Source organism: Gymnoscopelus microlampas, assembly GCF_963454915.1.
Source record: "Gymnoscopelus microlampas genome assembly, chromosome: 11".
Classification (NCBI taxonomy): domain Eukaryota; kingdom Metazoa; phylum Chordata; class Actinopteri; order Myctophiformes; family Myctophidae; genus Gymnoscopelus; species Gymnoscopelus microlampas.
In genome coordinates, this window is record NC_139948.1 from 44,427,236 (window position 1) to 44,499,324 (window position 72,089).

Sequence of the window (72,089 nt, forward strand, 5' to 3'; positions counted from 1 at the left end):
GCAACCCAACTCTGTTTCAATTGATCCAGGGCTTAGACTACACTCAGTCCTGAGAAGTGACTCTGTGTACAGTAGCAGTTAATAGCCAGGCCCATCTCTACTCCTCAGTGTAAACCCGTGGACTGCATTCAAACAGTAATTTGAAGATCTTTGTGGCTTTGTGCAATGCTGTACGAACTGAAAATCATATTCAGTGTAGTTTTGCTCTGTTTTAAATCAACAGTCACTATATGTGGACTGTTTGAATGCAGCTCATGAGATGTACGCTGAGAAAACTGGGCCCCAAATGCACCACCAAGTATATATACAACCCCCGACACAGGCCTTTAGTAACAATGTTTGCAATACAGAGAAAAACAAGGGCTTTCTATGACCACGCAAAATGCACAGGGACCTCTGGGGGCCTCCAGGGGCTCCCAGGGGCCAGCACACACACACACACACACACACACACACACACACACACACACACACACACACACACACACACACACACACACACACACACACACACACACACACACACACACACACACACACAGGCAACGGACCCCCATAACTCTGAGAGTGTACAAGTGGTTCCATTTGCGCACTCTCAGAGTTAGACTTGTAAGGGTTCATTTGGTTCCTAACTATCAGTCATTTTCTTCCTGGGGACCTCTTGGAACCCGCTTAGAGAACCAATTGGTGTGTACTGGAATGTGAAGCCTTCACAACGTTAGACGAGGTCCTTCCCCACAATCGGAAAATGTGTTAAATAGCAGATCTGCAAGTTTAGAGCTTGCAGATCGTCTGTCTTTGAAAATGTTTTAATACATACATAGGGTGGTAAGGCTCTATGACAGATGAGAGACAGGTAGGTTGGGCTCAAAACAAAGCCAATCTCCCGCCTCCAGACCCCAGCCCCTCCACCAGCCCCCAACACGTGTCCCAAACAAACACAAACGCAAACTTGAAAAGAGGACAGGCCTCGATCGCTCTCGATTGATTCGCAACTTTGACCGGAAATGCAACTTGTGTCCCGTTTTTTTTGTGTGTGTATGTGTGCGTAGCGTAATGTAAAAGCGATCTGTCCCCCCCCCCTTCCTGCCCCGCCCTGCCCCACCCCCCACCTCTCTCTCGTAACGCTGTTGGCTGTTATGTTTAGTTCGTGTGACGTGCCAGTATTCCCCCCGCCCGCCCCCCCCCTCACCCTTAACTCCTCCCCTATACCCTCTGTCCCTCCCTCTACCCCTACCCCTAACCCCGCCCCCTCTCCCTCTTTCTCTCTCTCTCTCTCTCTCTCTCTCTCTCTTTCTCTCTCTCTCTCTCCCTCCTCCTCTCTCTTCTCTTCATGGATCTTTAAGATGACAACTCTATGCAGATGCTGTCTTTTATAAGTGTGTCAAAAATTTTAATTTAAAATAAAAACTTTAAAAAGGAAAAAAAAAAACAACCCTGACAGACATATTGAAATGAAAACAAAAAATGAATAAAGAAAAGGATTGTTCAGTGTAAAGATGTCGCTTGGTCTGACCGTTATTGCCTGAGTGTCTGTGTGTGCTCTCTCTCTCTCTCTCTCTCTCTCTCTCTCTCTCTCTCTCTCTCTGTCTCTCTCTCTGACTTACCACTCTTCATAATATGTCCCATCAAATAATGTTACATTTTTGCTATTATTAATAGTAGTAATATTAATATTAAGTTGTTTTTATTATTATTATTACTATCATTATTATTATCTATGATTACTTTTTATTATTATTTATATATTATATTTGTTATCATTATTATTATTATTATTATTACCTATCTTATACTTTAATTTTCTCAGCCAATGACACATATCTCTTACATCACAATCTGTATTCAGTAATCATCATTACTCGATTATTCAACACTAGAAAAGGGCGCTCCTTAGAATGAAGGTCTTCGCCAGGGTGGGTGGCCTACCCAGGGCTGTGTCAATTATGGGTTGCTGCTGGCAGAACACAAGGAAGCTATGGGGGGGGGGGGGGTATTTGTGGCACTCCCTATGGACATAAGAGAAAGCGTTTATTGAGGAGCACTCTATAAAGGCCCCTCAACATGTGATTCCAATTTGGGGTTAATTGGATGTTACGTTCATGATATATGGTGTTTTTTCATAAGAAATAGATCCACACCAATTGCGGGGGGTGCGCAGGTTCGCCTGTGGGATCCTTTAGGATTTTAACAATTCCGGTTCCTTAACAATTCCCTCTTAACCGTCCGATTCCTTAACGGTTCCTATGGGGGGGTTCCAAATGGACCCTAACAGGTCTGTATGTGTGGCGGGGCCAGGGTGCACCTCGGGCGGGTAGAAGGAGGGTATTTGTGGGTGGTGGGGTTGGAGGTCAGTGGGGCCCTAGGGGGAGGGAACTATAGATTTTTCAGATTTTTGCGTTTTCTTCAAAACACACTCTTTGTTGCTACTACTTAGAGATTTTGTCCAAAACCCACACAAATCGAAATCGGTACACATTATCTCTGGTGTTATGTGATCAAAATGTATGTAAGTCATATTTTTTATATTCCAATCCAATTGGATTGGCTTCCAGAATTTGTAGGAGGGGCCCGTTTTTACAAAGAATGTCAAAAACAAACACAGTGTCCCGTCTACCCCAAATTATCTCACATTCAGAGGCCTCTAAACAATGCAGAGCCATTAACCCTTCCACCTATACGGTGTGCCACAAATATGTCACTGTTTGTTGCACAAATGTGATTTCTGTCACCAAATTAGGTACAAGTATGGTCTTGTGAGTCATGTGACAATGACCGTAAAACAGGGTTTTGATATACCTTTCATATACCTTACTGCCTTCAAATATTGTGTGGGCAGGGCCTATATTTCTTACACAAAACACAATATAAGATGAACCCCACATCTAACACAGCCCTGCCTGGGTAGACAACCCAGCCTGGCGGAGGAGACCTGCACTCTGATGAGCACACTTTTCTTATATAAATGTGTCATCTCCACACAGAGAAACTGTGAATTTTCCATAAAGGTAAAAAAGACATGATTTACTATTTGATATTTAATTCTGTGACTATAATCTGTATAATGGATGATTTTATGGTTACGGAGAAATTTATATTGCTAAATAATTGAAAGTCCAGATTAAAGGTCCTTACACACCGGGGCGATCTTTTCGTGCGAATAATGCGTTTTTTTTAAAAACCTTATAAAGTCAATGGCTCCGTACATGGAGCGAAAAAGCGAAAAAGCGAAGCGAAAAAGCGTCTTTTAATTATTCGGAACGAGTCCGAATTTTGCGTATATTCGCTATATTCGCCGGTGTGTAACAACCTTTACTGAGTGTGAAGGTTAATCAACTTAATATTCCACAAATATGGATTATTCTCATGGACCTAAATTGAAATGTGATTCTTTTATATTGTATATTTGTATTACAATTCATGTCCATGGTGAAATATGTAATCTATTTAATATATCTATACATTTCAGGAAAGGGTATGTCTGCTGTCGCTTGGGAGTTGGGATGTCCAAGTATGGAGATGACTGGCGTCTTAGCATCGATGTCATAGAAGACTGAACGTCATAGACCAGCCTCCACATACTCTGATAATGGGTACATGTACTATATCAACACAGGAGGCCAAATCGTTATTACGGCTCCTAAGGTACCACAAATGTTGGTGTCCGTCCATCAAGGCACACAGTATGCCTTGTTTTGTGAGGAGAGAAGTGTGCAACCGTCATTATCTTTCATTTAATCTGCCTGGTGGACCTTTAATGGTTCATACATTTTTATGGGTGTGCAGATTTTGTTTTAGTAGTGTAGGCCTAATATGACAGTTTCACCGTGGTACCTAGGAGCTGTCTAGGAGTGCATTCACCCATATTGTAGGCCTATATACTGTATGTCCCCCAAATGTTGGTGTCCGTCCATTATCAATTATCATCAATATGATGTCAGAGATTCGTACGGAAGGTCGCAGGGAGGGTCAGTCTGTGCGTGCGTGTGTGTGTGTGTGCGTGCGTATGTGTGGAGATAATATTGTAAACCACTGCAGCAATCAGCACCATGAAGCCAATAGGCCACTAAGTAGGTCTCCACTATTTTGTTTTTGTTTTAACTGAAGTATTAACACACTTATGCCAGTGTGCCAGTGATCACCCTGCCCTGTGCCAATGTTGGCACCCGTTGCCTACTCCTGCTATAGCTGGTGCACTCATTCAATGCCATTTTGATTATGTTTGCACCTCCTGGTCACTAAAAGCTAAGCTTCAGACCTCCCAAAACAAACTGATGTAATTCCAACACACTTTGCGAGTTTGTTTGGGTACGGCTCATGGTAGAAGTCATGGGATTGGTATTTTAGATACTCAAAGGGACAGTGTCAGCGTCCTCATACCTGTCAAACTACTTCTCCAAAGTAAGTAACACCCACAGCCACAACGCCAGAGGGAGCAACCACAATGGTACCCCCCATATTTAGGTAGTAGTAGAAAAATCTCATTCTACTACTCTGCCACCAAAATGTGGAATGCCCTGACATCCTCTACTAAAGGATGGGAAACACTGTTTTTCTTCTCCACACTGGCCTGAATGAACATATCAGGAAACCACAGGACCACCGATAGGAGGTGTCATTCACTGCCGCGGTTTTTCCTTTGTACATACAGTAGTTGTTGTTGATGACATGTATTAATGTGTTAATATTCTATGCTATGTTGATACATAGGACCACAATGGAAACAAGTCCCCAGGAGCCAGGACTCTTTTGTGTTATCCTTTTACCCTAAATGTCTTACTGCACCACCGTGCTGTTTACATTTCTGTGATTCTGTCTAATAAAGTATTCAATCAATTATAAAAATTAATAACATGTGGATCCCATGAGCCACAATTTGATTATTTCTGGTAACATTTTAGTTTTGTCAGCCTACTGAATTAGCTATACCTCACCTGAAAGGATTGATATCTGTTACCTTAGGTCAGGCATAGCCTATACATAATCTCTCAAGACAAATGTTCCAATAGAAGTTAAAAAATTAAATAAATATGCGGTCAGGAACGAGGCGGGCCGAGTTCAGCAAGCATCACTGAAGTGCCAATAATCACGATAAAGCCACCCTCGAGTGTAATATTGCGATTAAACAACAGTTACCACCAAAATAAAACAAAAATGTATTCATATTGTGGGCCATTTATTTGCTCTCAAAAAAACAACAACCTTTCTGCGAGTGTTAGGCTATCCTGTAAATACTACATGGGGTGTTTTTCAGCCTGTCCAGACTTGTAGGGTAAGTAGGCAGACTAATGTGACTCTTTTTGATTTATGTCAGCTCAGCTGAGCTTGTGTTCCCACATTTTCTTTTTTTTAAATGGAGGAGTGAAGTGGAAGTGAGTGATGCCCATAATTGACACTTTTCCCCAGTAAGCTCCCTAGGAAACTTGTGGATCATTTTCCTTATTTTGTTTTTGGTCACAATTTGCAACTCAAAGGGGAAAAACTACACCTGGGAGGAATTTGCCTGTTGAGAGATAAATGTATGGTAAATGGTAAAGATGCAAGAAAGGGGTGGTGGCTATTTATAATATATCACAGAAACATGATAGAATATAAATACTTTAAGTAATTAACTGAATAAAGAGGTTTAAGCCTAGAAATATCTAATAAATATCAAACTCAAATGTGTTGGTTGTAATGGCCAATTAGGCTGTTACATGTGTGTGCATGTGTGTTCAAAAACAGCAACATGTCATTTGTGACATGGTGGTGCTTAAATCACAGTATTTTTTGTCTTCTTGCCAACTGCAAAAGTAGGACCACTTTTCTCACTGTCAAGGTAGCTTAAATCTCGATTGTCAGACTCATCATATCATATCCCAGACAGACTCAGATCACTGCTTACTTCGCTTCAACTAAATAACACACACCAGTGTTACTGTAGATCACGCACATAGCCGACCTCACTAAAAAGTATATATTATTGATTGAAACCCTTGCTAAACCCTTATGCTATGTCTCATGTTCGCACACATATCATATGATCTTCATCATGATGATCAATATTCCCATTGAGCATTGACCCATCAGTGATGTTGCTGGATACCAACATGAGTTGGTATCTATGGACCTCAGAATGTTATGTATTTGCCTCATGCTTAACCAAGCTCCAATCCGTGTATGGAGGTATGTAGTGTACAAACGGTACCAAATGGACCCATAAGGTGTGTATGTGTACACTCTCAGAGTAACAGACCTGTAATGGTCATTTAGGGCTTGCTCTTTGTGTGTTTGTCTAGACTCATTTTGTATTTCCATGGCAAAAATTGCATTTTGACAAATGTCCACGGGTCACCAGACCTGTCGACCCAAGACAGCTCGACCCGGACCGGTCGACCCGCTGTCGACCCGCTTGGACCCGACAACTCGACCCAAATTCGACCCGGACCGCGAGAGAGAGAGAGAGAGAGAGAGAGAGGGGGAGAGGGAGAGAGAGAGGGAGAGAGAGAGAGACAGACATAATAATAATAATATGTACATTGATTTACCAAAGAATTATTATTTGTCTGTCAGGGTGAAACAAGCCCAAAGGCTTTCAAGCAAGCACAGCCATTGAGATAGACACCTCCTTACCTCAAGCCCTATTGTCTTCTTGATGTGATAAGGCTTTCAAGCACAGCCATTAGACACCTCCTTACCTCAGCTCTAAATCCTTACAGTGTGTCTATTATCAATTGGTTCAGCCTGGCGATCCTCAATCTGTGTTGTCTGACAATTATTCTTGCACTCACTTTATTCTCCCCTTTTCAGGTAAAGTGCAAAGTTGCCATGTTATAATAAGTTTCTATGAATGCTTTAGCTTCAAAACTGTATTGGTGTGGGACTGTGTTGGTGTTTTTGTTGCACTCGTTACAAAGCTAATGGAGGCTAATGGAAGCTAAAGGGAGCCACCCAGAGGCCGTTTACAGAACATCATAAAGTGACGTTCAGTCTACACATTAGCAGCAGCTCAGTCAGTGTTGTCGTATATGAGATGCAAATATTATAATTGGGATTTCATTTATATTGCATATTTCATCTTACTTACATTTTGTTTACAAGGTGAATATGTATGCTACACAGCATATGACCGTGTCCTTGTTTAAGGAAGGATAGGCTATCATAAATGTTTAGCTTCAGCCTATTTCCTTTTGATCACCTCAAACACTGATGGATGTAAGACTTGTATACATGTATGCTTGTACTGTGAGTTGATCATAGCATAGCAGAGTATGACCTCTCCTAGGGGTTTTGTGAATAATCACATGAAGTATAAAAGTCAGATATATAAGAAGTTATAGTTATAATGGTAATGCCTTTATTGATTGTATGCTGTGCTTTGAATACACTATATTATTTGTATGTGTTATGGAAATGATTATTTTGTCATTCAGTCATAAAGTGACGTTCAGTCTACACATTAGCAGCAGCTCTGTGTTGTCTGACAATTATTCTTGCACTCTATTTCCTTTTCATCACCTCAAACACTGATGGAAAGTAACTAGTAACTACAGTTACTATAGGCTTTTTTTGTTGGTTATATCATTTTAGTTGACCTTGTAACAGTAAACTCATGTACTGTACTGGTACCTTTTCCTGTGCAAACTTCAATCAATCTAAAGGATCTGGTATTTCTATTATTGGCATATCTTTTTAATGTTAATAATGAGAGCTATACATTTAAGGAAGGATAGGCTATCATAAATGTTTAGCTTCAGCCTATTTCCTTTTCATCACCTCAAACACTGATGGATGTAAGACTTGTATACATGCTTAATGTCCCTTTAAAGTTAAAACTGTATATAGAATGCAGATATATGCAGAGAAACACAGAGACACTGGCCATCAACAACATCAATCACATTCCTAAGGCTAGCACCCATCATCAGCACCATCATTCATCCCCATAGCTTGATGGATGTAAGACTTGTATACATGCTTAATGTCCCTTTAAAGTTAAAACTGTATATAGAATGCAGCTATATGCAGAGAAACACAGAGACACAGGCCATCAACAACATCAATCACATTCCTAAGGCTATCAGCCATCATCATCAGCACCATCATCCATCCATCCCCATAGCAGAGTAAGACCTCTCCTAGGGGTTTTGTGAATAATCACATGAAGTATAAAAGTCAGATATATAAGAAGTTATAGTCATAATGGTAATGCCTTTATTGATTGTATGCTGTGCTTTGAATACACTATATTATTTGTACACAGCAAAAAGTGGGGTGTTGTTAAATGTTTTACTCTTTATACCAGAGTTAAACACTAAAGGGATTAGACAAATAACACTTTAAAACAGTTTAAAACATTTATTTTGGCAATAATATCCCAGTCCAGTCAGTTTTTCTGTCATTCATTCCAACATTATGAATGAAGGTATAACATACAAACTTTCATCTGAAACACTGTATGAGCTCTGAACATCAAATGGTGTATACATTTTAAGTTCAGACAGTTTAATTATACACCTTGCCTCACTTTTTGATACTCTGAATGCATGATGATGCTCATCAAACTTCTCTGTAAATAGCTTGCTTGAAAAAAACAAAATGTGGTCCTCTACTAAAAGTATGTCACTTATTTGACAAAAGACTGGCATGTCTTCTTCTATTGCACTGCAAACAACAAGTCCAGCTTTATACTCAACACCATCTACTTTAACCCAAGTGGTTGAGAAAACCTCTTTTGACAAGATCATTTCAAGATTAGAATTGTTAACCACATTTTCACAACTGAGGGAAAAAGGTTTGATTGGCCCATACTCATTGTGCTTGAGAATGGAGGTTTCCCAGTGATGAGCAATGGTCATCTGATGCTTTTTAGCCAGTGATTTTGTTATGTTTTTGAATATACATTTTATGTCACATTTTTTTGTATATACTACTATTTTTGACCTTTTTTTCAATCATTGAAATTGTTTCACACTGCCCTGTTTTGTCAAATAAAATAACAGTTACTTTAATTCATTTCACCTCTTGTGTTGTGTTTAATGATGGCAACTAGTGTAGATCTGCTACTTTCAAATGATTTTAGAGGAGAGGAGGACAAAACAGGCTTACAATATTTACTCTTAAATATACTATAACACTTCTTAAAAAAAAGTATGCAACTGGGGGAGCATGCTTACAATATTTACTCTTAAATATACTATAAATATACTCAGGACCTCCCTCACCGTCACCTTGTACCTTGTACTCTACTACCCTCTAGGGGTTACACAGAGCTACTACTTCAGACAACCAGACCCGGTCGATCTGGGTCGAGCTGTCTCAAAATCGCGGCTGGTCGAGCTGTCTTGGGTCGACAAGTCTGGTGACCAAGCCAGTATGGCGATGATCCCTGACTGCCCACTGCATCAGATGTATGAATTTTCTTTTGCTCTTTTTATAGTGGCCTATAAGATTCACGGTTACGGAAGTGAAATGGGCAAAATGGGGGGGAATAGGCCTAAACTAAAGGGGAAAAGCGTATCGGCTGAATAAGGAACGGTCTAAAAAAAATCTCAGGGAAAAAAAAGAACAAGATGTTTTGTGTGCCTGTCTGAGAACATCCAGCCACTAGATGTCACTCGACGGCTATAGATTTGCCTAGAAAAGAACAGATCTACAAGCATAACAACGCATGCGATGCAATGCGTTTGATAGCTATTAGATCTGTGCTTTTTCTGGCAGAGCGACACCGTCGCACGGACGCAGTATAATCCTCTTGCGCATGATGACGCGCAGAGTTTGCGTCTGGAGGCAGGCAGGAAAAGTGTTGCCATGTCCGCTTATTATAAGCGACTTTGGGCTTGTTTTTCTGTGACATTGCTTGTAAATATTGGTTAGTTGCGGTTTTCGTTTTTTTGGGCTTGTTTCTAAAGTGAAGTTGCTTATTTGGGCTTGTTTCCTATTGTTGTTTAAGTGTTTCTCAAACATTTTCATCCAAATTAATATGTATTTGTCTGCGGACCCCCATCTGAAAATATTTTCTGCCAGGGAAAAAATAGTTTAAAAAAGAAAAAAATAGCAGATCCATAAGCTCACAAGTTCACAACAACGCTGTGAGCTTGTAGGTCGGCTATTTTCAAATAGCCAATGTGTATGGCGAAGGGCTCGCTTCATTTGGGCTTGTTTTCATAGACCTGGTTGCCCTCAACCATAGAGAAAACCTACAGGGATGCCCCCTTAGTCAAGCTGGTCCAGGGACTCTGTGCACAGGGGCGTAGCACCAAATTATGGGCCCTGGGGACAAAGATTCACTGTGGGCCCCCCTATGATTGTTTTTCTTTAAAAAATACTTTTTTTTAGGCCCCCTTTACCTGGGGCCCTAGTAACTGTGTCCCCACTCACTTAAAGAACGCTACCTGACATACTGGAAAGAGACAACCCAAAACCAAAGCAAAATGGAATGCTATCTAGCACTATAAAGAGAATATACATTGGCAGAGTACCTGCAGCACGGTGAACGACCCAAAACTAAGGAAAGCCTTCACTAGGTAGGCTACAGACTCAATGAACACAGCCTTGCAACAGAGAAAGGCCGCCACAGACAGACCCAGCTCCTAAGGGAAGACAGACTATGCACCCACTGCACACAAAATGTGGTGGAAACAGAGCTATACTTTCTAATTCTAACCACCTGCTCACTATACCAAGACACACATACTTCCCACAGATTACATACACCCAAAGTAAGTTTGAAAACATGACCAACGACAAAACACTCCCATACTGGGAGAAATACAACAATGTGCAAACACTGTACACAGCAGCAAGATTTGTGAACTGTAAAAGAAGAAGTTAGCCAATGGAACCACGACCACCCTAAGGACTACTAACCGATGTCCAGCACTATCTGTACCGAGTGGACCTTTAGAGTAGACCTACTGCACATATAAACACTGTATGTACAAAGTAGACCTCTAGACCTACTGCACATATAAACACTGTATGTACAAAGTAGACCTCTAGACCTACTGCACATATAAACACTGTATGTACAAAGTGGACCTCTAGAGTAGACCTACTGCACATATAAACACTGTATGTACAAAGTAGACCTCTAGACCTACTGCACATATAAACACTGTATGTACAAAGTAGACCTCTAGACCTACTGCACATATAAACACTATATGTACAGATAGACCTCTAGACATATTGTAGGCCTACATATAAACATCATCTGTACAGAGTAGACCTAGACCTACTGCACATATAAACACTATCTAAACAGACTAGACCTCTAGACCTACTCTACATATAAACCGAGCCGCTACCTTTAAACACATTTTAAATCTGAGGCTTTTTTTGTATACTATTTAAATAGTTTTGAGAAAAAATGCTGCTAATTGTCCCAAAGTGACTGCAAAAGATTGCTGCTATTTGTCTCAAAAAGCTTCATACCCTGTATATAACGACGCAATGTGACATAGCTCCGTTAACACAATGCTGTACCCCCTCCAACTCGTTCTACTTTCCCAATTTTCTTAAAGTGTTTTTATTATATTTTGACACTTGCTTTGGCAATGTAAACGTATGTTTTCTCATGCCAATAAAGCTCCTTTGAATTGAAGTGAATTGAAATAGTTGCTTGTTTCTCGCCAAACCTGGCAACGCTGGAGGCAGGAAGTGTGTTTGTTGAATCGGGAGGTTGGAGAGAGAGAGAGAGAGAAAAAAAAGCGGAGGACCATCATCATAAAGTCGGAGGTTGTTGATTTCGGAGGGGAGGAAAAAAAATAAATAAAAAAATAAAGCATGATGTCTAATACGTGAAGTTGCAAGATCGAGGGTTGCATTACATCCACTTCTTCGTGCATCATCGTTCATCCTGCGGGGCGCAGAGGCCAAATGAGGAGGTGAGTTGGAATTCGTGAAGGAAAAAAAAAATCGACTTTTTACAGAAAGCAGCCGAGGAGGGTTTTCCATCAATGGGGGCCGTCCAGCGTTATTTGTCCAGATCTTTGTGTGGGTCCGGGCTAGGCTAGGCTAGGCTAGCCTTGCTAATGAAGCTAACCCGTGCTGTGGTTATTATTTTTGATTACTTTAAAAAAAAAATGCATATATGTTTTTTTCATGAATCTAAAAGGTTTGACGTTCTGATATTCCGTGCTCATATGTAGTTTAGTATTCCCTATGTTGTCCTTAATATGATTCTAAATGTTGCTTATGGGACTTCCGTTTTCGCCTCCTTTTTTTTAGCATCGTGGGGGGTAGCTAGCTAGTTAGCTGCTAATGCTAGGTAGGCCGTGGAGCCTGCGAGCTCCCGTTCTCTCTTTTTTTTTTGTTGTCCGCGTTTATTGCATTGACGCGATGCGGGTGCGGCTGAAATATCTGCCTTTTTAGCAACGGCTGGTATGGAATAATATAACCTAGTCTTTGTGTTAAACATTTCTCCATGGGTAAGTTCAGTTGGTTGGGTCTGCTCTGCCTCTGCTGCGGGGCTCAAGATAACGAGCCGGGGAGGCTAACAATGCTAGTTATCCCAGTTAGCATGGTGGTGGTGGGGGAAAATGGCTCGCGCGAGCCGGTTCCAACGGAAAATGGCTCTGGCTCTCGAGCTGCGCGGCGGCACAGCTCGAGAGCCATTTTCCGTTGGAACCGAGGAGGAGACGGTTAGGTGGGCTTCAGTAGAAGTGGGCAGAGAGGCCGAACACCTCGTTTTATGGCACGAATATTTAATGGTTGTGCACACAAACAATCTGTATTTGCAAAATGCAAGCTCGCAGTTTTTTCCTTCTTGCAAAAGAAAATCCTAAAAATGTTACCCTTTATCGGGTCCGCTCGATTTGTTATGTCAAGTCTCTTTCTCCCACCGGCTTTAAAAATGCTTTTAATTATGCCTTTTCGACGAAAATACGTGTTTTCAAGTCACGTTGCCGCGTTGTGCCGTTGAAAATCGTGTCTTTTTACTGCTGTTTAGAACGTTTTTAGATGTTTTTGTCTTGCGACGAGTGACTGACGACGTCGCACGGGGGAGTCAGTCGGCTGAAGGAAATGTCGGCGGCGGCGGTAAAAGGAGCCCCGCTTTTGTCCTGGTGAATCCATGCTGGGATGAAGCAGCCCGGGCCAAGGTCACCGCTTTTTGCACCATATCTACGTTTAAAACTGGCCAAAGCAAACACGGCATCGTGGACATATGCGTGCTAATCTTCCCATTTCCCACACTGCAAATTATGAACGGTTGTCGAAACGTTGAAGCCGGTGTATATCTTCAAAACAATGCATGTGTAAACAGAGAGGGGGTCGGGGGTGTTTTCCGTGTTGCATGATGGCCATGCAGGGGAATTTTATGGGCAAACCAGGTTATTCCTACAGATTTGATCACCATAGACACAGTTTTGCATGCTGAGACGTCTTAGAAAAAAATCCATAGATTGTAGTGAATGCCTTTCTGCTGTTTTTGTTTGAGCGAAATGGTTTGTTTACATTACTCTTGGCCCTGAGCTCTGCAGAAGGAAAAGAAAGTTGCAAGGAAAAAAGTGAAAGGATTGTGATTGGTCGTTTGCTAGGGTCCTGGTTCAAATCTGCTTCTGAATGAACAGCTTGATGTGAAAAGTGCTTTGTATTTGATCTGTTGGCATTTTGTTTTTACAGAATATTTACTTGGTTGCTCTTTGCACAACTCTTTCCTCTCTAGTCTTTACACAATTTAGTGGAGGTGGAAAGAAAGCAGTAATAACACCACGTTTCTATAAATATGTCTACTACTCTACAGCTTTTGTAAATTATACAGCCAATTACACAATTTCTGTATGGGACTTTCTTTTCACTCAAATATCTATGTTTAACAGGGTAATCCAAACAAGTATATGGATGCATTGTGGTCATCTTTAGTGTCATGGTGCCTTTGCTTCTCATAGTCATTCATTTAGAAGACTTCCTTTACTGTTCAGAAAGGAAACGTGTGCTCACTCAACAAGGACTGACTTTTGTTTTTGTAATGTGCTTCTGAATAAACCACAGAGGACAGTTCAGTCATTGTTGAAAACCCATGTCTTTGTGCTGTTACTGACATGGTCAGGTTGTAATGTAGTCCCTTTTTTATGTATTTTGCATGCACTGCTTCCGTTATTGTACCTCTTATTTCAGAGCAGTGCTGATGAAAGGATTTGCTGACATCTGAGGGAAAAAATGATTGACTGTTGCTGATTACCAAATCAAGTGCACATTTCACCCCTCAAGGCCCATGAAATCAGCAAAATATCAGTTCAGCTCATATTTTGTTCCTTGTTGAATTCTGCTCCTGTAAACTTCAGCTAGTGGAACGTGACACTCATACTGCCTGGCCAGGGTTATGGGACACACATACTCGACTATATCCATGCTAAACACGGCATGTTGAATACATACATCCTTCCAGTGTCCCCCAGTTCAGTTGGAAAGTCCATTCAGGTAGAGGCGTAATGTTAGGTGTAGTAAATGTATAACTGTCATGGGAGAGGGGCTGAATTACAAGCAGTAGTGACCTATGAAGGACACTATGTAGGCCAGGGCATTGTAGGGAGGATTCTCACCAAGCCACTGCTGTGTTTAGCAAGCCAGAAGTGTGCTAATGTTACTAGTAGGAATAATCATGTTAATATATTTTCCTGTTACAGCTCTGCAGATATGTCTTAAGATGACGCTACTAAGTTCTCTGTAGTCAGCAGTGTTGTCTAGACTTTCAGTGGTCACTATAGGCCTAATTCAAAATGCTTGCCAGCTGCCAGGGTCTAAAACCTGCCTTCTGGGCAGTTTTTCCTCAGAAGTACCCCTCACAGGTTGCAGGGCAGTGGGGTGATCCCTGTAGATTGTGGAGTTTAGCCCTAATGACTCGCATTGGGTCAGCCTGAGAGATTGCCTGAGATCTGGCTCATATTTGTTGTTCTCTGCTGAAGCCAGACTGTGTGGTGTAAGGCAGTGTTTTGTTTGTGCTCCGATCAACCATAGCATTCGGACTCTGTTTTAGCCAGGGAGCCTGATAGTGTTTGCTGTGCTCCACTAGCTTAGACTCTTTAGTGAGGGAGGCCATGTCTTCAAGTGCTGGACCCCACTGACAAGTCTGCACACTCTGTTTCAGCCTGTGTGTGAGGGATTGAGGTGGGTACTAGGAGTATGAATAATCCACTATGAGTGAACCAAAAAATTAAAAACAAATATTATATAAATCCTTTAAATATTATATTTAATTGTTCCTCATACAATACTGTACTCTTCTACATGCTTGTTTTGTTTTTACAGCGACCATCAACACCTCTCAGACTGGATGTACAGTAATTAGTTATTAATTAAGTGCTTGGTTCTAATAAGGAATGCACACTGCTTTTTCTATAAAAGCAATGTAATGCAGACATGTGCCATTAGCAATGGATTCTTAAGTGAAGTTGATGTGCCAGGCTTTTGGTCTCTGATGGAGTATGAACCATCCTACTCGGTCAAGAGCTGCAGTTTTGCTGGAGAGAAATCTGCGACCAAATGTGTATATTGGAGTATAACTCCAAAGGCAGAGGATGGGTGGCTTTGTAGTGTATATAAATCCCAGTTAAGTTTCGCTTTTTTTGTTTGGAAGGCCTTGGCTTTTAAAATAAACAAAAAGCTTAGCTGTGAAACCATAGCTGATAAAGAGACAACTAGGAAACCATTTCTAGAAAGACAAATGACTAATTTCATTTTCAGAACACTATTTGCCATTTATGCTATTGTCTGCTCGTGGCATTGAAGTGCACTAGTTGTGCAACATACAAGTTGATGACTTTTGTGCGTCCAAGGCAAGTGATGTGCGTTGCAGTGTTCTATAAATATAACGTCATGCTATGGTTAACCATGGATAACCAACAACATTCCCAAGTGCTGTTTTGCAAAACAATGACCAAATGCACTGCAGATCATTTGTTCAACTTGCAATCTATCGCATGATTGGAATCATCGGTATTACTAATAAAAATGTAAAGCAATTAAAAGCATGTATTTTACATCGGAAAAATATTGGATATCTAAAGTCACACATCTGAGTGTGAATGGACATTACGCTCGTGTATTTTACTATTAAAGGAATATCTCATCCAAGAATGAGAATCATTTCACCCAGTTGAAAGACAGTAGACACAGATAGAATGTCTTTGTCCACAAAACACACAGCAGCTTTCTGCAAAACGACTGAAGACAATAGTGACCGGTCCTTTGAGTCTTCAGTTCTTTTGACTCTTAAAGGAAAATAATGACAACGTTACTTCATGCAGCATAACCCAAGATTTCTGGAGCCAAAACGATTGCACTGTGATTGGAAAAGACCTAGATTTCACCATTATGTATGTGGAGAATGTCATTTTGTTACCCAAGTTGAGTTTTAAACCCATTAAGACCTGGAACGCATCTGTGTCACTTTACATTTCTTTGGCTATTCAAAAATAGCAGATATACAAGCTCATAGCGCGGCACAGAGTGCCGCGCTATGAGCTTGTAGATCTGCTATTTTTGAAAAATCTTGAAACTTTTTTTTAATAGATTTTTTTCAAAGAACTGTTAGGATTTAGAAAACATTTTTAAGAATCGCCTCAGGTCTTAATGGTTAAGGCAGCATTTACTGCCGGGCCGCATGCCACCCCCCAACAGCTCCAGCTGCAAGGAGCTGTGTTTGCAAACCCCATGAGTTGTTTTGTGGACAAAGGAACTATCTTGTTGTGTTTCTACTGGCATGATGGTGAGCAAAATGGCACGAGTTGCATCTTTTTAGGCGAACTATTCCTTTAAAACCCTTTAAACCGGGAAAGCATCTGTGTCATTTTAGAATTTTGCGTTGGCTATTCAAAAATAGCAGATGTACAAGCTCACAGCATGTATATCTGCTATTTGTGAACATTTTTGAAAAATCTTGAAAGTGTGCGAACGATTGATTTTATAAGGCATTTGTAAAATCGGTCTTAACTCTTAATGGGTTAATGTTACTTACTGGTCCAATGAGATGGCTGAGAATACACAGTTTAAGCTACTAGTTGTCCTGTAGATATCCTCATCAGCTCACCTATGAACTACAGCCGGGACTCCAGCAATTTCTATCCACTGGCCTCTTTAGGAAATAGCCTCTGGGCCTGATGTTGGTGTGTTGAGGATTTTTACCTTTACCTTTTTACCCTAATTTGTCAAGGTGTAGATCTGATGTATAACAGCACCACATTGTTTGATGTATGTATCCTGATCAAGTATCCCTTTATGCTGATGTTAATTATGATACTGTATGATCAGTGTGTATGTATGTGGCCCCATTAACCACGAGGACATGAATCTAAATGGCAGTAGTTTGGTCCAGATAGTGTCTAGGTAGGTAGGGTAGGGCCCCAAGGCACATTAAACACAGCTGTACACACACACCCCCCAAAAAGGACTGGAATCTGATTTTTCCCCCCTCTTTTCCTCCCCCTCCTCTCCCTCTGTCTTTCAGTTTGTTTAGGAAGATGGTTTTCCAAGCGGTCTTACGTGTATTTACACTAATGTTGAAATGTCTCTCATAACGTTCTCAAAGACAGCATCTTCCATGTGTGTATGTTGAGGGCTGTAGGAACAAACCTAGTCCTTTTTGGAAGTCAGTCAAAAAAACCAATGTCGGGGGAAACTCGGTCGCTATTCATTCCTGTGTTACCATGCAAAGGAAAGCGTGTTCCAATATTGCTGCTCAATTGTTAAAGCATGGATGGATGGCAGTGTTGCAGGTTCCATTCCCGATCCAGCTCATTGTGCTCCACGATGGAGCACGGCACCAGTTAGTCTCCGTTCCCACTGGGCCACCAATATATAAATGTATACACTCTTCTGATACGAGTCTTATATGAGCATCCACCAAAATGATGGAATACGTAGTGATAGTAGTTAATCCTCATTTGTGTGTGCCCAAATGGTTTATCTCACAAAATTCAGGACAGACAGTGTGATGTGTCTTTAATATTGTATTGCGTTACTTGGACTTGGTTGTGTGTGCCGGTGTGGCGCACCGGAAATGGCAGATCTACAAGCTCGTTGTGAGTATGAATCAGGCAGATTTATACTTAAAATAGTACGGTTTGTTTTCACTTTACTGTGAATATTAGTTGACTTGGCTGTTTGTTTAGGGTAGACAAATTGTGTGATGTCTTATATGACTAAAGACCTTCCTGTAAGAACATCTTATGCACAAAAACAAAAGAAATCTAAAGTCAGTGTGCAGATTCATGGAATAATGATATAGAAACAGTAACTTGTTGCAGCGTACTAGAAAGAACCCCAGACATAGTTGTGCTATGAAGTCAAAATGTGTAATGTATATTATTCTGTAAAATCAGTGGTGGTGTTCTACTGTGTTGAGAATGTCTCTCAGTGTTGTGTTTGTGAAACTGTGTGACTGTCTTCCTACTTGCCAACCCACTGTTCATCAGGATCTGACGGTGTGTGTGCTTCTAGGCCTCTGCATCGAGCCCACCATTTTCTCCACCGCCAATCAAAATCTCTTCCACACCTTTTTTTTCCCCTCGCCCCTCTCCTCCTCCCCTTCTCCTTTGAACGCCTCAGGCATTTCCCCCCCCTCTCCATTTACCCCCCTCATGCTCAACCTGGGCAGTCTACCTCGCCTTTCTCTGTCTCTTCTCTCATTGCCCGTTTTCTTCTTCTCTCCTCATTTCTTCTCTTCCCCATCTCGGTCTCTGTAGAGCTTTCTTTCTTTTTCTCTTTCATCCTCCCGCTTCCCTCCAGCTCCCCATAAACCCCCCCCCCCAGAAATCCACCCCTCTCTCTCTCCAGGTCCCCCATTTTGTCTCGGGTCTTTCTGCTCCTTTTCTATCACCACATCTCCCTAAGTTATCACATCTTCTCTTCTTTCCTTGGCTCCCATTGTTTTTTCCCTGTCTCACCCATTTCTTTATTTCTTTATATCTAACCTATGTTATCAGCCTTTCTCCTGTCTTTTTCAACTTCCTTCTCTCCCCTTCTTATTTTTGCATTTATTTCCCTTTCTCTACCCAGTTTGTGGTTTCTTTTCTGTTTCCCCCCCTTTTACCTGTCTTCCCCTTTTCCATCTTTCTTTCTCTCGCTCTGTCACACTATGTGCCCTTGCTCCTCACTCACACCCTATATACCCCCTCTTTTTCCTCCCTCTCTTTTTCCCTCTTACACTACCCTATTTCTCCTCCCCCTCTCTCACATGTACCCTCTTTCTCATCTTTCGCCTCCCCCACGTACCATCTCTCTCTCTCTCTCTCTCTCTCTCTCTGTCGGTCTGTCTGTCTCTCACTCTCTCCCACTCTCTCCGTTAGCCAGTGAATTCATTAGGGCCTGGTCAGTGTAAACAACAGCTGAGGGGACAAGCCTAGCGGAAATGCTATGTTTCAGTGACGTTGGGCCCCATCTGGCAGAGCTCTACCCTGCTCCACTCCTTGATTGACTTGATGAGACTGCTAGCCAGTCCAGATGGCCTGCTGGGCCCGCAGAACGGAACAGAGGAGGGGGGGGGGGCAGCGTTTGGGGGTAGAGGGGGTTGTCAGGGGGTAATGGTGTCTATGCTGTGTACCCTAATACCTGCCTGGAGGGCTTTTGTGGCATTTTGAGACTGCTTAGAATTGGGACTCGGGTACCAGCCCTTAGTGTGTGTGTGTGTGTGTGTGTGTGTGTGTGTGTGTGTGTGTGTGTGTTGGGGTGGCGCTGGCATTCCTACTACTTTGACCCAGAGAGCACAGCTGTCCTGTGGTCTAGAGAACCTCAATACGTAACAATTTTAAATGCGTTGCCGTCAAGTACTATTTTAATTATAGAATTTGTAATGCGTGCATGTGTCGCTGGGACGATTTTAGGCATAGTGTAATCCATCCCAGATTAGCTGCTCAGTATTCTAACAGTAGCCCAGTCATTATAATCACCCAAACCCCTAGCTTGCTCATAATCTGATTACTTTCACTAGTTGTATAAGGGCGGAGGTGAAGCCTCTGCCTCCATTATGCCGCTGTGTGCCGTGCCGTGCTGCTGCAGTCAGGCCAGACACCAGTGTGTGTGTGTGTGTATGTGTGTGTGTGTGTGTGTGGATGTATGTTCCATCAGGGCGGGGGAGGGGTGACAGAGGCAGGAAATGGAATTTTTTCATTTACCGTCTACGGGGGCCCACTGAGTTCCAAAATATACCACTCACTGTTGACTGTTTCACCTGTCAGCCATCATTTAAAATGTTGTTTTTTAAAATACCTGAACGTGCTACGTGACATTTTACTAGCCAAAGCCCACATCCACCATTTGTTTGGTGGGTGGTTGATGTTAATGTTTGATCCTTTAACCATAACCTCCACATTTCTAAGAGCCTGTTTGTGGTCAAAATGTGACGCAAATCAACATCTCTACCTGTCCCTTCTCTGTCTACCCTTTTTTCTGAATGTGTAGAAGCGTTCTGGTTAGCCTATTGTTTGTGTGTGTGTGTGGGTGGGGGTGTGTGTGTGTGTGTGTGTGTGTGTAGTCCAAACAGGGTAGGTGGGAGTGTGTGTGTGGGTGGATCCTCCCTCAGCCCCTCTGCAGAGGTGCCACAGAGTCACGTGTCCACAGGAACAAACAGTGGTGTGTCAATATTAGACCACCATGCTAGAAGCAGCAGCCTGCTGATGGTCAGCCCTTCAGCACCCAGGATAGATGGAGATGTATGGCTGACTGTCACCATGCAGGAGAGATGTTTTTAAATGGATTCATTCACCAGACGCCTGATAGATCACCTGCAGTTTACAGTGTGATTCTAGTGTTATTTGTCAGGAAATGATAAGGGTCTTTAATAAAAGACGCAAGATACTTGCTGAATTCAATCTTCACAAATTGGCTGGCCTAAATTGAATGTATCAGTTGATATAGTGAGATAGACTACTTGGTCACGAGCGATGAGCCAAATGCAAAATTCTTAAATGAAAATGTTCTTTAAAAGCTACAAGTTTTGCTTTCAGAATGTATTTAATTCAAATATATGTGTATGTATTAAAAACACTGTTAACATTCGTACTGTTGGGTCTTAATTTTATCTGAAAAAAATCCCCAACTAAGTAAATAAAGTATTACATTTAATTGTAACAGATTGAGGCAAAATTTCATAAACTTGAGGTTTTCCATGGTACACACATACAAGTAACCATATTTGCTCTTTACAATTAAGATTGCATTAGCTGCTTTTGGACTTATTGTGAACAAATGTTGATAATAAAAACTGTGTGTATACTGTATATATATTTTAAAGCCACATAAATGCGGAAAGCTCCTTTTCCTACAGCCCGATAACAAGTGCAATGACTGACGTGCCTACACTTGTCTCTTCTGCTTAACACTTTAAGACCGGGAAAGCATCATTTGTGTAATTTCTAAGATTTCTTTGGGCTATTAAAAAATAGCACATATACTGCTATTTTTTTGAAAAATCGTGAAAATGTGTGCAAATCTTTGAATATCTATGTTTCCATAGCAAACATTTTGAACTCTGTTACATCTTCTTGGGGGGTCCCTGGAACAAAATATCTTTGAGATGGGGGGTCTGCGGCCAAAATTCATATAATTTTGGGGGTCCTTGACATGAAAATGTTTGAGAGCCACTGGTTATAGCAACATATTGTGGGATTCCCCAGAAACAAAGATTTGAGTTACAAATGTTTGCTTTGAAAAATATATATATTCAAAGATTTGCTCAAATTTTTTGATTGATCAAAAATAGCAGATCTACAAGCTCATAGCGTGGCACCGAGTGCCGCGTATGAGTAGCCAAAGAAATCTTACAATGACACACGGATGCGCTCCCGGTCTTAAAGGGTTAATTGGCGTGCTCTGTAATTGTCTTTGGGGGCCATAGGACTGAAGAGCAGATATGATATGTACCGATATGGCTCAAAGGCCTAAACTATGAAGACCACCAAGCATCAGCCAGTGAGGAGGAACAGTCTGGAGATCCTCTCCTGAAAATTCACATAGAATAATCCAATGCGAACGGCAAATGCAGTTCTGGAGCACGCAGATGCGATATCAAGTAATTAACAAATTAAAGACGTGTTAAGATGCTGATTCATCAGTCGTGAATCCGTGTCAGCTTTCACGGTTGAGTGCCGGCCGCATGCAGGTCAATTGCATAAACTCCGACTTAAAGAAATGAGAGCGAAAAAGGCTTGGCAAGAACTTTACATAAATGTTCAGAATTTGTTTTTTTTTATCAGAGCTCTGAAACATTTGTCTCATCCTTAATCAACACTTGTGACTGTAGAAATATAGATCACTTGGAGTGATCAGTGGCAGCACTTGGCTCTAAAAGGATCCCTGGCTAATAAGCCAAATATGCCTTAATACATTATAATTGCCCTCTATGTAAATCTTTGCAATTTTTTTAATTTTATTTTATAAATAGTTCATCTTTTAGTCAAGAGGGACAATGCCCGTCGCAAGTTGATCATATGTCCGTGTGTGGTCCAGCCCTATGGAATGTGCTAATAAAAATGTTTTTAAATTTGTTTTGATGCTCATATTAACCAGTACTAGTAGCAGTAGGCAGTATTAAGTAGTTTTTTATTGAGACATGCTAATAACATTCCATAGGGCTGGACCCACACATGGACAAATGACATCATCAACTTGCGAGTTGATGATCATCTTTTACTCATCCCCCTTGAGTAAAAGATGAACTATTTATAGAATAAATAAAATATGTTTTTTTATTTTAGTTATAGACGGAAATTTGAATTTATTAAGGCTCATTAGCCAGGGATCCTTTTAATGTAATTTGTCATGGTTGTACCTAAAGAAGTAATGAGTTATTCAGGGAGCATGAAGTAACGTGTTTTTTATTTGAATTTATTGGTCAGTATCCATTTTAAAACGTACTTGATTTATTTGTCAGATTTTAAATACTGTTTTTCTGTTTAAATTAATGGTAATGTATGCTTCTTGAAGTAAGGTTATTAATCCCAAAGAGATATTACATTTCATTGCTAATTTAATTAGTTACAGTATTAGTGGTGTTGTGGACCCGCATATCACAAAACGTATTGTCTGCACCTAAAGAACTAGCTAAAGTGTTGTTTGTTTTCCTTGGTAATCTAATTCAAATTCAAAACAATTATTATTAGAATAATGAATACAATACGTTTTACATTCTATCACTGCTGTAAATTTGAATGACACTACCTCTGTTGATGCCTTTTAACACAGCAGTGGTTTGCTGAAAGCCGTCTCCCTCTTTTTTTTCTCTGCCCCCCGCCCCACCCCTCTCCTCTTTCTTTACACTATCAACAAAGGTGTGCCACAGCAGGGTGGTAAAAACACTCTTAAACAATGTGACTAATGCAGTGGGTGGGGTTTTCTTAAAGTCAATAGGAAGAGTTTGTTCCAAAGTAAGGGCTCTATACTGTTGGTGGTTTTGTGAGGGTGAATGTTATCTGGTACTTTTGTCTTGCATACATTTCAGAAGTCTTGAATGGTGATGCTCAAGTGCTGATTTGCTTTTTCTTTAAATGCGTATAAAGTGATTTGGAATTGACCTTTCATTATGTAAATTCTATTATGACATTAGTATATTTTAATTACTTTAAATGTCTAGTGGCTTGATGGTGTTAATACATTTGAATATTACCGCAGTCACTTTAAATCCAGTCACTTGATTGGATTTAAAGGACCATACCGGAATCAGTCTCGTCTTTGTTCATTCACAGCTTGGGCGTTATAGCCTTACATACAAACAGACATTTCCTCTATTTTTAGATTTTGCAACTAAAAACATAACTTTGACCAAAAATAACCACGCAAGATAGTTAAATGTCTGCAGGTTCAGTTTCAAAGATAATTGTTTGGCCTTTCTGCTGTATTTGGATAGGTCAGTGTAGACCGACAGGTAGAAAGGTTGAAGACGGAGAGGGGATGACATGCAGTATTATAGTGCCTTGGGTCTAACTCAAACCAGGGTCAGCTGCAGGAAGTACTGTATAGCCTTATTTAAGTGATATGCACTCTTTCTCTGTGAGAACCACCTTTCATACCATACTGAGGTTAATGGAATCCAATAGCTTTCTCAAAAATCTAACGCAGTAACGCACCACTGGTATGGTTAACTACTTAACATTACTGCCGTATTTGCATTAATGTCATAGTACTAACATATTTTCTTTGTTTTCCCTTGTGTTTTCACAGAGCTTCCTCATTGGCTGGTGTGACCCCAGGCCCTCCTCCTGCCTGCCAGGAAGGGCACTGATTCGCTGAAGTTGTGTTCACCACTCCTGAGAGACAATGGCTACTACAACACACAGCTGAAGAGCTAAGCCCCCAGTCTTTATTCCCTCCCCCTCCCCTCCATCTCCTAGATATCACTGTTCATCATTGCGTGACTGTGATTTCTCCTTCCCGATTCCATTTGGAGTACTATGGCAATGCATGATATGAGTCGAGCCAAGGGTGTCCCCTGTAAAGAGTGTGATATGGTTTGTCCGAGTACTCCAAGTCTACTAGAGCATATGAAAGCACATTACCAGCAAGAAGAGAGTGGACGTTTTGAATGCGAACAGTGTGGAAGAATCTTCAAGCACGCAGGCAGTTTAGCTAACCACAAGAAATCTCATGAAGTTGGTTCTTTCCAGTGTCCAGTGTGTACCCGTACCCTTCCTAACGCAGTTGCTTTAAAGAACCATCTGCGTATCCATACATTGTCCCCTAGTAGCGCACAAACCGAAGAAGAGACCGAAGAGGTAGTTGAAGAGGCAGGCCACGAGGAGAGGGAATATAGTACCCTAGCCCAGGACCTCTCAGACGGCTTTGGGCGCACTCATTTGAACAATAGTGGCATGGGCCATAGTGTCCTGCAAAACCACGAAACAGAAGAACACCAACATAAGAAAGGCTCCCCTGGATCCGACGACGCGTGGGACAGGCCATTCAAGTGTGACCAGTGTGACCGAACCTACCGGCACCACGGTAGCCTGGTGAACCACAAGAAGTGCCACCAGCAAGGAACATTTAAGTGCTCTGTGTGTTTCAAACAGTTCAGCAACCTGGCGGCCCTCAACGGCCACGAGCGCACCCACTCCAAGTTCAAGCCCCCTGGGGCGTCCATGGTGAGCAGCAACAGCAGCCTCCACAACTCGGTGCGCAGCAGCCATTCAAACGACGACAACTGCTTCTGCCACCTGTGCCAAGTATCTCTGCCCAGCAAGGCCGACTTCCAGGAGCACATCGTGCTGCACAACGCTGCCTCATCCTCCCTAGGCTTGACCCGCAGCTTTCCTGGCATCATGCCCCACAACCTGAGTGCTGTTCGCTCCCCGGCGTACACTCCCGCCCTGGGCGACCCCCTGCCGCTACCGCCTCTGCCCAGTGAGAAGAGGGGCCCCTACGACCCCATGCTGGGCCCACCTGTTAACAATCCCATATACACATGTGCGTACTGTGGTGCGGGCCACCCCGACCTGGAGAGCCTTAAGGTCCACTACCTGACTCACGACCCGCACCCAGGCTCCCATGGACAGGACGGCTCCATCTTGACCTCAGACGGGCTCGGTTCTGGATCCCAGGGCTCTGTGTCCTCCCCCTCTGGAGGCAGAGTACCGCAGGACGGCTCCCCTGACGATGGCGAGCGACGTTTTAAATGTGGCGAATGTGGCAAGAGTTACCGCCACGCAGGCAGCCTGGTCAACCACAAGCGCTCCCATCAGACGGGCCACTACCAGTGTACCATCTGCTGTAAGCAATACCCCCACCTGGCGGCACTACATAGCCACCTGCGTAGCCACAAAGGGCGCCCCTCCAACCAGATCGGCAGTGACGGCAATGACTGGCTGTCCTCTGAGCCACTCACTCTCGACTCACAGCAGAGCTACGTCCAGGAGGGCAGTGGTGCGACCACTCCCATATCGTTGCCTGGGAACCTGGGAGATGCTGCCCACTTTGTGCCAGACGGTGGCCACAGCAGTGGCCTGGACTCTTTGGAGTTTCATGACCGCTTCGATGGCAGCTCACTGTCGCAGAGCAACTCTGCACATCGACAGGCTGACAGGCACATGTGTGCAGACTGTGGTGAGATGTACGGTGACATATCTGGCATTAAATCCCACATGTGCCCGCGACGTGGCCAGCAGCAGCAACAAGGCAACATGTCCAACGGGTATATGGCCAATAACCTGAACTACCATAGCCCGGGAGGAACGGCGCTGCCCTCTGGAAGTTCCAGCAGCATGAAGGAAGGCAGCAGTCAGCGCCAGTACTCTCAGAGTGCAGGGAAGAGGATGAGCGCCAACGACAAAGATGAAGAGGACGACGGGGAGGTCTACCAGTGCTCAGTGTGTGGCAACCACTATGCCAGCCTCCGGGCCCTTAGGAGCCATCTGCGCAGCCACGCAAACAACCCCTCAGCGCCTGGCCAGCCCAACGTGACGCCGGACTGGAGGATGATCTGCTCCACTTGTGGACAGAGCTTCTCCAGGAAGCAGGATCTGCTGAACCATCAGCTGGTCCACGGCCCCCAGAGACCGGATGGCCAGGCCCAGGCCCAGGGCCTGGCCGACGGCACACCCAATGGAAATGACAAGATGGATGGTCGTAACCACATCTGCGTTGACTGTGGTATGTTCTTTGCCGACCGTCACCACCTAATCACCCACCTTTGCCCCGGCAAGAACCGTGCTGGCACTCTGAGCAAGCAGGGCATTAATGGAGCCAAGGGGATGTCTGGAGGAGACGGGGTCAGCGGTGGGGTAGCCGGGGGCAGCCGTGACATGGGCGGTGACGGGCGGAGATCCATGGACCAGGGTGGTGACAGGCCCCACAAGTGTGACCAGTGTGGTAGAGGGTACAGGCACCCCTGCTCCCTGCTGAACCACAAGAAATCCCACAAGACCGGGGTGTTCCGCTGCCTTGTGTGCCAGAAACGGTATTACAACCTGCTGGCACTGAAGAATCACCAGAGAACCCACTTTGACCTGAAGAGGTAAGTCTCCAGCTTAGCCTTTTTATTTTAAAGGTTACGGGTGGTGGGTAAAGCTTATACACAACGATTGATATATGTTTAAAGCCCTGTCATTTCTAATCATCTAGCAGTTTTGCTGTTCCATATTACAAGATGTGAAAAATAAAATGTGGAATTATTTAAAAAAAGTTAACGACCCATGGAGAATAATTATATGGCCTGTAATAGCTACACCAAAAGTGCCAAGGATTTAATACTTTGCCATTAAAGTACCTTTAGAGTGGTGGTTCTCAAAGTGGGTCCAGGGACCCCCAGGGGTCCTTGAGGGGACACCAGGGGGTCCCCAGTTAAATCAGTTAATACAGGATCAAAGTCAGTTTAACCAATTAACCAACCTATGTTTTATTTGTCTATTTTCAATCAATCTTATATTAAAATTGGCTTATGGGTACACAAGCAACACAAGCGTAACATCCAGATTTGATTGGCCGAAAATCAAATATATGGTTTAGAAAAATCTTGAGAAATTGTGAAAGATTTAGAATAATTTTGAAAAAGCATTTTATGGTGGTCCCTGGCACAAATTATATTCAGATGGGGATTTGCGGCCAAATACTTATCCATTTACGGGTCCTGTTTGAGAACCACTAGTTTAGAAGGCTGACTTTGACTGACTACAAACGAAAAAGCCCATATGGCATGTGAAATCTCTCTCAGCAACCCATTTGGCACTTAAAAATTCCAGTGTTTTTTAAAGGGGCTTCCTCAATCTTATCTCCATCTCCTTCTACTCCCTACTGCAGGCACAAGTGTGAGGAGTGTGGAAAAGCCTTCAAGATCCAGAAGCAGCTCATCAACCACCTGCGTCTGCATGAGGAGCACCGGGCTAGAGGCCTGATCCGCACTGGCCCCAACGGCTCCCGCTTCCAGCAGCCTGGAACGTCCCAGATGCAGAGCATGAGAGGCGAATCCTCCAAAGGCCACGGAATGGGCGTCAAATATGCTCACCACCCTCAGGGATTCAAGAAGCCCTACTCCACAGCCGGAACCTCCAGGCCCCAGAAATTTGACCAATCCGAGGGTGGCCGTCGGCCCTTCGCCTGTGATGAGTGTGGGAAGACGTACCGCCATGCGGGCAGCTTGGCTAACCACAAGAACCTCCACAAGATCGGGGAGTACCACTGCAACGTGTGTAATTCTACCTACCCCAACCGGTTAGCCATGAAGAACCACCTACGTCTCCACTTCGCCCAGAAGAAGCACAACTGTCAGGAGTGTGGCAAGGGCTTCCGTACGCAGAAGCAGCTCGCCACTCACACCACGGCCGGTCTTTGTAAGGGCCCACAGGGTCCTGGGGCCCAGATGGATTTTGAATGTGACGGCTGCTGTGAAGGATTCGCCACAGCTGATGAGCTCGCAGCCCATGACTGCCCCGCCCAGCATCTGCCGTCATCCTCAGCCTCGGTCAACAGCTCCTCCATAAGCATTGACCGCAGCACGGTGGATCTGGACTCAGACGAGCGGCCCTATGCCTGTGACCTCTGCAGCTGCGCTTACAAACACGCCAGCTCACTGCTGAACCACAAGCACACCCACAAGACGGGCGACTTCCGGTGCAACTTCTGCGACAAGCCTTACACCAACTACATGGCATTGCGCAACCACATGCGCATTCACACACAGCGGAAGAAGCACATCTGCCACACGTGCGGGAAGGCCTTCCGGCTGGCCAGATTCCTGCGCAACCACCAGAAGGTCCACGAGGAGGGCGCCACACCGTTCGGCTGCCCCAGCTGCGGGAAGAGTTTCCAGGGGAGATCCGGCTTGGCCAGGCACCGCTGTGGGGACAACCAGGTAGGCATGGAAGGCAGGAGGAAGTCCGGGCCACCAACGGGAGAGGGCGAAGAGTGTCGGTACACGTGAGTTCACGTCTGTTGTTTGTGCTTCAACGAGTTGAAACCGAACTAGTGGAAGATCAATATAGGTCTCTATATGTCTATTACAGGTATATGATCTCCAATCCGGCTTCCTTGGGACCATTCGCGTGCCGGAATTCGGATTTTTCTGAAGTTTGGACAAATTGAATTAGTGGAGAGAGAACAGATAAGTCAATCCCGTTTGCTTTCAGTTAGCATATATCTCACACTAGTTTTTTTTGGGTTTGTTTTTCTTAGGCTACCTGCAATCAAATATTTGACTATTTAGATGCATTGCTTTCTGTTTTGTTTTCTCTTTACCAAAAAAGAAACAAATTACCGATAATTTGACACCAATTTTCAAGTAGTTATTTTTTGTAGCACGTTTTTGTGTGTTCCTTACACTTGTTATGACTGTAGTGTTTTATGTTTGTGATTGACTGTTGTCTCATGTAGGTGTAATATTGGTATTGCAGGCCAGTGATTCAGAATATAATCTATATTATTACACTTTCAATTTATGGGGCTTATGGCTCTTGAATTTGATCTCTTGATAACAATAAGCCTAAATATCAGGGATGAAGAGGAAGTGTTTGGAGTTAGCTGCACTGCACATGGCATTATTATTCCTCACAGTAAACATTCTGTAGACTGATTATTTTCTTATTTGCTTTTTTTTTTACTGGCCACATGGAACTATGGTACAAATGATTTTAGATGTTTTGGGGCTACAGGCAATATTTAAGCATCACGGTCAAAATTTTGTAAGCGTCAAAAAAAACAAAAAGCCTTGAAAGAGGCTTGTATACTCGTGTTTACCATCTGTGAAAGAAACTGTTTGAAGCTTATGCCCATTTGTGCAGTGCAGGGAGCACCAGATACCTCCTTAGTCCCTTCATGAAAAATCCAGTTGTTTGTCCATAGCTTCTCCCCTATCCCTCCCCCACCCCAACCACCCAACAATCTTCTCCCCTGTGACCTATCTAGAAAACCTAGTTTTAAAAATGGTACACCACTTTATAGCAATCTTGAAAGCTTAAAAAGCCGGATTTCAGATCATATACCTGTATGTGCTAGCTTAGCTACTTACAGTACATAGAGAATCACTAGTTTAGTTTAGTTTTAAATATTTCATCAAAGTGGTAACCAGTAGCTAAAATGAATGATGGTTAGAATAGTGAAAATAAAGGACCATGTTCAGTTGCTAATCTCCCTCCTTTTTTTCCCTCTCGCTTCCATCCTGTATTCCTTCCCTCCTCCCATCCCTTGTCCCCCCCCCCCCCCATTGCTTCTTCTTCCTTTTCATCCCTGCACAGATGTGATCAGTGCGGCCGTGCCTACCGCCATGCCAGCTCCCTCCTGAACCACAAGAACACCCACACCGTCGGCATATACCACTGTGCCGTCTGCCTCAAGACCTACTCCAACCTGCTCGCCCTCAAGAACCACCGCCGCATCCACTCAGAGATACGCCGCCACCGCTGCCACGAATGCGGCAAGGCCTTCCGCGTCTCCTCGCAGCTCTACAACCACCGCCGCGTCCACCAGAAGCAGCGTCAGCTGACCTGCCGCTCCTGCCAGCGCTCCTTCCCCACGCAGGCCAGCTTCCGCCTCCACCTGGAGATCAGCCACGGCCAGACGCCGCAGCCTCGCCAGCCCAGATCCCAGCAGCCTCGGCCAGGGGGCTCCCAGGAGCTGGGCTGGGGCTCGGGCCTGGACCTGACGCTGATGCAGGCGCAGGGCATTGACCCCCACCACCACCACGGCATGGGCAAGAACCGAGGAGGTGGCCGCGGCGGCGGAGCGGTCAAGCCCCACGCGTGCGATCAGTGTGGCCGCGCCTACCGCCACGCCAGCTCTCTGTTGAACCACAAGAACAGCCACAAGACCGGGACCTACTTCTGCAACTCATGTCAGAAGGAGTTCCCCAACCTGATGTCCCTCAAGAACCACCGGCGCATCCACACGGAGCCCAAGCGCTACCAGTGCCCCGAATGCGGAAAGTCGTTCCGCGTGTCCACCCAGCTCATCTGCCACCGTCGCATCCACACCAAGGAGAAGCCCTTCTCCTGCCAGCAGTGTGACAAGCGCTTCTCGTCCAGGTCCAACCTGAGGCACCACATGAAGGTGCACTGGAACAGCTCGTCGGCGCCCCCCTCCATGTCCATGGGCGCGCCCAACTTCCTGGGTATGCCCGGCGGCCCCTTCATATAGGCTACTAAATTTTATCATTCAGGGAGAGGGTGGGGCTTAGCTAGTAAAGGGGCGGGGACGGGGAGCCACTCAAAATGCCAAGGTTTTCTGGAGGTGCCAAAAAAATGTCTTCCTCCTCCTCCGTGTCCTCACTCTCTCCTCTTCCTCATTCTCATTGTCCATGTGTGGCTGGTGTTAGAGGATAGGTGTGTCTGGATGGACAGGTTGCATGGCTTAGACAGACACTGCTGGTCCTGCATGCCACATGCGCACACACACATAAAACACTCACTCAAAACACTCACACAGCAGAGGAGGGAGGACACAAAATGGATACCGTACATATAATAAGGTGGGAGAGATGACTCAAAATGGAGGACAGATATTCACATTCATGCACATCTTGCATTATTTGGCCTATATCGTTACAGTGGCCTATATAAATGGACCCTATTACAAGGTAATTTTCCCCTTGAACTTTTTTCTCAGATTAACCCCCCCAAGTTGAGTAGGATGAACTGACTGACAGGCAGACGGCCAGGCAGAAACAATGTAGTCTTTATAAACCCTCACTACATGGACTGAATCACTGGTACATCTGCCTTGTTTCCTACTGCATGTTGCCACAGTAGAGCCAAGCTCCCAACACCTACTCTCAGCCCAGAGTCACACACATAAAAGCTTGATTCCCGGGACTGAAAACGTGATGCTGCTGAAGTTGGCCCTGCTGTGTGGCCCGTTTCGGTTGCCTGACCATAGTAGGTTGAGCAAGCCTGGCTGTAAAGACTGTTTAAGTCCTGTTGTAGAGACTGACTGACGAATGGACTGACTGACAGGCAGACAGACAGACAGCCGGGCTGAGCAGGCTTGGGGGGGATAAAGCCAGGGAAAATATACCTGTAAGGGCCAGATGGAATCGGGTGGTCGGTTTGTAGTTCTGGAGGTAACAAAAAGTGCAGGCCTGAAACGATGGTTTGGTACTCAAAACCAAGTCATCTTGTCCGTTTTGAATCAAAAGGAGCTGATTGGTGTAATGCTTGAGGTTGCTATTCTGTACTCTCTCCATGCGTCACACAACCACAACCCATGTGTGATGCTGCAACATGATGATGATGATGAAAGTGATGATGAGTTTGCTTTGTTAAAAGCCCTTTTCTTGCGGCCTTCGTTTCAGTTTTAAACCGTTGATAGTTAAAGCAAAAACAAATTCAACCTGGGTCTTTCTATTTGTTTTTGTTTTTTTCTTTCCCACAAGTGTGAGCAAGACATAGCCAGTGTTTCCAGAGCATGTATACATTTGATGGCGACAAAAGAGGGGGTTGTTTTGTTTTCTTAATATTTCTTGATGGGGTTTGAAGAGAGTTGACAACGACCACTGTAGGACTGAATGCAGCAGAGACATATTGCTCTCTTGTCCTTGTCTCTCTCTTTCCCTTTGTGTGGTTTTAACTGTTTTTAACTTGTGTGTGCTCATTACAACACAAAGATGAACTTCAAAGCCTTGTAGCCCACCCCCCCCCATATCCCGGCTGCCTCGTTATGACATCACACTTGTAGAATTTTGCCCCGTCCTCCTCTCTCACACACTGGGTCATTTATTCTCTTCGTATTCGTCCACGTTTATTCTAGACTTAAACTCTGGGCAACATTAGGTGCTGCGAAAGCATTCAAAACCAGCTACAGATGTATAAGGCCAATAGGTTGTGGTTACGCATAGAAAAAGGTGAAAGAAAAAAAGAATTAAAGTTGTTAAAAGTGAAACATGACCATAAAAAAAGAGTAAGGAACATGTATATTATTAGGCCTGTGCCAGCATATTTTGTTTGTTTTATCCTGTATTGTACTCGTAACCCTGACTGTATTATCTACAGTACCTCTTTTATAAGAAAAAAAAAGACAGATCATTGTAGTAATGCATTTATTTATATCATTATTATTATTAACACTTGTAATGGACGGCGCTAGTCTTTAGGATGTGAGTTTAGAAGATGTGTTTGATGTAAAAAGAAAAAACACCCACCTAACCCCCTTGAACCCTTCACCTATAATCCTATCCTTTTCCTGACATGGAGCCAACAAAGATGGACTCCCAAAATGAACACTTGCTCGCTCCGAGGAGACTGTAGTTGAACCGTTTCATGAACCCATTTTAGTTCTGGGTTTGTCACACTTGGGAAAGAAACTGCGTGTGTGTAGGTGTGTGTGTGTGTGTGTGTGTGTGTGTGTGCGTGTCCCCCCCCTTCCCCCTCCCAACCACCACCAGGGAAGAAAAAAAAAAAGTAATGTGTTTTGATTGCAGTACGTACGACTAAGGAACAAACTTATTACAATGATGGAAAGGTTTTTATTTTCTTGCCTTTTTCAGAGTGATGTTGTGACAGTCTCGCTCTGCTGTTCCCCTGGGAGTTTTTTTCCCCCCCTCTTCACCAAGTTTGACTGGACTCTGGTTAAATGTCATTTCCCCTCCGTTCTCCGATTCCACCACAAAATCAAACTCACTGGAAAGGGACGACTTGGTGGAATTAAAAAAAGAAAATACAAAATACTCAATCCACATCATTTGAACCTTTTTTTCCCCCCCTTCCCCGTTGTGTGAAGTTTTTATACTTTTACGGTAACCTCTTGTATTTATTGGTGTTTTTTTCTCCTTTATTTTTTTCTTTCTATTTAATTGCATTTTATTTTTTTTAAATGTTTTGACTATTCGGAAGCCTATGTGTGTGTGAAACACAATGTTCTTGGAGCAGCGGTGCTAGTGAAGTCCAAACCGCCGTCAAGTGACCGTCAAGTGCTTGTAGGAGTTGTGTAATCTAGGACACATATAGAACTGTACATTCTCTCTGCACCTCCACCATCATATGTTTGACTTAGATTCTTTTTCCTGAGTGGACAATTTTCCCGCCTGCATTTCCAGTTGTAGTTTTTAGACAACAGATTTTCTTCTCCTTTATATATTTTTTTGGAACAAAAGTATAACCATTTTTCTTTTTAAGTTCTAACGTTTCTTCCCCTTTTTTCATGCATATGTAATGCTTACTATACACTTTTATAAACTATGTTTTGATAATTCATTTCTTAACAAAAAAAACTTGTCCACATACTATAACCCTTACTGCTGAGTACTGAAAATAAATAGCTGGAAAAAAATAATCCAGAACAGTGTTGTTCATCCATTCTCCTTCCAACTAATCGCACATTTAAATAATTAGTAGAATCAAGAGCAGTGGTTTTCAAAATGTTTGTGTCCAGGGTCAAAATCTCAAGGCAAACCTCTATTCATATCCATGCGAAATGGCGTTATTACTCTGTGAATGTTTATTTGTATTTACTAATGGCAAATAAAGTTAAACATAAGTCTGGCCGTTTCACACGTGGGCAAAATAGCAGATCTACAAGCTCGACACATTGTCAAGCTTGTAGGTCTGCAGTTTCTTGACATTTTTGAAAAATTGTTACGTTTTTTAAAAAAAGAGAAAAATTGTCCACAATGACATGCCCAAAATCGGCACGTCAGGTTGACACATTTTAGGGAATAGAATTTGCCTCAGTTTAAAGAAATGAGAGCACACAATACTGACCGTAAATTCAAAGTAGAGATAATTTGTACCTTTTGGTATACTTAATGTATACATTGAAATGTGTTGTCACAAACCTGGACTTGTCTCATGGCACACCATTTGGGAACCACTGTAGTTAAGTGCATAGTCTGTACTCATTTAGGGAAGCGCACGCGCCCTTGAGCAAAGCACGTCCCTGAGGTAGAGTTGCTCGGTGGCAGACCAGTAGAAGGCTGGCTTGTACATGTTAACTCGTGTGAATTTAAATGGAAAACATGTTCAGTCATTGCTGCCAGGTAAAGGTTGAAGGGATATTTCACATTACATTTTTTGGGTCATTTTAACGTCTACTCTGGCTTTGTGTGCACCAGTTTTTAAGTTACTTTATTAAATATGTAGACATTTGGTATTCATTTTATCAGACACGCCCCCTTCCTATATAAACCCATGTAACTTCTCTTATATGTTTTAACCATGATGGATTCTTTGAAAACACCTGGCCTTGGTTCTGGTGACTGATATTGTCCTAATACGTGAGGGGGCTGTACTTTTCTAATTACTTTTTACATTTTATTTATATATATATAAAAAATCATGAAAAAGTAATTGAAAAAACACGTCCCCCCCTCAATGAATCTATCATGGTTAGAATAGAGTTTGAAGTTACAATGGGTTTATATAGGAAGGGGGTGTGTCTGATTAAATGAATATCAAATTGCTAAATACTTAATCAAGCAACATAAAAACTGTCTGGGGTGCTCACAAAAGCCTGAGAAGACAATAAAATGACCCCACACATGTTTGAAAGTGAAATATCCCTAGGGTTTCTCAACCTGTGGCTGAGGGGAAAACACCTGGATTTTCACGTGTCCAAATTAATTACAGGAACATTGTGTTAAATGTAGATTTCAGGGTAAACGCAATGAAGGTTGTGGTGTCAAACAGTACCTCCATGGCGTGTCTGAGAATCCCATGGCTAAAAAGGGAAAGTTGAAGCGCTTTAATAGGCTAACAAATGTTTCTCAAATTCATATCGAGTGTCTTTCTTTCTTTTTTGGATCACATGGCGCCCTGGTGGTTAGAGGAATGTCCCTGAACCAGACGTTGATGGGTTTGATTCCCCTATAAACCCAAAGCTCGAGTGTCCTGGAGGACGCTGAAACCTTACCAGCTCAGATTAAAAGATTAATTTCCCCTCAACTGTAATGGAGAACCAAAAATGACATTTAATTGGCTTAATGTCCAATCATTCCCTCCAACTGCTGCATCATTTGGGGTCAATTGTTAGCTCCTCAGTGCTTTTCTCTTATCGTGCAAAGTGATGTGTATGAATTTTGCCAAGAAACGGTCTTCGATGTAAGTGCATGAAAAAGGCTGCAAGAATTGATTGGCCATGCAGGGTGGAGTGAATTAATCATGGTCACACATTAATACTGGACCAGATTTAAGTCAGACTGAGTCAAATAAAACAAGGCAAATAAACTTGGAACAAAGTTGTTAAGTCGGCTGCATATCAGCGCCCTGATATGCAGCCGTCTTAACCTTACATACTGTGCATATGGAGGGGTATATTTGCTACATTTTGTGTTGTGGCCAACTAATGATCCCCCTGCACGCACCCTTTAACAACCACCTCATTTAGCACAGGATGTGTATAAGCTGCCGGGCAACTTTTCGTGCAATATGGACCTTTTTCATGAGTAAACGCAGCCTCGCACTTACTTAACCTGTACACTTTGTCGTGTGACGAATGGCTGAAAATAGCTGATCTACAAGCTCACAACACGCCACAAGCTTGTATTTTGACTTTATACTGTGTATAAAAAAGTATATCTTTGAACAATTTCACCTTTACTGTCATGGCCAAAATAGGCACGCCAGGCTGAAAGTGATAATGAAGTTAACTGTACAGCAGCTGTCCATGTTGGCACCTAGATTAAACACACCCAGTATTAATGTTATTACCGCCTGCTGGGTTTACCCGACGATGAAAAAGTTCCATACGGCATCTCAACGGTGTTCCCTGCTGCACGGGTAAATCCTGTTGTTTAGGTGGCCCTATGTGACATTTTTGCTATTCCTGGCGTTATGGCTCTGTGTGAGCCTCAGTCCATAGTGGTTTTGCATGTGTTTGCAATAAAAAGATGTGTTGGACAAAGCTCTGGTATTGCTAAATAATGACGCAATGTCTTCCATATATTCTTTCATTGTTTAATTTTTATATTGCAGAGGTGTAGCCTACTTCAGTAAAGAAGGGGCCTGATTAAGGACTGGGTCCGTTGACGTTTACAATTGGTCCCAAATATAAATGATAATTTGACCAATGGCCAACCATGTATTAGAGTTGAGACGTTTTAACAAATTCAACCTCAACCTTGACCGTGACCTTCCCCCAGGCCACAAACATGGTCATTTGTAGAAATTCTATTTCAACTTTTTATACCATGAAATGCGTTGCATTGCAGGACGGATGACAGAAGTGACAGAGGTCAGTGTGCTAATGAGAGAATCGAGAGGGGTTTAATTCTGTGTAGTCTTTGATAGCACTGACTGCTACAGTTGGGAGGTTTATTCTTAAAATGTGTTTTTTGTTGTTGTTTTTACTTTACAGCTGATTTCTGGAGCTCAGTGTGAAACATTTGTCTGATGATGAACATTTAACAAAATTATATCTATTGGCATTCATGCCTTGGGTTAGTAGTGATTGAAATTACTGTTGGTATTACACACACAAAAAAGAAAAGAATCTGGTATAATCTGCGACCATGTATGGAGGAATCCTTTATAAATGAGGTCCTAGAGAAGTGCACTGACCCCTATGTGTCAATTTTTACATTCTCAGGGTCAAAAGGTAACATGGGTCCATTTCTACACTCTGGGTCAAAGTAACACTGAGGACTTTACTGTGCACTCTAATGCAATGTCGGGACCAATACCAGCAACCGTTTTGCTTTCATGAACAACACCCTGATTTGCTTTTAATAGTTCAACAACGTAACGGTCAATCTCCTAGCCTGGAATCTATTATCTTTGAGCGGGATGCTAAACCTTTTTCATGGCTGTGGGAGTGCTGGTGTCTATCTCCCAAGACCTTCTGCCTTTCTCATTCTCCATGGTTTCTCTCCCTCCTTCCTTTCTACTATTATTGTTGTTATTAAACCATGTCCTGTCAGCTCTAATTAAGTTTAAGTTTAAAACAGAATGATTGCTTTCCTCGTTGGCGTCAATGTGTTTATGAAATTACTGTTATAGTAGTTATGGTTTTGAAAAGCATTCAAATTTAGATTCAAATAAGAGAAACGTTCAAATTAAATGTTGTGGTTTCTTTCCATCACGCAGCACCAATCAGAGTTTCACATGAAGCAGACTGGATGTAAGACTCACACTCCTTACAAGAAGGTTGTTGAGGAATTTAGGTTTATGGGTTTATGTCTTAGACTGAGATCCTTCAAGTTCCATAAGTTGCATCTTGTACATTTAGCCTGAAGATTGTAGTTCAAAAAAAGTTTCTTCTTTTTGTTTTTTTCCCCCATTTTGTCCAGATTTTTTTTTTCCAAGAATTGTACTATTCTACTTTCATTATTTACACATTTTCTGATTACTTGCATATCATCTCTGTCGGGTGGAAACCTCATATGTCCAAAACTGTTACTTTTCAGCATTCAAATAAAAAAAAAATGGCAAAAGTAGCAGCTCAAAACGTGTCACTTCGCGCTGCGTTTTGAGCTTGTATATCTGCTACTTTTGATGCTTTTGTGTGACGCTGTAGTGTGTTAATTTACGAAAGAAATTAGAATATGGAGATGAGAGGTTTCTGCCCGACAGCAACGATATTTAATATCACTTTGGTTTTGCCCCCCACCAAAAAAAAAAACTTTTGTTTCTTTCCTTCTCAGATCTTAGTCCCGTGGGCTCCACGGACAGCACCAAGAGCTACGTGTGCAACCAGTGCGGGCGTTCCTACCGCCACGCCAGCTCTCTGCTGAACCACAAGAACAGCCACAAGACCGGGACCTACTTCTGCAACTCCTGTCAGAAGGAGTTCCCCAACCTGATGTCCCTCAAGAACCACCGGCGCATCCACACGGAGGCCAAGCGCTACCAGTGCCCCGACTGCGGCAAGTCGTTCCGCGTGTCCACGGCGCTCGTGAACCACCGTCGCATCCACACCAAGGAGAAGCCCTTCTCCTGCCAGCAGTGTGACAAGCACTTCTCGTCCAGGTCCAACCTACGGCATCACATGAAAGTGCACTGGAGCAGCCCGCCTCTGTCCAGGGGGTCGTCCTCAGCCTTCCTCACCATCCCATCACGGCCTTTCCTTTAAGCCCCCTCCCCACCACCTATACCCTCCATAACCCTTTCCCCACTGGGCAACTCCAATGACATGAGACGAGGTGCTACTGTTACTGTATCTTCAATTTAAAAACAAAAAAAGATGGTGTGACCAGTGTAAAGAAAGATCAGACCACGAACAAAGCAAAGATACTTACTTGAAACGTCTGCAGGAGGAGTTTCTGACTCAAAACATCTGGAGCAAAGGTGGAACAGCATGAAGGAGAAATCATCTGAAAATAATATGACATCGCTCATTCGGTTTCTCTAGATGTGGTGTATTTTCCACATTTGGCCTCTAAACCCCCCCCCCCCCCCCCCCCCCCAACTAACCATTGGACATCAGACGATGTTTTCTAACATTCATGTTAGTCCAATACTTGTTCGCCCATTGACAATGGACTGGAAACTGGAAACAATCAGTAAACGGTGTGAAGTGTCCCTTATTGACAGTGTTTGAAGATGGGGCTTTCTCTCCATTGACACTTTAAATGGTGATTTTAATTTTCGACATTGACAATGAATGGGGCTTTACCGTTGACAGTGAACGGGGCCACTGAAGCACTCACTCCATTAGCAGTAAATGGGCTCATGACGTTCCTCCTTTCACATCACACGAGGACTGCGACTCCTTCCCTTGAGACTAAAACGTGGCCAGGTGGCGTGAAGACTTGACAGGTGGAGCCGTGTGTCTCTGTATCTCTGTTCCCTCACCTCCTTGTTCTAAAAACTCTGCTGTTATAGACATAATACATCCATCACTGGAGCCTTGTGTGTTGTTTGCTCATTTTTGCCACAGCGCTGAAGGACAGCTGAACGTGGACGGTTGGACTCAAGAGTTCCTCTGTTGATAGACAGCTCTGATACGTTGCTGTCCTGTACATTGAACCTGAACAATGGCATAGCAATTCTCTGCTGATCCTAAAGGACTCTGAATCGCCTTTAGCGAAGCTCAAATGAGGGAAACCATGGAACAATGAAGCGTCCACCAGCAACACCGTCTGCCCTTCAAACTGACAGGCGTCTGTGGGAAAATCTATGTGACAAAGAAGGGATTTTATCTTCTGCACCGGCGGGGACTTAAAACCACTTCCTCTTTCACTCCTCCTGGTTGACCTTCACGCCTCGTTAGGGCCGAGGAGGGGGACTGCTGCAGGCGAGTCGGATGTAAAGTGCCGTCGATCTCCTGCCAGGGAGGGGTGCATGCTGTGAAACGGTTTACGTGCATCTTTTCTAGAGAGACTTGAGACAGAGTGTGCCCTTATCAGACCAGTTACTGTTTACACATACTATGGCTGATAGGGTCATACGGCCTTCTTTGTCTGGACATTAAAGCGTAACCCACCTATAAAACTCATGATGTTTTTGGATGACGTCGGGACCACAGCTGTCCACCTTGTCAAGTACTGTGGCATCGCTGGGCGGGAGCATATAGTGACTTAATCTGTGCTGTACAACAGCAAACTGTACGGCTCCTCTCTCAGCTTCAGACTGGCGTTAGCTGGTGTTATTAATTGGTGATTCTAACTGGTGTTTCTTCGGGCACAAAACGTTCAAACTTACTGATCTACAAAACAGCAGCCTGGCTCTAAAGAAAAGGGATAGTTCACTAAAAAAAAAGGACCAACTCCTTCTCATCCTTCCCTCTCTCTAAGGTTTGGGTGATTTATCTTCACAGACAAAGCTAATGCAGGGAGCCATGTAGTTTTGTTCCTAAAGGAAATCACCCAAACACAACTTCAGGTTCAAACAAAGCAGCCTGCTTACCAGCAAACATTACGATCCTCCTCAGAGATGAGTTGGTTAAATAAGTAAACTATCCTTTTAATTGTCTTTTCTTGTTAACCGTATTGTATTTGTATATTATTTAGTTTTTTTTCTCTGGGCACCTGTATTTTCAACGCTGTGCCTGATAGCAGAAATATATAGTTAAAGGGTTGTGGTACAAAAGAAAAAGAAAAAAACAAGTAGACTTTAAATAAGTGATGATGTGATGACATGTATCTTTTTGCTTTTTCTTGATGCCATTATGCTCTTCATCTGTAAGTGGCTCTCAGTCTCTGGCCAAACCACAAAGTCAAACGAGATCACTCACGTAACCATTTCTACTATCCATTTATATATATGATGCAGATATGGTCTAAAATGAAGGTTTATTTTCTAAACAGTTTCCTTAGATGAAAATGATAACCGATTGTGACTTTATTGCTTGGCCAGAAAGGATGAAAAAAAAAAACACACCTGCAGCCATTTTGTGATGACCATTATGTGGCAGCCATTTTGTACCCCTTATAATCCCTGGTTGGTGGTGGCATTCTGGACCCATGACTGTTCTCACCACTGACCCCGGAAACCCTAGAAGTTGTTTATGACATAGCCATGAGTGGCAGCTAGTAGCAAGGTATAAACCCTGTAGTAGTTAAAGGGTACTGTTGAGCACTGGTTCTCAAAGGTGGGGTCCAGGGACCCCCCAGGGGACATCGGGGGGTTCCAGGGGGTCCCCAGCTAAGTGCGAAACACTTTAAACACTTAAGCCCTATTTTATTTTTCGGCTGTTTAAAAATAGCCTATCTACAAGCTCATAGCGTGTAGATCGGCAAATCGGTAGTATCGGCAAATGTTGGTGAATCTCTTATGGGGATCCCTGGCATATTTGCATTTTTTTTTTTTATCAAATGGAGTGTCTGCGGTCAAATGCTGTACATATCAATTTGGGGGTCCTTGACGTGAAAATGTTTGAGAACCACTGCTGCAGAGGTCAGAGGTTAAGTGTACCTCTTTGGTATCATTGCACCTTCACTGGGAGTTCAGCCCAGGGGCCGTAGCCTACTGTATACTTACAGAAGTCCATCTTTTTCATTCTGAAAACAATGCCCTCTGATGTTTTTAATGCCCTGATGTTTAATGCCCAGAAACGTAATGCCCCCCTTTGGACAAAAAAAATATGAATGTTCTGGGGGTGTAACAGTTAATCGAACTAATCGATTATGAAAATGTTTTAATCGATAATCGATAATTTACTAAAATAATCGATTAATAATCAATCCCTATTTTGGGATTGCTATTATAGGTGAAAATGTTTTTTTTAACATTTTCAAACAAATTCAAAAATAGTGAAAATAGCAAGAATGCAAAGAATGTTTAAAGACCCCCTTTTCATGAACAACACAAGTTGACCCCTTCTTCCTTTGAGGCCCAATCCTAGCATGCATCTATATTGAGGTTCAGACAGACTGTTGACTCACACAATTTTCAAATGCTTCTGTCATACAATCTGTGCAATGGAAGCAGTGAAAATGCGCCTCCCACCCCACTTCCGTTTCGTCTTTGCAGTAGCTTAAATTTATCTTACTGTAAGTCAAATCAGTTGACACACACGTAACTTGTTGCTTAGCAGAAATGGAAATTCTAAAATATGTTTTAAAGATATTTTAAGATATATTTTCGTGAACAGAAATGACAAACAGATGACGCGGCTTTCAGGGGTCATAGTTGCTAGTCTCGCTTAGCCAGACAACTATTCCACAATATCTGAATGCTATCTAGAGTTTGAAACTACACTTCCTGAAAGCCTAGAACGGAAGCTGTCATCCGTTCGTCATTTCCGTTCACGAAAATGTATTTTAAAACATCTTTACATTCGATTTTTGAATTTCCATTTCTGATAAACAGCAAGCTATATATAGGCTTTGATTATTTTGATTTATAATGGGACACATTTGCGCGACTGTAAAGACTAAACAGCGTCGGGGATGAGTCGTCACATCTGCTTTACGTTCCGTTGCTCCAGACTGTTTGACGGAGGCATTTGAAAATTGTGGGAGGCTACAGTCTGGCTGGCGAGACTAAAGGTTTAGTGAACCCCCAGGTGATTTCATCGGGTTCTTCGCCAGACGTACAGGCGAGAGAAGTCCCAACTTGTCATGGGGGCGCCACATTACATTTAGGGATACAAAATGGCTCAAGTGACAGCAACCCCCCTTAGAAGTATAACCTTGGTGCTGTTTGGTTTGCTCATGTATTGTCATTGTACCTCTGTATCACTTCCTCTGTATGACTTTCTTTTTTTAAATATATATATGAACTGCAAATCATTATACCTTTATTTCTTTCATCTTGTAATGGACAGGACTATTGATAGAATATGTGAGCTTAGGTAGGGCTGTGACGTTGTTAGCAAAGTGGCCTATGTTTGAGGAAAAAAAACAAAAAACAAAAAAAAACTAATAAACAGAATCAGAGTGTGAACTTAACTGACAAGCACTTCATTGATCTCCCCAGGCACTCAAAACCACACCAAGACTGAAACAGAACTTGTAGAGGTGGTAACATGTGCATTGTGCTTTTGATATTTGAAAACTGTTTATTCTTTGGTCTTTTTTTTAATTATTTTATTGTGGGGTGTTTCTAAACCAGTGGCTCTTCAACTGAAATCTACATTTGTGAGGTCTGTTGGGAGGTCTTTCAGTCTCTCCTCCAACATATCCGCCTCTCCTGACTATTGGCAACCGTCTCCTATAACCAACGCTCTGTAACAGCTTTATTTTCGGTGAATTGCCCAGCCCTGGTATATCGTTGTTGTCGGGCAGAAACCTGTTATCTCCATATTTTAACTTTTTGTGTTTTTTTTTGTAAATGAATGGCCTCCTTAATCATAGGCTACTACTTGCCTCACACAAAAGCATCAAAAGTAGCAGATCTGCAAGCTCGAAACGCGGCGCCAGGCGACGCATTTTGAGCTTGTAGAACTGCTACTGTTCTACAAGCTCTTGTTTTGGGTTTCCACCCGACAAAGACGATATACTGTAGGATCAAATACACAATGCGGACACGCACAAACACATGCACAGGCCATTATGCCTGTGTGTTGGTTGTACTTTATGGATTATAGCAGTAGTATGTTAAGGTGTAGACAGGCAATAAGTGACACGGATGTTCTGATGATCAACACCATTATCTCTGTGCTGCTGGTGTATCGGTTGTGGCTCTGTCTGGTTCTTTTGGAAACAAGGGCTTCAACCATATGAACCCTAGCGTCCCTATCAGTGGTGGAAAAAGTACTTCCAATTCTTTACTTAAGTAAAAGAAGCAACACTACAATATTAAAGTCCTGTTTTTAAACTTTGACGAATAAAAGTACAAAAGTATTGGCACCAAAATGTACTTAAAGTACCAAAGTAAAAGTGCTACAATTTTTCAAACTTTTTTGGAAATAGCTGATCTAGATGCTCACAACACGGTGCATTGTGATGCGGTGTGAGCTTCTAGATCTGCTAGTTTACTTACTTTACTACTTAAGTGATTAATGTATGTTTTGTATTAATCTAAATCTGAAAGTACCTAGTAACTAAAGCTGCCAAATAATTGTAGTGGAGTAAAACGTACAATATTTGCCTCTGAGATGTTAGTGGAGTAGCAATTTAAAGTATTAAAAAATAATGTTATACTGGTTACTGTCAACCACTGGTCTCAATTCTGGGCACGTCATGCACACCTAAAACATATTGGTTCTTCAGTGGTTCTTTGGAGTGGTTGAGGTAGAATAGTTCTCTATTGTTTTTGCATCGTTTGTTTTTTGAGTGTTATAGGCGAACGTTAGGCGGAAATAGCAAAGTTAGTCGCATAGCGACGTGTTGTGAGCTATCTATATTGGTGAACAACCAAACTACACGTTTTAAAGGGAATCAAGATATTTGATTCATGTAATCACTGACAATTCAGTCTCGACTGGTAAACTTGGAAAAGGCTTATAAAATGCCCATGCTTGGTGTGAGTTGTTGTTGTACACGTTTCCTGATCAAAATGAAAGTAATACCAGTTCAGAGGTGTATATACGGGGGTCCAGCACTGGGAAAACTGGTTTCTCACCCATTCGTTCCAGCATCATTTTCACTCTTCTCTGTGAAGGCATCATCACACTTGTTGCTGCCAGCTGTGTGTAAATTTGGACACTATTATGGTATTAAATCCTTAACGTTCAGCCACTAGAGTTGTATCCACAAGGAAAGCACCTTTGAACGTGCTTTACCAACTTGCTTCTATGCCATTCGAAACCTGTTATACTGGGGAAGATACTATGATTTGTAGCAACTTCTGGTTTATAACTGATCATGTGCACCCTTATAAAAAGATATATCAACACACACGTGTGTCCACGTTTTGATTTTTCCCCTTACCTTTCAATATACGTACTATGTTATGTTATAATATACCTTAATCGCAATGCATGAGATATGTTGACACAGGTGTTCTTAAAAATTAACCATTCCTTGTGAAAGTTCAAGATGAAAAGATTTGTGTTCAAAATTAGATTATTGTTGACAATATTGTTAATGCATCCGGAAACTCACTGTTCTTTTAAGTGACTATTTATAACCGTCTGATTTAATGTATTGATTTGGTACCATTATACCCAAACACTCTAGCTCCTTTCTGCCTCACTTTCATTGAGGGTTACCCTTGTATGGAGATGGTTCTATATTTTGCACAGCACAGTAGATGGGTCTTATGGGTCCATTTGGTTCCATTTGTACACTGTCAGAGTTAAATTAAAGCAGCACTACATAACTTTCCTCTTCTACCCCGGATTTGAACCCGGTTTCCTGCTTAAGTGCTGACATTTGTCCCATTGAGATAATAGAGCCTGCCTGCTTGCTCGGGGGATAAAGTGACTCTTGACCTTCAGATCCTGTGTCTAGGTGAGACATGACCTTTGACACGATCTATAAGTCTCAATAGAAGAGCAGGGAGACCAAATACAACCAACCTAATTGTATAAGTTATATTGTATTAACATACTCTACCATACAGATTGGACAAAATTACATTTTATTCGTTTAAAAAAAAAAGTTACATAGTGAGGCTTTAACACTGAGGATTGTACAGTGCATATTTGGGTCTCAGATTACACACATTTTGTCTAATGGGGGTCTGTGGCCCTAATGCATATCAAACTGGGGGTGCTTGAAATTCAAAAGGTGCGAGAATCACTGTATTCAAGTATCTGTGAGGCATGCTGTAGTAGACTAGTGGTTCCCAACCTTGTCTGGACTCTGGATCACTTGAAGATCTAGAAATCTGACCACAGCCATTCTGCATTTTCAGAGCATGTTTATCTGAGTGATCATTCGATTAAAACTGGGATAAAGTATCAGTGTCATTTTAGATTTTTGCTTTGGCTGTTCAAAAATAGCAGATATACAAGCTCGCGTCACTTGGTGCCACGCTGCAAGCTTGTAGATGTGATATTTTTGAAAAATTGTGAAAGTCCACGCAATTTGTTTTGTTTGCCAAGAATTTGGGGGCCCACTTGCTATACCCTCGCGGCCCACCAGTAGTGGGCCCCACCCAACCCACAGGTTGTGAATCACTGCTGACTATACAGTAGACTTCTACACTGTGTTACTGTACTGTACATTCTCTCACAACAGAACAAAGACTCGTCTCATCGTTTTTTGTGGAACGTGACCGAGAGGTCTGGTCCCAGCACAGTGGCCTTGAAGGGAAAAGCACTTTTGTGACCTTTTACAAAACAAACGACAGAAACAATTTGAACAAAACAGGAAACACATTTGTACCATTTCATAAAACAACGGGCAAAATCGGAAAACACAACTAAACTGTCACGTCTTCAAAATGATTTCAAAAATAGGGGAAAATAACACCAGCTATACGTGACGTGTTGTGAGTATAGACTTAAACTTCTACATACAATACAACAATATTCACAATATGAATGTGAATACAAAATTAGGGGAGTTGCTTCCTTGGCCTGCTGGCAGCGTGCACAAGACCTATCTGTCCAGTGGTTTGTGAGCTTAGCACCTAACCGACACACAAACAGTCAGTCAGTCAGTCAGACACACACACACACACACACACACACACACACACACACACACACACACACACACACACACACACACACACACACACACACACACACACACACACACACACAGTAGAATCTACTGAGTAGATAGAGTAGATAGACCCTCTTCTAGCCAGCATGCCCCATATGGGCCACACACAAAAAATACATATCCACGATATGTGAAAAATATTTGCTTCCTTGGCCTACTAGCAGCGCAAGCAGAGAGGCACAGCCTGTCCCCAACCCCATTGCATGGGACCCAGTACATTTGGTTGGCATGGGACTTGAAACTGCCAGATGACTGCAGGCCACAGTAGAGCTGACCTCACCACTGCACCATGGTACATTTTTACACTTCTTCAGATCTCTCCTAGTGCTCCTGAAGTGTTCTTCTGGATGTTATCTTTCAAAACATGCTCTGTGCTTAAGAGAGGAACTTTCCCCATGACAATGTTTTCCAGAATAACTATGTTAAAAAAAGTGCAAGGCCCTCACCGACACGCCATAGAACCTTCTCATTCTCGACAGGTTTCTCTTAGTGATTTTGAAGGATTTTCTCAATGGAAGAGTAAGGAGACCACCTACTGCAGTAGTATGTGCTAGTAGTATTAACATGACCATACAGATTGGTTAAAAGGGCATGCAGGTAGCTTATTGTGGGCCAGCAATGCTTTGCGGCAATTGGATGCTGTGTTCATGATTTGAGGCATTTTGTTCAAAACGGGCCACTCCTGCAAACTTCAGAAGCCATGCTTAGTCAGGATGGAATATGAAAGATCTGACAGATCCGTCTTGATCACATCATGACTACAGAGATAATGTGTACCGATTGGCGTGACAAAATCTGTATTAGTAATATAAAGAAACTTGTTGTGAAAACATCTGCCTCCTGGTGGTGCTATTGGCCTCCAGGGAGTGTGCGTGCAAAGTTTCATGTCGATCGGGCCAACAGTGCCGGAGATTAGCTGTACACATACACAGACAGACAAAAGGACGGACGCACACACGGTCGGACGGACACACACATGGTCGGACGGACAGGGGCGAAAACATTGAATAGAGCTTTAAGTTGCCCCAGAACACACACCAAGGTCTACAGAATTTGGAAATCACCAAATTCTACAGAATTTAGACATGGAACTACTAAGGTGTGGAAATCACCAAGTTCTACAGAATGTAGAATATAATATAATTAAGGTATGGGAATCCAATGAGTAATTGCTGTGTTCATGGAATGAGCATGTCAATTTGTGGTTGAAAGGTGAACAGAGGGTGACGTCATCTCTCCTGTTTTTTGTCAGAAACATGAATGTACTAAAAAGACCTATTTGTTGTATTAGTCAACTCACATTCAGCCCTAACATACCTTGGTACCTCGCCATACATGCCACCAGAGGTCACTACACACCGTTCCTAAAGCTGCAACACAATCAAAGCAATAGGCTTTTTTGTTACCAACGATACTGATGAAGGCTCTGTTCAAAAAGAGTCAGGGTGCTGAAATTGTGCATGTTGGCTCACTGGAAACATTCTGCTTCACCAGTGGGTCTCAAAGTGTGGTCCAGGGATCTTCGTGGTTCCTTGAGGGGGTTCCAAATGGCCCCTTACTTGTGTATGGGTCCATTTGGTTCCATTTGTACACTCAGAGTTATGGGGATCCTTGAAATTAAAAAGTTTGAGAACCACTGTACTGTAGCCTACTACACTAAATGGAACAGAGAGGCCCAATTTCTTTCCAATATGGCTGCTGTGCATAGAGCCTGTACTGCGCCATCACTTCCAACTCAAACTGGCAGAGGACACAAGTGCAAGCTTTTAAAAACAAGTTAAGCAAAGCAATACATAACAGCCCTACGCCTGTAACCACATTTTGTACTTTATTTATACATTTCTTATCTTATATTTTATGTATAGGAATATGTTGCAAGATTTCACTCTGTGTGTATATTCAGTTTTTGGTGTATATTTAACAAGTGAATATAAATGCCAGCCATATAGAACGGAGGGTAACCGGAACGCTCGCCCCAAAACACATTCGCCCCCATTTTTTCCGCGGACTGCTCGTCCCCAGGGGTTCTTGTATTTGTTTTACTGAGGTTAAGGTTAGGAATAAGTTTAAGGTTAGGCATAGTTTTACTGAGGTTAAGTTTACGAATAAGGTTAGGTTGAGGCATAGTTTTACTGAGGTAACGTTTAGGAATAAGTTTGGTTTAGAGTTTTAGAGTTTACAGTTTTACTTAGTTTACAGTTTTACTGAGTTTGCATTTAGGAATAAGGTTAGGTTTAGGCATAGTTTTGCTGAGGTTACGTTTAGGAATAAGGTTAGGTAGGTTTAGGCCTAGTTTTACTGAGGTTAGGTTTTGGAATACCTGGTGGCGACCGTTCTGAGGTTGCCGGATTTGACCTGGGGCGAGCGTGTTTCGGGGCGTGCGTTCTTGTATTCGGAGCATCTCTTATAGCCTTATTGTAGTGGTACTTGAGTCTGCTCGGAGGTTCCGCTGTAGTCATGTTTCTGGGCTTTCCTTGCCTTCCTTTGAATTTGGCTGTTGAATGTATTGACATTTTGCAGACGTGATCTGTTGAAGTGATTTCAGTGAGTCAGGGACCTTCCTCTGATGAGATTAAGTCAACAGGCTGTAATTACTACTGAGCCTCAGTCAGTCATGACTGATCATTCATCATTTTGATCATAACCAGGCCTCCATGGGACGTGATGCTGGGTGGTTGGCAGCAGTTCAGTGGTGGAAAGTAACTAAGTACATTTACTCAAGTACTGTACTTAAGCACAATTCTGAGGTATTTTTTTTTTACTTTACTGGAGTATTTACAATTTTCAATAATTTTACTTCTACTCCACTGCATCTCAAAGGCAAATATTGTACTTTTACTATGCACTATTTACTATTTCTACAATAGGGTATTGATACCTTTACTTAAGTAAAACATGTGAGTACTTCCACCACTGGAAGTTGAAACTGGAAACACTGTCCACATAAGGCTCAGGTGAAGAGTATTAGGCCCTTAAAACCCTTACATGTCCATTTGGTTCCATTTGTACACTCTCAGAGGGACAAATAGCTTTCAAAATAGATTGAGAAATCACCATCTACAAGGCCCTTAAAAGGGTCCCCGGCTAATAAGCCTTATATGCCTTAATACATACAGTAATTGCCCTAAAAATGTAAATCAAAAACACAGTTGATATTTTATTTATCTTAGAAACAGTTAAACTTTTACTCAAGAGGGACAATGCCAGTTGCAAGTTGATGTTGTCATTTGTCCATGTGTGGTCCAGCCCTATAATGCATGGAATGCATGTGCAAATAAAACATATTTAAAATATTGATTTGATGCTCATATTAACCTTAGGAAGTATTAAGTTGTTTTTTGCATTCCATACATTCCATAGGGCTAGACCACACAAATGATTATCATGACATCATCATCTGCGATGGGCATTTTCCCGCTTGAGTAAAAGATGAATTATTTCTAAAATAAAAACAATATTAAAGTGTTTTTACAGGGACAGAGCTCTCAGCTCTGTACCTGTTTTGGTATTGGCATTATTCCATTTCTTCTGCCGTTTTTGCCAGTTCTGGCTGAACCGTGCATACGCTTTTTACGAAACTCGGCCATATGGTAGATGGTCATGAAAAACTATCAAGAAATAATTCTCACAATCTTTCGTCAAAAGGTGGCGCTATAGCACTCAGTTGAAAATGCCAACTTTGAACAGGTACAACTCATGCCCTGTTTGACCTACAGCCATGAAACTTCGATGCACACATGCGTCTCCTCATGCCTAACAACTTTCACTGTTTGACTTTTGACCTTTAGATCTCCCACCATTTCGAATTATATGAAAAGCAGTAAAAAGCAGTTAAAACCTATCTCCTCCTGGGATTTTTGAGCAATCTGCACGAAACGTTTTACACATGAACTTTGGACCTATGCCGACAAATGTTTGCAGCGGATTTTCCATAAGTGAAAAAATGAAGCTTTAATGAGCCAATGAATATTGCAGTTTTAGGACAAAGCTATAGCACTATAGGTAGTGTTGCAGCTACCTAAGAGTGCCTCACGACCGCAAGGTTGCCCGTTCAAGCCTCACATGTTGTGAGCTTGTAGTGAGCTTTAACAATAAATAAATAAAGTACATTTGCACATGCTTTTTTAGATTATTTTTTAATATGTCGACAATATATTGGAAAGTTTTGAATCACTTTACTTTTTAAAAACAAACTAGATCTTCTCTTCTGGCACAAAACCTTTTCAGACGGGGGTCCTCAGCCATATATGAATCAATGTGGGGGTCCTTGACAAGAAAAAGTTTGAGATCCAGGGCTGTAGGGTCCTACATGAAGCAGGCCCGATTCTAAAGGAGTGTTGTTGCCCTCTGGTGGTGGTTTGTGTTCAAAGCACACAGTGAGAAAATTTATGCCTGCTGTTTTTTGCTTTTTTTAAAGTCAGATTTAATCCTATTTAAACCTATTTAAATCTCTTATGTTACATAACTGACAGACAGTGTTGTTTCTATTTAAATAGTCATAATTTGTTATAAACATTTTGGGTGAAATGATTAAGAAATATCATAGTTTTGTTTTGGATCAGTTTTTTTCCTGAAAAACTTTAAAAACTGACGTAGGCCATTAGTTTAGCAAGGCGACGAAATTCAATGATTTTTCAAAAATAATTTCATGAATGAATAATTAAAAAAACGAGTTAAAGATATTACATAAATTAGAAAACAAATGTTTAAGAAGCAGTGAAAATAGCCCATCTACAAGAGCTTGTAGATCTGCTATTTTCTCTTGCTTGGGTCCTGGGGAGAGATGTATCATTTTAGGGTCTCGAGCTAAAACGTTTGGGAAACACTGGGCTATTAATACACAATACAATATTTATTTATAAAAAGGCAGTTTTTTGTATTGCCTTAATACCTTACACACGCACGCACGCACGCGCGCACACACACACACACACACACACACACACACACACACACACACACACACACACACACACACACACACACACACACACACACACACACACACACACACACACACGCAACCTTGTTGCGATCAGCTGTGATCAGTGTTGATGATGATTGAAAACTGATTGTGATCAATTGTCTGCCGGATGAAGATCCAGTCAGAAAACGGAAACGGAAACGATGCGTTCATGTATGTACATTGTTTTCAACACATACCGGATCCAGTAGGCGGGGCTCCAGACCGGACGTGAATACGGGCTTAAATAGGACGCATTCACACAACGGCCGGTTGGTTTAGTAACGTGGCCACGGCACGCTGCATCAGGTATTTTACTAATGTTTGATCATTAACACACGTTTTTATCCGCCGATAATTAGCACTATTATTAGTTAAGCATTTGGGGTTTTAAGGCTGTTTGTGAATTATGACACCAAATGGACCAAACATTTGGAATATTCTTGTTTTACAACCGAGGATGAAACGCATCAAACAAACATTGTTCCAAATGGTCACTGACTACACCTAACCACACTCTCACTGATATGTGAGGGGTTTGTAGATCTAACCCTGCCATAGACGCTGTGCATTTATAATCTACAGTGGTGTAAAGTCACTAATTACATTTACTTAAGTACAATTTTGAGGTATTTGTACTTTACTTGAGTATTTCCCAATTTCCAATACTTTTACTTCTACTCCACTACATCTCAGAGGCAAATATTGTACTTTTACTCCACTACAATTATTTGAAAACTTCTAGTTACTTTTCAGATATAAATTATGATATTATAAAACATACTTTAACCACTTTAGCCCTATTTTGGACGTTTACTTGTAACAGAGTATTTTTATATTGCAGTATTGGTACTTTTACTTAAGTAAAGAATTTAATTACTTTTTCCACCACTGAATCTATAACTTTAGTCTGGGACCAAGACGGTCAGAGACTTGTTTGATTGATGCCGAGTTCATTGTAGTTTTTCTTAACGGCCTCTCTGCTCCATAAATGTACACACTAACAACACATTAAGTATTTAAGCCCGAAGCCACGGTTGTTACGCGACCATACGGGTCGTTTGTGTTCCGTTATATTACGTAAAAGTTTAATAAATAAGCGTTTTAATTACGTCTGTGGCTGAACGCCGTTCTACTACTTCGTTTACATGTTGCAATACCTGCGCTCGCCTGCTGCTGCAACAGCAGATATTGAGTTGTTTTACATTTATGTTCGTGCGTCTCCATTAATGTATAAATTCTTACTATGAAGTGATTATCTTAAAACCCACTGATGTTATCCGTCCATACGGGTTGTTGGTGTTTAGTTAATAATGCGTGTTATTTAATAAATACATGTTTTAATTCCGTCCATTAATGAACATCATTGTATTTCCTGGTTGACAATGGGGTGTAATACCAGCGTTCACCTGCTGCAGGCGAGCGCAGGTATTGCACTCCATGTAAACGAAGAAGTAGAACGGCGTTCGGACACAGACGGAATTAAAACCAGGGGTGCAATGCTCAGTGGACGCGGTTGCACGCAGTGCAACCACTTATTTTGCCAGGGGGACGTGCAGGCACACGCATAGATTTAAAACTACTTTATTTATTAAACTTTTACGTAATATTACGGAACACAAACGACCCGTATGGTTGGGTAACAACCGTGGCTTTGGGCTTAAATACTTAACGTGTTGCTAGTGTGTATATTTATGGAGCAGTAAGGGCGTTAAGAAAAACTACAAAGAACTCGGCACCCTTTATATTTAGAATTTATACATTTATGTTTGAGATTAACATGGAGCTAATATGCCAAACACTATTTTTGTGGAGTGTTCAAGAATGTCAAGATGGAGGATAATAATAATGAAACTTTATTAATGAAACTTTATTTGTATAGCACTTTTCACATTTCATACTTTTCATAAAATATATAAAATAAATGTTTTCGTTTTTTTTTGTTATTTTAAGATCAAAGTGTTCGAAGTGATCAACCTTGCAATAGAATGTATATTTAGAAGCATCTTCCATAAACATGAATGTAAAAAAGCAAAGGTTAAAGGGATAGTTCACCCCCAAAATGACTTTTTTTCTATGGACTAGTCACCCCATGGAGACTTGAATTCATGGATATGTTTTTGTCTCATTCCTAAAACAATAATTTGATGACCAGCGGACCGGTAGGAAGCGGTTCCGGTAGGAGACACAAAGGAGACTATTTGTGTCTCCTACCGGAACCGCTGCCGGTCATCAAATTATTGGCTTAGAGAATGAGACAAAAACTAAAAAAATATCCATGAATGAAAGTCTCTATGGGGTGAACTGATCGATAGAAATCCTTGGGGGTGAACTATCCCTTTAAAGCCTCAATCTGTGATTTCTTCAACCGGTCGGCTGTAGAACAGCAGCAACGCGATCATGATAATTCATCACAGTTTCAGTCATGAGATTTTATTTATCTTTATTCCATGTTTGCGCTGCCTTTTGAGCTTGTAGATCTGCTACTTTTGATGCTTTTATGCAGTGGCGTGCACAGACATTTTGAGGGGCAGGTGCTCAAGTAAATTATACTTTTTTTTTGTTGACTTGGTCTGCTCTTTTTTCCCTCTACACCTATACCTCTTTGCCAAAAATAGCAGATCTACAAGCTCACAACGCCTCGCGCTGCGAGGTGTTGTGGGCTTGTAGATCTGCTATTTTTGGCTAAAGTTCTCCTCAGAAAAGAGATGCTAGGTTTCGAGTGGTTATGGTAAAAAGAACAATCATATCACATAAAGAATTGGCGGACCCCCTGTAGTAACTCTGAGGACCCCCTAGGGGCCCCGGACCCCTTGTTGAAGACCCCTGCTGTAAACTGAAAAAAAAAATATTTTTTTTTTTCAAAAGGGCACTTCTGGTCAAGAGGGCAAAGGGCAGGTGCTCTAGCACCACCTAGAGTCTATCTGTGCACGTCCCTGCCTTTATGTGACGCTGTAGTATGATCAAGTAGGGAGTTAATTTATGAAGAAAACACAAGGTTAGAATATGGCGATTACCCAGACGGCACCGAACGTAACATGTTTGTTGCTATTGTGTGTATCATACTTACATATACAATGTAGATTATTTTATTATTATTGTCAGTTGTGTTGCAGTATTAAAGGAGTAGTTCACCCAAAAAATGACTTGTTTTCTATCAATTGCACACCCCATGAAGCCTTGAATTCATGGATTTTATTTTGTTTTTTTTCGTATTTCTAAGCCAATAATTTGATTACCGGTGGAAAGATGCTAAAGTATCCGGTAGGAGACACAAAGTAGACTCTTTGTGTCTCCTACCGGAAATACACCCGGCCTGGCCTAGGAATGCGACAAAAAAACAAAACAAATCCATGAATTCAAGGCTTCATGGGGTGTGTAATTGATGGAAAATAAGATTTTTTTTCGGGGTGAACTACTCCTTAAGTCTCTATCTCTATGATCACATACATGAAAAATAGTGAGTTTAAAAACAAATGAATAGCAACACAAACTAACATATAACCCCAACAAAACTGAAAAAAAAAGAAATGTCGTTTTTGTAGATTTCTTTTTTTAAACAATCTTATTGATATTATGAATTCTACAATATATAAAATGTGGGGGAAAGAGTGTAATGTTGGTATATATATGTGTGTCTTACAGGTTAATCATGTGACCTCCTGCAGAGTGGACTAAATCTACTTCATACAGCGAGTTTAAAACCCTGAGTCATGACTCCTAGCTATGACTCAGGGTTTGACTCGGTGTATGAGTTCTATAGTGAAGGTCCTGGACGGATGGAGTCATCAGGAGATAGCTGGTAATAGAGTGTCTGTAACTCGGACAAAGGGTTCAGGAAGATGGAACCTCGACGGAGTCTACGCAGCAACGAGCCCTGAGAGCTGAAACGTATAACGGTGCCAACGAACGCTCTCCATTGAGATACAAGGCGTACGGTGCTCGGGACGTGGTGCCATACAACCTACGCGGCTCTATTAATACCAGCTATCTTCAACCGAGCGGTGGAAGGCCCCACACGGTACGTACCTGGATCACACCTGGCCAGTATAAACTAGGGCTGTGTCAGCATTAGAGAAGTTGATGATTAATTGTCACACAAATGATTGCGATTTAACGATTTAATTGTGTTTGACGTTGAACATTGGTACATTATAAATACAAATTTGATCTATTTTTGGCTTCTAGGGCTTCTTAAACAACATTTGCACCAGACAGATATGACAAATAATATACATAATTTAATTACTTTTATACTTTCAAAAAATAAATGAATAGTGGAATTAGCCGAGTGGAAATGGCCGATCTACAAGCTCAAAACGTGTGGCGATGGGACACATTTTGAGCTCGTAGATCCACTATTTTTGGAAAATGTTTGAAAATATATGAACATTTTTAACATGGTAATGATCATGACGATTATGCAAAATACATTTTTAATTCTGATATCGAAAAATAATTGCAATTAGGCATTTACGTAATAATTGTGACGGGTCTAGTATAAACCCTAGGGTTTATACTCATGGTAACTGATGACTGATAAGCTGTGGGGGTTATCAGACCACACTTTGAGAATCACTGGTCAAACGGCTGAGAGGTGAACCAAGACTGTCTGTGGTTGTTTTCAAGGCAAATTCCAAACCTCAAAATTCTGCCTCCAGTGTTATGGAGAAATTGGTGACCTGACAAAAGATGTGTCCATCTTGTGGACTTCACATAATGTCAAACACACACAGTAAATCACTGCTGTTTATGAACAGTTGCTCGGTTAATAAACAAAACGGTGGTTATTTAGATTTGGACATTGATCTTTATGTGAAGTCCAACGAGATGGTTGCATGTTTTCTGAAGGTCACCCATTTCACTAACACCACCATTGTAGGAGGGGGGCAAAAACTGGGAGTTTGCCATATTGGAAATAAATTGGGCACGCTTCCCTTCACAGGTGTTACCAATGATGCTAATGAAGGCTCTGTTCCAAACGGCCCATGGGTGTTTAAAGGGATATTTCACTTTCAAAAAAACTTTTGGTCATTTTATTGTATACTCAGGCTTTTGTGAGACCCCCAGACCGTTTTAAGTTGCTTGATTCAGTGTTTAGACATTTGATATTCATTTTTATCAGACACGCCCCCTTATATCCCTTTAACTCCGAGTGTACAAATGGAAACAAATTACGGGTCCATTTGGTTCCATCTGTACACTCTTAACTAGTATCATTTCTAACACCTGTGAAGGAAAGTACGGAAGAGGCCCAATCCTTGGTCAAATGCATTTTCATTTGGGGTCCTTGATATGAAAACCTTTGAGAGCCAATGTTTAGTTGTTTCTAAAACTGGATTAAATGCTAAGCATTGTATATTTACTTGAAAATGGTGTTTGATACAGGAATAGTGGGCACGTCTTTGTTAAATTGGCTATTTTTGTTTCTCAAATGTTAAACAAATTAAGAATTTGCTAAATGGTCTTAAGTGATTTACTGTACATCATTATCAGACCTAAGCGTACCCTTCAACGTATTGTTTTATGCCCACAGTGGCTGTATTAGGCCTTATTCACATCGGGTCACGTGACGTCTATTTACTTCCTGGTTTCCATTAGGAGGGGATCAGTCTATTTTCTCCATTGACTTACATGCATTCTGCTCATCAGACACAAGCCAACTAACGTCTTATTTCGAAAGGTAAAGTTATTCTGATACTGTGTGCTGTATTATTATCTTGTTTTCTTGATGATGTTATTGTTCTTTTACATCTTACCATTTGGAAATTGACTAATAGATAGATTGAGAATGCTAGCAATGTTACCTGCCTGTGTAGAACACATAGGCTTATTTTAGCATTTCCTTTTTATACCAATATATATACTCACCATACAGTGGTGTAAAGTAACCAAGTACATTTACTCAAGTACTGTACTTATGTACGATTTCTTAGGTATTTTTTACTTTACTGGAGTATTTACAATTTCCAGTACTTTTACTTCTACTCCACTGCATCTCAGAGGCAAATATTGTACTTTTCACTCAACTATTGCATTGTGAGCTTGTAGATCTGCTATATTCTTAAGATTTTTTTTATGCATTTGAAAACTGGGACATTCTACATAGGCATGTACATAATGCGTACCTTCTGTAAATTCTGAATTTCTGACTTTCACTTGTAGCATATGTGTGTATGAATGTATGTATGGTCAGAAATTCAGAATGTACTCGAGTAAAAGGTATTGGTATCAAGATGTTAATGTAGGCTACTTAAGGTACCAAAGTAGAATGTAATTATTATGTAGAATGTCCCAGTTTTCAAATGTATAAAAAATCTTATGAAAATAGCAGATCTACAAGCTCACAATGCAATAGTAGAGTGAAAAGTACAATATTTGCCTCTGAGATGCAGTGGAGTAGAAGTAAAAGTACTGGAAATTGTAAATACTCCAGTAAAGTAAAACTTAAGTAAATGTACTTGGTTACTTTACACCACTGTATGGTGATGTGTTCTACACAGGCAGGTAACATTGATAGCATTCGCAATCTATCTATTAAAGTCAATTTCCAAATGGTAAGATGTAAAAGAACAATAACATCATCATCAAGAAAACAAGATAATACAGCACACAGTATTAGAATAACTTTACCTTTCGAAATAAGACGTTAGTTGGCTTGTGTCTGATGAGCAGAATGCATGTAAGTCAATGGAGAAAATAGACTGATCCCCTCCTAATGGAAACCAGGACGTAAACAGACGTCACGTGACCCAAATAAATGGCCAATTACACATTGAAGTGCCCACTTTTCCCAGGTGCCCACTCTTCCGGTTACATAATCGCAAATTATTTGAGGTAATTGCAATTATTTTGCATAAAATCGTCATAGTTTCCAGTTCATAAAATGGAGGAAATGGCCGATCTACAAGCTCACATCGTGCCGTGATCGCGACACGTTGTGAGCTTGTAGATCGCTTTTTCTTTTACATTAGAAAGTCAAGTCGGGTAATATGGCATTCATTTAAGTTATTTGTCATATCTGCCCTGTTTACGAAGTTTAAAAGCCAGCCAAAAATATATTTTTTATGTTCAATGCCAAACAAACACAATTAAATCATTAATTGCAATTATTTGTGACAATTAATGAAGTAAAATGTCATAATGGTGACACAGCCTGTCAGTGACTAGGTTATGACATGTCACTATGGCTTCCAAAATGTCACCCTGTAGGGCCGGCACAACTCAACCTTTTGTTTTCTTTTTCTTGTGTCTTTACAGAACATGAAGTTGACAAGAAGAAGACGTCTGTAGATGGCAGGAAGGTAGGAACCTTTTGATTTCTGCTGCTGCTTGTTAAGGGGGCTACATGCTACATGCTACCATACCATGTATGTCGTCATTCGCGTCGTCTATCGTATAGTTTCACGTCATTTGCGTTGCCACAAATGTCTGTCCAAATCACATTTATGTGATTTATTTATCGTTTCACGTAATTGTTCGGCTAAAGCTTTGGTCACATCGGTCCACATCACATACGACCATATGTGGTCGTAACTTCTCCTCTTTTCCTCTATTCTTTGCTTTAATAAAGCAATAGAAAAATGATTTGTTTTTATTCACTTTTGTGTCTGAGTTATTTGATCGATTTTTTATTTTTGTCTTTACTTCTTTTCACAAACACATTTCTTTCTTCTTGCCTGTCTATTGCACGACTAGTTCTTCACTAGTGGTTTGTGTGTACAAATGTATGTGATGTGGAGGTATGTGATTTATGTCTGGTATCATTATGGTAGCATGTAGCCCCATTAACACTGTGTTTACATCCATCTGTGCTGTAGGTCTGTGCAAACTAATAGAGAAAGCAAATGATGTCCGACGTGTCATTTGCTTCCTTTCTTAGTGTTTTTTTTTTCATTTGCTGTTTGAGTCGTGGCTGCTGTTGAAGGTAAGTGCTAGTAGTGACATGGTCTATCATTGGTTGTCGGGCAGAAACCTTGTATCTCCATATTTAAACATTATTTTTTGTAAATACATTTCTTTACTTGGTCATACTACAGTGTCACACACTAAAGCAGTACAAACAGCCGATCTACAAGCTCACAAAGCAAAGATCATGATAATTACATTGGATCCATTGGAACACAGTTTATTTTGTGTGTCCATTTTAACCCATTAAGACCTGGAACTGTGTCATTTTTAGATTTGAGCTAAAAAGCATTATTTTACACTTTGGGCTATTTTTGAAAAATCGTTAAAATGTGTGCAAATCTTTGAATATATATATATATATTTTTTTAAAGCTAACATTTTTAACTCAAATCTTTGCTTCTGGGGGGTTCCTGGAACAAAATATTTTTATGGGGGTCCGCGGCCAAATACATATAATTTTGGGGGTCCTTGACATGAAAAAGATTGAGCACCACTGATATACTGTAGAAACATACGTTTTTCAGAAAACTGTTCAGATTTAGGAGACATGTAGAATCGGCTTCAGGTCTCAATGGGTTAAAAAGTAACAGTTTTGGACATAAAAGGTTTCTACCTGACCTCCATACTTTAACTTTCCCTCTTTTCTCTTTTCTATTATTTGCTTTAATAAAGTTATTACTTTTTTCCCCCTAGTGTGTCTTTGTGGTTTTTGTGTGTACAAATGGAACCAAATGGTCCATTTGGTTCCATTTGTCGCACTGACAGTATACGTATACTAGGCTGTTTATGTAATGACAGGGTACAGTATATGTAGGCTCACGCTAAGCTGTATAATATAGTGACAGGGTACAGTATATGTATACTAGGTTGTATAATATAGTGACAGGGTATAGTATATGTGGCTCTTGGTCACATAGCAAACTCACATAGTTAAACCTATTTGCGCTTCATCTATTTTTGATAAAGTAAAAAATATAGCTTTTTTTGCCCTGTCATAGTATCAAGTAAACCTTTTTTAGCGTTGCTTGCGTTGCGTCATTTAACGGGTGGCGGGCCAGCGGTTTGCGTCGTTTGCGTTCAATGCCCGTCATTCGTGAAGAATAAGTAAGAAGGGACTGGACCAGTGTTTTTTTATTATTGGGTCACGGCCAGCGTTTTGATTTGATTTGCGTCGCGTCTCAGGATTTCACGTAACATCCGTGCAGGTAAGTCATCACGTCAGCCCACATCACATAAGTCCATGGTGTGGTGTAGTGTAGTGTAGTATGTGATGTGGATTGATGTGATGTATGTGTTGTCATTTCACAACACATGCGGGTAAAAATTACATTTGATTTCACGTCGCTTCCGTCATATGCAGGTAAGTCTTCATCACGTCAGCCCACATCACATATGACCGTACAGGGGGGCCGTATGTGATGTGCATTGATGTGATGTATGTGTTGTGTTGTGTCATTTCACAACATATGCGGGTAAAACATCATCACGTTACGTCCACGTCACATATGAACATATGTGGAGGTATGTGATGCATGTCGTCCTTTACGTCGTGTGTCGTTTCGCTTAATATGATTGGCGTTATACCGTTTAAGGTTATTTGCGAGTAAATCACGTCAGGCCACATCACATTACTGGTCAGTTAATGTGATGTGGATTTATGTGATTTTGTGATTATTTCACGACATTTGCGGATAGCTCGTCATTCACATCGGTCGGCAATTTTTTCTTTTAGGCGAGGTACACACCGTTGTTTACAGTAGGTCAGAACAGGAAGAGATGTAGGGCCATCATTCATATCATATGCATTTAATGACTTTGGTTATTCCTGTTGCTTGTGTTTTATGTTGTGTATTAATGTTATTCATAGTGATGTATGTTGTTTGCTAATGTCATTCATAGTGTTGTATGTTGTGTACTAATGTCATTCATGCTGTTGCTGTATTGCTGACAAATATTGGCACAATTGATTTTAGGTTGCGTCATTTGCGTTAAAGCTTAATCACGCCAATCCACATCACATATGACCAGTATGTGATGTGAAGGTGTGTGACGGATGTCGGCATGTGCATCACGTGTAGTTACTCGTTATTTGTGCCGTCATTTGCGAGTAAAGCTTCATCACGTCAATCCACATCACATAATAATAATAATAATAATAATAATAATATAATATAAACGATACATACAACAATATGACCAGTATGTGATGTGGACTTCGTTTCACGTTGTTTGCGTACAATGCTCGTCATTTGGCAGGAGAATAATTAAGAAAATGGACGATTTTGATGCTGGACTGAGACTGATGCAGAGAACATGAAGCAAAGAATGCTGCTGCCATTGCGTCATATGCGCCTCGTATAATTTGTGTCAATCGTACACAAATGATGTAAATTATACGAGTCTCTCTATCTCTCTCTCTGTCTCTATCCCTCATCTCTCTATCTCTCCCCCTGGTAAGTATGTTGGTGAATGTAATGCACATTACAAAGTGCTTTGGTTAAAGGTACTATAGATAAATGCACCATTTAAATTGTGAACTTTGAATTGAACTCATAGGCATCAGCTAGCAGCCACTGTGACACTGTGTAAGAGGCAGTTCAGTCACTGTAGACTGTATTACTTCTGGAAAATAAAATAAACATTAGTCATAACTGTGTGATTGCATTCTAAACATTACAGTCATAACTGATGTCATTCAAAATGTGTAAGCTCTATATTTAACAGCTACCAGGCATTGTGCCACTGCAGAGGTTCCCAAACCTTTTAGCTCAGGACCCAAACTAGTGAAGATAATAGATTTGCAAGCTCACAACGAGCATGTAAATCTATTTTTACAACCTCTTTTTTTTTCTTTTTTCTAATTTATTGCTTAGATTTGTTGTTTTCACGAAATAGCACATGTTCTATTTTGCTTGCTTCTTATATGTGCTTTTAATTCATTTTAATTTTACTATTTGACCCCAGGAAAAATAGTCACTGTTTGAATCTGGATCTGAAATTAACAATAAACAAGCAATGGCAAAAACACACTGGAATGTAAACATTTCAGTGTAAAGATTTGCATAACGTTTTAGCTCGAGACCCAAAAGGGAAATGTTTAGTCTCCCTGGGACCTAGTGAGAATAGCAGATCTACAAGCTCGGCTTGTAGATCTGCTATTTTCATTACTCTTATTTTAATATTTTCAATGGAATTTCTTTGATTTTTGTTTTTAAATGTATCGGGTTCTTTTGAAACATAAGAACGTTTTACTACTCTAAATATTTTATTTTATTCATGTAAAACAAATGTAGGATACTAAAAGGAAAGAGGAATATTTACTGACTGATCTCAAAAACAAATGAAAACTGGCAGAAATAAAGACTCACTCCATAAAAACCTTAAGGAAAACTCCTCAGACAGAGACTAAGAACATATATTTTTATTTTATTTTTTCTATGTTCATCAAGTGCTCCAAGTGCTCAAAGTGAAAAGTGCAGCAACACACATTTAGGTCGTAGGACCATCGTCGGTGCTATATCATCAGATGTAATCATTTGCAATTAAAGCTTCATCACGTCAGTCCACATCACATAATGACCGTAATGTAGTGTAGTAGTGTAGTATGTGATGTGGATTTATGTGTTGTCATTTGTGGGTAAAGCTTCATTATTCATGCCGGTCAATAGGCGAGGCACTGACGATGGTCCTTTGACCCAAACGTTTGCTGCTGCACTTTTCACTTTTAGCACTTGGAGCTCTTTATGAGCATGAAAAATTAAAACACTAATATATTTACTTAGTCTTTGTCTAAGGAGTTTTCCATAAGGTTTTTGTGGAGTGAGTGTTTTCTTCAACCGGTTTTTATTTTTTATAAAGATGTTAACATGGCTACCCATTTATGGTCTGTAAATGATTACATTATTACAATTTTCAAAAATATAAAATTGGTTGGAGGAGTCGAGATTTTATTTCACACTTGTAAGTTTTGTGGACATTTTTGTTTTTTGATAACAAATATGATCTAAATGACGTTTACCTGATTAAAAGCATGATCAGGTTTTTATTAAAACAATGTCCACAGAGCTTCAAAGAAGTGCTAAATAAAAAAGTTCCTCTAAAAATGACAATCTAATTGTGAAACTTAATTACATGTTGCTCATGTACTTAATCCATAGGGTTAGGTTTTCATCTGCCGTAGTTGTAGATCTTTAATTAAATGTTCATTTCTGCTGTAGTTGTAGATCTTTGAAATGTGTAAATCAGTGGTTCTCAACCTTATTCTGGATCTGACCACTTAACATGGCAGCCGTGTTAAGTGGACAGATGGGTGGGCCTTTTCACAGCATGCTTTAAAGACCAATCAATCCATTGGTACTAACTTAGTATAAATTATTTATTTAGTATAACTTTTTTATATTAAATCTTAATGTTTTTTCCAAATATTTAGGAGGAGAACCACTGGTTTAAATTTCAACTAAATGTAAGTTGTATGTTAAACAAATGATTCCCCTACTTTATGGAATTGCTTTTCTTTTTTTAATTTACTTTATGAAATTTGTTTGAGCTTGTAGATCTTCACTCTTGTAGATTTTCATTATTTTCTTTTTATGGAATTTCTTATTTAGCATTTTCTTAAATTACATTATTTTGAATGTTTTTCTTTATTTTGTGACATTGATCTTGTAGATCGGCTATTTTCACTTTTTATGTTTTTTGGACATCAAAATGTGTAAGCTCTATATTTAACAGCTACCAGGCATTGTGCCGCTGCAGAGGTTCCCAAACCTTTTAGCTCAGGACCCAAACTAGTGAAGATAATAGATTTGCAAGCTCACAACGAGCATGTAAATCTATTTTCACAACCTCTTTTTTTGTTTTGTTTCTAATTTATTGCTTAGATTTGTTGTTTTCACGAAATAGCACATGTTCTATTTTGCTTGCTTCTTATATGTGCTTTTAATTCATTTTAATTTTACTATTTGACCCCAGGAAAAATAGTCACTGTTTGAATCTGGATCTGAAATTAACAATAAACAAGCAATGGCAAAAACACACTGGAATGTAAACATTTCAGTGTAAAGATTTTCATAACGTTTTAGCTCGAGACCCAAAAGAGAAATGTGATGTCTCCCTGGGACCTAGTGAGAATAGCAGATCTACAAGCTCGGCTTGTAGATCTGCTATTTTCATTACTCTTATTTTAATATTTTCAATGGAATTTCTTTGTTTTTTGTTTTTAAATGTATCGGGTTCTTTTGAAACATAAGAACGTTTTACTACTCTAAATATTTTATTTTATTCATGTAAAACAAATGTAGGATACTAAAAGGAAAGAGGAATATTTACTGACTGATCTCAAAAACAAATGAAAACTGGCAGAAATAAAGACTCAACTCCATAAAAACCTTAAGGAAAACTCCTCAGACAGAGACTAAGAACATATATTTTTATTTTATTTTTTCTATGTTCATCCAAGTGCTCCAAGTGCTCAAAGTGAAAAGTGCAGCAACACACATTTAGGTCGTAGGACCATCGTCAGTGCTATATCATCAGATGTAATCATTTGCAATTAAAGCTTCATCACGTCAGTCCACATCACATAATGACCGTAATGTAGTGTAGTAGTGTAGTATGTGATGTGGATTTATGTGTTGTCATTTGTGGGTAAAGCTTCATTATTCATGCCGGTCAATAGGCGAGGCACTGACGATGGTCCTTTGACCCAAACGTTTGCTGCTGCGCTTTTCACTTTTAGCACTTGGAGCTCTTTATGAGCATGAACAAATAAAACACTAATATATTTTTTTAGTCTCTGTCTAAGGTGTTTTTCTTAAGGTTTTTGTGGAGTGAGTCTTTTCTTCAACCGGTTTTCCTTTTGTATAAAGATGTTAACATGGCTTCACATTTATGGTCTGTAAATGATTCAATTATTACAAATTTCTAAATGTTTTTGTTTGGAAGAGTCAAGATTGTATTTCACACTTGTAAGTTCTGTGGATATTTTTGTTTTGTTTTTTTGATACAAATATGACATATTGTTTACCCGATGATTAAATGCATTATCAGGTTGTCATTTAAAAAAACAGTAAAACAAAAAATCCACAGAGCTTTAAAAAGTGTTGAATAAAATAACTCTTTAAACGTTTTTCTTTTTCTTCTAAAATGTTTTTCTTTATTTTGTGACATTGATCGTGTAGATCGGCTATTTTCACTTTTTATAATGTTTTTTGGACATCAACAATATTCCAATATGTCATATCTGCTCCATTCAGAACAAACCAATGTCATTTTCAAATGTATTTAATACATTACAATGTTCAATGAACCGTAATCCACAGGCCAATCACCTGCTGGAAGCTTTGATTGAATACTTAATTAACAGGTTGGGGGGGGGTTTATTTACTCATGACCCAAGAAAATGTGTCCACGACCCATTATTGAGTCCCGACCCATAACTTGGGAAACGGTGGACAAGGGTCCATTTGGTTCCATGTGTTTCCTTAAATATATGAGGTTCGTTTGAAAAATAATGTTTTATTTCTGTACATGTCTTTCTTTCTTTTTATTGTAGGAAACTAAAAAGAAAGAGGAATATTTACTGACTGTAGCTGGTCTCAAAAACAAAGCAAAACTGGCAGAAAAAAAGACTCCCTCCACAAACTCCTTAGACGGAGACAAAGAAAAGCTATTTTTATTTTATTCGTTTCATGATCATAAAGTGCTCCAAGGGATCAAAGTGAAAAGTGCAGCAGCAAACATTTAGGTCATAGGACCATCGTCAGTGCTATATCATCAGATCTAATCATTTGCGGTTAAAGCTTCATTACGTCAGTCCACATCACATATGACCATAGTGTATTTCTGGTGTAGTGTAGTGTAGTGTAGTGTAGTATGTGATGTCTCGTTCCATTTTGCGTAATTTGATTTGCGTCTCGTCTTATCATTTCACGTCACTTCAGTCATGTGCAGGTAAGTCTTCATCACGTCAGTCCACATCACATATGACCATAGGCGCTGTATGTGATGTGGATTTATGTGTTGTCATTTGCGGGTAAAGCTTCATTATTCACGGCTGTCAGTAGGCGAGGCACTGACGATGGTCCTTTGACCCAAAAGTTTGCTGCTGCACTTTTCACTTAGCTCTTGGAGCACTTTATGAGCATGAACAAATAAAATGCAAATATATTGTCTTAATCTCTGTCTAAGGAGTTTTCCTTAAAGTTTGTGTGGAGTGAAAACATACCTACCTATTTATGGCCTGTTCATGAATTTTCCATGGCCAGTCATTTGGGATCAATGAAAGTAGGAAAAAAGGCTGTTATTCTAGTCCGGACTTGTCCTTTAACATGGCAGCCTTGTTAAGTGGATAAACTAAATTGGTAAATGGATGAACTGTGACAGGATAGATGAGGGAGGTCAGCAAGAGTTTTTTTTTGTGCAAATATTAATTTGAATATCTGTTAGTTTATTGTATCTTATCTGTATTTTGTTTTAGTTTTTCTCCTTTTTATTGTAATGTTAATTATTGACATGTATTTTGGGTTATTGTTTTCCTGTTTTCTTCTTGGTCGTCATGACTTCATAGGCTTGTCAAAATTACATAATAGCATTAGTCTTTGATGGATAATATCATTGGAAATTATGTAATATTTGCACAAAAAATATTTCAGTTGTAATGTATGTTTTGTTTTAACTTCCATTTACTGTATTTTTATAAAGGCGCTATATCACTAAACATTACCGTATCTGATCTCAATAGGCTCATTATCTGTAACTGTACATCTGTGCTGCTTAAGGAATTCTGTGACCAACAGCGTAGCTCATCATTGTTGTAATGTGAAGAGACTCATCTTCAGACTCCACCTCATCCTGTAGCACTTAGATGCATTTTGAGCTTGTAGATCTGCTATTTTCAAATGGCCAAAGTTTAAATAGGGTTAATGTTTGTATGTTTTTAGTAATAATCAGAATCTACAAAGTAACTAAAGGTTTCAAATAATTGTAGTGGAGTAAAAGTACAATATTTGCCTCTGAGGTGTGGTGGAGTATAAGTAAAAGTCCTGAAAATTGGAAATACTCCAGTAAAGTAAAAAATACCTCAGATGCTGGGTTCATTTGTTATATATATATATGTATAGATGAATATCTACATTGAAAATTGTGAAGTGACTTTACTGTTGAAATGTAAATGAGTGAACGTTACCATGTGATTTGTAAATAACAACATAAAAACAAAGGCTCTGGTGTGGTTCTCCTGGTTTACCGGGATGGGGTTCAAATCCCTGCAGTGCCCTACTCATAGTGTTGTATTTACCATTTTATATGGTCTGTTTTATTTATGTTCATAGTGTTGTATTACCCTTTATGGTTTTATGTTTTATTCTTTGTTCATTGTGTTGTATTTACCCTTACATGGTTTGTTTAATTCTTTGTTCATAGTGTTGTATTTCCCCTTATGTGGTTTATTTTATCTTTATGTTCATAATGTTGTATTTACCCTTACATGGTTTGTTTTATTCTTTACTAGAGTCTCGGGGGGCTATGCCTCCAGAGACCCCAGCCGCTACGTGGGGCTTTGCGTTCGCTGGTGCCTACGTGTGTCTGTCTTTGTGTTTGTGTCGCTGTAGCACAGTGGGCATTAAGATGGGATGTATGCTCCTTAAGGGAGGTGGATCGTGGGATTCTGTTGTTTGCAAAGAGGCGTTGTGAATATTGGCTCATTGCAGACTCACCTTATTGCCCCCTGATTGTGTGAGTGAGTGTTGTGTGTGTACGTAGGGCGGAATAGCTTGCGGGGTTGTGTGCTTTTTTGTTTGCTACTGGGCCTTGCATAGGAATGGATATTTTGAAAAGATGTGTTGTGATGACATGTGAAAAGGAAGTGCAATAATGTGAGATAAATGACATAGACGGAATTGCATGTGACGAAGTGAGGAGTTTATTTGCATGAAAGGGAATGAAGATTTTGTATTTGTAGAAAATGATGTAGGAGTGAGCAGGTGTTGCAGACAGTGGCAACGTGCTGAGGACGACAGCTTGTCATGGCTGGGCCTGCGGAATGGGGGAGAAGGCAGGAGTCAAGCACGCAGTCTGGCATGTCCATCAGGGAACAGGTGAAACGTAAGCTAGTGGTGTATTAGTGAAGTGGTGAGAAGCATTGTCTGCATCGGTGATGTAGGTGAATGAGATATGGCACAGGTGACAATGCAACAGATGTACCTAATTTGTGAAGGAGTACTTCCCCATGAAGGAATGTTGTGAGGGATGCAGTTTCCATCGATGGCATTCATGGCAGAGCCTGCAGAATGGGAGAAAGACAGAAGGCGGGAAGAAGGACATAATGTGGATGGCCAGCATAGAGTATGTAACAGTAAAGGCAGCGTCTTTTGTGTGAAGTGGTAGGCCTTGACAATTATGTAGTGCAAGCATAAATGACACATGGAAGAATGCAACAGTTGTACCTCAATGGGGAAGAAGCAGATGTCCATGATGTAAGGAAGTTGGCACGTCATCAGGTTCCAGAGATTGGCAACGCAGGGCCTGCAGAATGGGAGTGAAAGAGCAGCCAGGAATCAACCACACAATGTGACATGTTGAAGAGGGATTATGTGAAAGGAAAGGCAGTGATATGTGTGTGAAGTGTTAAGCAGCAGCACTATTAGTTATGTGGATTTATGAGAAAGGAATGTAACAATGCATGAACCTTGCCTCAAGGGGGACGAAGCAGTAGTCCAGGAAAGAAGCTGCAAGGCCGGCAGGTTGCGCAGGTTGTCATGAGAGGCTCTGCAGAATGGCTGAATGGCAGCGGTGACTTTGATGACAGCGTTATTGAAGACACGACTGTGTGTGCGAAAGAGCTTGGCCTCAGGGGTGTCGGCAAACCACAGATCATTGATGGGCTGTGGGGGCGTTGGGAAGGCTGGAAGGCGTACCTTGCCCTGTAAGAAGCAGACTGCTCGTCTCCTTCTTGAATTTATATGCGCCACATTTGACGCACTTGATGCTGATTGTGCCAATAGTGTCAGTTGTGCGTGTGAGTTCAGGGATTTGTAGGTTGCCATTGAGAATGTGCAAAGTCTTAGTTGCAGGTTTGAGATGAGGCCGGGGTTGTTGTCTTTGTGGCTGTTTGCGGGTAGTTGAGTTGCGTGGTCGGTGTGGCCTTTGTTGGCTGTGTTGTGCTTCCATGTCAGTGGCCTGGGCCGGTGTCTGGCGTGTGTGTTCCTGGTGTGCAGCTGAGAAGGAAAGACAGTGGAGTTAGATTAATAAGTGGAATGTGAAATGAAGGCATGAAGGGGCCAGGTGTTGTATGGAGGAGAATGAGAGTGGTGTTTTTTTAGTGGTGAGGTTGTGAATTGGCATGTCAGTGTAGTGGATGCATAGTGTTTGACGATGAATGTGAATGCATGCATAACTCACCAGTGGCCGCAGCTTGTCGCAATGAGCGTCTACGTCTCTGTGCCTGGCTTTGCTGTTCCCGCCTGTGTGTCTTCTTTGCGAGGAGTCGAGCTGAGAATTAAAGATAGTTGGATGTGAGGGGGAAAAAAAACACAGTACTGCTATATGCATGTGAGGTGTGGTCATGAACGGTAATGCTGTCTTTGGGATAGATGTGAGAAATAATGTGCAGTGTGTTTGGGAGGGATGGGAGCAATGATGTGCTGTGGTGTTGGTGGTATGTGCAGCTGGGCAGGCAAATGTAGATAGGGGTGTGGGTGGAGAGAGTAGTGCATGCAGGCGTTGCATGTTGGTGTGTATGTAGTGTGGAGGGGGAAGCAGTGTATTAGTTATAGGGCATGTGTGAAATGACTCTGCCGTCATGTGGAATGTGAAGTGCATGGAAGTGCAGAGGAGGGGCAACTGAGGAGCAGAGATAAGGGCAAAGAGGGCTGTGTGTTGCAGACAGAACATGCACACACACACGCACACACGCAATGCACAGGGAGACACATATCCAGACTGTGTGCATGTATGTGGTGTGTGAGTATAGGGTGTATGACAGTGCAGTGGAGAGAATGGGTGCAAGAGTGGAGAAGAGCATAAGTCATTACCTTGTTTGAGAGACAGCTGCAAGGAAGGTTGTGCTGTGGCTGCAGCCTGGCGCAAAGGTCTCAAGGAGCGTCTCGGTGTGTTGGGCTGCGGTTGGTGCTGCTGGCAGCGTGTGTTCTTTGCGAGGAGTTGAGCTGAGAAGTGAAGACAGTTGGCTATGAAGTAGTGTGAGGAGCAATTATGCAGTGTGGATGAGAGGTGCGTGAATTGGCACCTCTCATCCACACTGTAATTGCTCCTCACACTACTTCATAGCCAACTTTCTTCACTTCTCAGCTCAACTCCTCGCAAAGAACGGGTGCAATACGTTAGTCCGACAGCGCATTCCTCCGACAGCGCAGTGCTCCGACATTAAACAGTAAACCCGAACCAAACCCGCACCCTAACCCTAACCGCACGCGGATGCCACATAGTCGGAGAAAAGGTCTGTCGGATTAACGCATGCCTCCCGTGAAGATGTACATAGGAATGTGGGGTGGAGACTGAAAGAATTGCACACACATGTATGTTGCGGTGTATATAGTGTGTGGTGCTGTTTGTGGAGGTGAAGCAATGTGAAGGTGAAAGGCAATGAGGGCAAAGAGTGTGGCGAGGGTGAGGGGTGTTTTTTTTTTTTTTTTTTTTTTTTGTTCTTTATTTACCCAGGGTAGTAGCTGAGCACAAGTGCTCATTTTCAGCAACGCCCTGCACATAGAAACACACAGACAGACAGACACATTAAAACCTGGGAGCTGACTAGTACAACCACAGTCTTATACTGTTGGCCACTACGCAGCTCCACTGGAGCAGTTGGGGTTCAGTGCCTTGCTCAAGGGCACTTCAGTGGTGTTGGGGAAGTGGTGAACATTCACTTCCCCACCCAGATTTTTCCTGCCGGTCTGGGGATTTGAACCGGCAACCTTACGGCAACGAGGGCGCTCCTCTAACCTTTAGGCCACCACTGCCCCTGTGTGATGTGAAGGCCAATGCAACAGCAGAGGACGTCCACCTGAGGACAACAGATGTGCACAAGGATGTCTGTGTCGTGCAGACAATAGAGTGAAACACAGACACTCTGTGTGACAGAGAGACACAGACACACACGCACGCACGCACGCACGCACGCACGCACACACACACACACACACACACACACACACACACACAGACACACAGACACACAGGCTGTAGTTGTGTGTGCATGGTGGTGATGTGAAAGAGTAGGTAGTACATGGATGACAGTGGACTGCATGAGTGGAAGTAATGAGAATTGCATTAGGCAGTACCTTGCTCGTGAGGCAGCTGCAAGGGGGAGGCATGCGATAATCCGACAGACCTTTTCTCCGACTATGTGGCATCCGCGTGCGGTTAGGGTTAGGGTGCGGGTTT

The 72,089-nt window shown here is 41.4% G+C and overlaps 1 protein-coding gene across 1 annotated transcript; it reads left to right on the forward strand.

Annotated features, from left to right (window-relative positions):
• Positions 1-11,611: 11,611 nt before the first annotated feature.
• Positions 11,612-43,150, forward strand: LOC311056278 (uncharacterized protein). Its single transcript, XM_084072782.1, has 5 exons — positions 11,612-11,867; positions 24,136-26,920; positions 27,703-28,818; positions 30,132-31,003; positions 38,462-43,150. The coding sequence occupies exons 2-5, from the start codon at positions 24,366-24,368 to the stop codon at positions 38,887-38,889; spliced, it is 4,971 nt and encodes a 1,656-aa protein (XP_083928908.1). The 5' UTR covers positions 11,612-11,867; positions 24,136-24,365; the 3' UTR covers positions 38,890-43,150.
• The last annotated feature ends 28,939 nt before the right edge of the window (positions 43,151-72,089 follow it).

Excerpts from the sequence above, each read along its gene's own strand:
- LOC311056278 (XM_084072782.1), top strand. The coding sequence starts at position 24,366 with ATGGCAATGCATGATATGAGTCGAGCCAAGGGTGTCCCCTGTAAAGAG. Across the intron at positions 26,921-27,702 it reads ACCCACTTTGACCTGAAGAG|GCACAAGTGTGAGGAGTGTG; the intron begins GTAAGTCTCCAG and ends TCCCTACTGCAG. Across the intron at positions 31,004-38,461 it reads GGGCGCGCCCAACTTCCTGG|ATCTTAGTCCCGTGGGCTCC; the intron begins GTATGCCCGGCG and ends TTTCCTTCTCAG.